The 72,089-nt window shown below is 38.1% G+C and overlaps 3 protein-coding genes and 2 pseudogenes across 5 annotated transcripts; 2 read left to right on the top strand and 3 right to left on the bottom strand.

Annotated features, from left to right (window-relative positions):
* LOC121972803 overlaps window positions 1–1,685 on the top strand; it is a 1,949-nt pseudogene extending 264 nt beyond the window's left edge.
* A 498-nt stretch (window positions 1,686–2,183) lies between these two features.
* LOC121971298 lies at window positions 2,184–4,784 on the bottom strand (annotated as a pseudogene).
* Window positions 4,785–6,667: 1,883 nt separating this feature from the next.
* Window positions 6,668–10,687, bottom strand: LOC121971297 (protein PHR1-LIKE 2-like). 3 transcript variants are annotated; one of them, XM_042522486.1, is made up of 6 exons: window positions 10,211–10,687; window positions 8,133–8,209; window positions 7,967–8,021; window positions 7,490–7,559; window positions 7,330–7,414; window positions 6,668–7,110 (listed from the first exon to the last, which is right to left on the bottom strand). In XM_042522486.1, the coding sequence occupies exons 1-6, from the start codon at window positions 10,371–10,373 to the stop codon at window positions 6,877–6,879; spliced, it is 684 nt and encodes a 227-aa protein (XP_042378420.1). In that variant the 5' UTR covers window positions 10,374–10,687; the 3' UTR covers window positions 6,668–6,876. The 3 variants fall into 3 exon arrangements, with proteins under 3 accessions (XP_042378420.1, XP_042378421.1, XP_042378422.1); XM_042522487.1 differs by having other exon boundaries at window positions 7,330–7,399; window positions 10,211–10,685; XM_042522488.1 differs by having other exon boundaries at window positions 8,133–8,315; window positions 10,211–10,350.
* A 10,259-nt stretch (window positions 10,688–20,946) lies between these two features.
* Window positions 20,947–32,049, top strand: LOC121971296 (flowering time control protein FPA-like). The gene is made up of 5 exons (XM_042522485.1): window positions 20,947–21,111; window positions 21,333–21,647; window positions 25,561–26,879; window positions 27,293–28,527; window positions 31,662–32,049. The coding sequence occupies exons 1-4, from the start codon at window positions 21,109–21,111 to the stop codon at window positions 28,515–28,517; spliced, it is 2,862 nt and encodes a 953-aa protein (XP_042378419.1). The 5' UTR covers window positions 20,947–21,108; the 3' UTR covers window positions 28,518–28,527; window positions 31,662–32,049.
* A 15,059-nt stretch (window positions 32,050–47,108) lies between these two features.
* LOC121971295 (glucan endo-1,3-beta-glucosidase 6-like) lies at window positions 47,109–50,086 on the bottom strand. Its single transcript, XM_042522484.1, has 2 exons — window positions 49,609–50,086; window positions 47,109–48,335 (listed from the first exon to the last, which is right to left on the bottom strand). Exons 1-2 carry the CDS (start codon window positions 49,953–49,955, stop codon window positions 47,222–47,224), a joined length of 1,461 nt encoding a protein of 486 aa, XP_042378418.1. The 5' UTR covers window positions 49,956–50,086; the 3' UTR covers window positions 47,109–47,221.
* Between the last annotated feature and the right edge of the window lie 22,003 nt (window positions 50,087–72,089).

Genomic DNA, 72,089 nt, shown 5'->3' with positions numbered 1-72,089 from the left:
AGTGTCTTCGCAAGTATGGTTCTGTGAATGTGTGGAGATATTGCACAGACATTTTTGATTACTTGAGGTAATATTGGTCATATTGCTAGTAATCCAGCATAGATCCTAATTGCTCGTGTTACTTTTATCCTTCTTGCAATTTTTCAGTCTGTCAGCGTTGATCGAAAACAAAATATTTAGTGTTCATGGGGGTCTTTCTCCTGCCATAACAACACTAGATCAGGTCAGTTTTCTTGTGTGTTCATGCCTGTCAAGCAACTTTCTTGACTGTCATTAATGATCTTTTACAGATAAGAACAATTGATCGCAAGCAAGAAGTGCCCCATGATGGAGCCATGTGTGATCTGCTATGGTCAGATCCAGAAGATGTCGATGGCTGGGGGCTAAGTCCTAGGGGTGCAGGTTTCTTGTTTGGAGGAAACGTTGTGACATCATTCAACCATGCAAACAACATTGATTATATTTGCCGTGCACATCAACTCGTAATGGAAGGGTACAAATGGATGTTCAATAACCAGATTGTAACAGTCTGGTCTGCTCCAAATTATTGTTACAGGTGCTCTTAAATTGCTCATCGATGCTTAATATTAATTAAGTAGTATTGGTGCAGCTAACTGACAATTTTTTTGTCGAAGCTTCCTAACTTTTTGCACCGAGTTTTATAAAACAACAAACTAGAATTTGGCTTTTTTGCATCTGTTTTTAGTCAATTATGGCTATAAGCAATTTCTTGTTTTCAAACATAATATTACAGTTATTGCTCATTTATCCCCAAACTGGAAACAAGAGGTCATGTAATTACATTCCAATAAAGTCGAACAAATTTTGTTAGTTGTTAAGTCTGCCCACAGATCAAGTTTCAGAGGTCTTGCTTCTCTTGAAAACTTCTCTGAGAAGTCTGAAGGATGTCACTTTAGTTGATTTCTTCCATCCCTATTTGTTTTTCATCTATTCTTGATAGATCTATTATTTTCCGCAGTTTTCCTTGATAGATTTGGAATGATGTTTGCTGTGTTTATGAATCAAAAACTACACCTTACATTAAAAAGTTCCATTTCCAGATGTGGTAATGTGGCTGCTATTCTGGAGCTCGACGAGAATCTGAACAAGCAATTTCGTGTTTTTGAAGCTGCGCCGCATGTTCGTTCCTATAACCTTTTCTTCTCTAAATTTTCCTCTTTATCCCACATAGTGAACTCACTAAGACCTAACCTATTGCAGGAATCTAGAGGAGTTCCTTCAAAGAAACCAGCCCCTGATTATTTTCTCTGAATACCAAAGTAGAAGAAGAAGAGGTGTAATCTTATTTCGCAAGTTCCTCAGGTTTTCTCGCAAATCCTGGTGTCGAGCTCATTCAACTATGTTGCAGTGAATGGAATAGAAATGGAGAGATCGCTATTTAATATTCTAGAGGCGCTCTCATCTCTATATCTGATGGCCATTGTGTGTTGTTTCACATGCCGTGGGGAAGTGAGATGTTGACTCATTACCATCTTCATCACACTTTCTCGAATATTGGATGGAAACTCTTTTTTTTTGTTTTTTTTTTGCCAGCTAGAAAGGTTTTAAAAAATCAATATGAATCAGCTGGTTCGATCGGTTATCATTGGGAAAAATCATGATTCGATAGATCGATTGGTTTGGGTTTGAACTATATCCTTTTTATATGACCTTTTGGTTTTTCATGTGTACTTGTATTCTAGGAGCATTTCTTCTTCCTTGTATTAGTCATTGAGTGAACTTCATAGTTGCTTTTCTCTGTTTGTCTGTGAGTAAGAATGCTTTTGCTTTGTCGTCCATATTGGATCTTCGATGGCTAACACAAGATTTTGTTGATGAAATCTCCCTCGGCATGATGTTGATGTTGGTGACGGCCTTGATTTGCAAGACTTGATCCTCTTTAAGTTTTGATGTTTTTCACTCAAATTGCTGTCGTTTTTTGTTAACGACTAATAGAGTGGATATCCCACAACCTGAGAATTGTATTCATTCTATTTTGTTCACAGGAACAGCTTCGATCAAAACAAGTCCTCTACCATCCCCACTGTTCCGATCGCAAACTCACATATGACTTTGCTCTCCTTCACAAAGCTTGTTTCTTATCTTTTCTTTTGTTCCAACTTAGATCTCTAATGTCATCCAATGAATTCACTATGATCATCCAAATAAAAATAGACTTCATATGATAGAAAAGATGCCGAGCTTTTTCAATGTTCGATAGTTGGGAGATCAAGTCAAATGTGGCAAGCCATACCATATATTCGATTGGCAATCTCATCCATGAGAATTACCTCAAACTAACATAGAACAATTCGTGAGAGTATCATTCACAGCAAACCCCTTCGACGCTTATAATCACTGACTGTCAAAGTCAGCGGATGCCTCCTCCCATCGCTATCGGGAATCTTGTATCCATAAGTGGCTTCGACTTTCTGTTTCCTTGCCAAGAGCCCGATATGCACACCCTGTGGACCTCCAAACTTCTGTAGGGCAGCCAACGAGATTGGCAGATCGAAATCATGAAGGAAGTTAAAGGTTGTTCCTTGGTCTACTGGAGCAACTATCTAAACCAGCTTACCGGCTCCGGCTGCAGCTCTCAGTGCAGCAGCAGTTGCTGCTTCACCTCTCTCCACTTCATTCATTGACGCTGTTACATTTGCACTAACAGAATTGCCATGCTCAGTATTTGCTGTTGATGTACTGTCAATTCCCCCAGGTTTTGCAACATAATAGTTTGTCGATCTTGTCCACCTCCTCGAGAATGGATCGTAGCCAGCTTCACCGACCTTCAAGGAAGTGTTAACTGGTTTCAAAGCCGAGGCGTTCTTAAAATTCTCAGCTCGGTTTCTCTTATTCATCTCTGACAATCGAGCAGCCTTTTCATCAAGCTGCTTTGTACGCTGTGGCATGTCTTCTAACTGTTTTAATCGCGCCCTGATCCTCTCCACCTCTGCTCTATCACGACTGGCTTCAGCAATTTCTCTTTCCTTCATAAGCCGGTCCTTCTCAGCAGCGATATTGACTGGCCGCAAAGAGGCTGACTTCTTCTCCAGCAACATCTGTTTTACAGTAGCAGCGGAATACACAAAGTTATTGATCCGCTGGATTTCAGCCTTCTTATCGAGCACCTCCTGACGGGTCGGCATCCGGCCATTCCCCTTCTCCACCTCCCATTTCCACTCGTTGAATTCATCTACCAATGGTGGCGAATCCGAAACCATAGCCATCTGCCATCTAGCAGCCGATGCATCGCTGCCCCATATGCAATTCAACCACTTATATGTTGTATAGTGTTCCAGTTTGTAATGCTTTTCAGGGTCAGTCGCATCAACATTCCGTACTAAGCATAGCTTATACTTGGGCTTCCCGGAGCGAGTCTTCCCGATACCAAGCCGCACAAAGCATCCTGCGATAAGCTCTTCGAAGAAGGGTTCCATGAACCATTTCACAAGCTTTGACCTCCTGATAGTTATTTCTTTAACATCCTCAAACTTTGGCGCATCCAACCTTGAGGGGGATAGATCCTCCAAGTCGTCATCTATCTTCTTATCATCTCCGAACTTATCGTCCTCGCTGTCAATTCTGCCTCCACTCTCGCCTTCATTGCTGTTATCACTGGGAGGACTGGCAGCCATACCAATACTTCTATGCCTGGGAGGAGAAGAATCGCCAAGGCCAAAACCACCGCTGCTTCCCTCCCCGGTCAAGTCCCTTAGTCGACTGCGGTAGCCATCAGGATCTTGTTGTCTCATTCTCTTTGCTCTCAGCTCATTCAAAGCACTCTTTGCGGCTGTCTTATCGTTGCGGGCAGCTGAGCGACCGGGAGGTGGCATTGGAGGAGAGCCCCTCTTTCGGCCCCTCTCCATCTTTGAAGATGAAGCTCTCGCCATCTTTTTCAGTTTGTAATCATCTATTTTAGTACTCCTCTCTGCCAATATCATCTCCCTGTCAAGCTCAGACATCTTCCCGAGTTCTTCTTTGTCTGCATCATCCTTGTAAAGATCACTAACCGATGGAGCACTGTCTGAATCCTCATCACTGTGTCTGCGACTACTGTCATCGTAATCATCATCTCTCCGGCTGCTCCTCCTGTCAGTCTCTGGCGGGTCAAACCTCTTCTTCAGCGGAATCTGTGAGCCTGGCGGTTTCCTTTTTGTATACTTGGGATTGTCTGAATCATCATCCTTGGAGTCACTTCCGTCGGAGTAAGAACTATCTCGCCTCCATCTTGATTGTTTGCGTGAATTGCTGTTCTTCCGGCCAGACCCTGTCCTTCCAGCTGCCTGCAGTAGCAGATTCTCTAGATCGGCCATGGTGACCTATTCCTTCCGAATGATCTGCCAAGAAACAAATCACGAACTTTCTTCAACCAAATAACGGAAAATCCATCACCAGAAAAACAAATTTCCGAAAAATTATAAATCGAATCATTTTACTATCGGAGCCGAGCAAATCTCCCCATTTGAATTTTTCGATATACCAGCAAAATCGAGGGAAAGCACACACACACACACCCAAAAAAAAACAAAGATTTCTTTTTTGCACAAAAACCACATCAGATACGGATCGCCGAAAGAGGTATTCAACCGAAAACATGAGAAAACCAAAGATCGAGGAGGAGAAATCCATGATAAGGGAACCAAACCGATCGCTAGGCACGAAGAGAGGATCCAGTAGCGACCGGAGAAGTCTGTGGCTAGGGTTTCGCTCGACAGGATATCACTTCGTGGCTTTGTTTGGCGGAGGTCGCGATTGGACTGGTCGATCTGGCGGCTTTCGTAGTCATTGTCAGAGCCCATAGGCCGGCAGCCAGGCCCATCAAATATTCCGGAAACAATTTTATTTTACCCCTCGAATGCTACAATATTTTTATTAAACCCTCAAGTTTTTACTTCTTTTAACGCCCCTTTGACAAATTTAAATTTACGGGCCAACCTAAGTCTGCTATGGATAGTTCTGTGCGAGTCATGGGCTCAGATGGGTCAGTCCGTCTGGACCTGTTTAAAATAGTTGATAAAATTTTAATCAAATTCATTTAAATTATTTGATGGGATAGATCAATCCGGTAGATCCAAATGGTTCAATTATAACAAATTTGGCCCAAACAATTTTTAATTTTAGCATTTTGGATTAAAACTATTCTGTTAGTGTTATTTTTATCCAATTGAATCATTTTTATTAATATTTTTGAGTAGTTTTAATCCATGTTAAAATAGTTTAGTTTTAACTAAAATTATTTAGAGTAATTATGAGGATCTTGTAGCACTTTTGAATGTGCTATAATGGTATTTGAATAAGAGTAGTTTGTTGGGGGGCAAAAGGTAAAATCTAAAAAACAAAATAGCTTTGATACTATATTTCAAGCACAGGCACTAGAAGTAAAATAAAAAATAGTTTTGATACTATATTGAAACTGAACCTAAATAGTTTTGATATTATCTTATATGTAGAAGTTAGTATATAACTTATACAAATGTGCAAGCTAGTTGCTAGCTTCTAAGTGTATAAGTTATATGTTATCTTCTATGTGGTTGAGTAATCAAATAATATAAGGATATTTTAGATAGTTCACATATTATATATATATATAATCAAATAATATAAGGATATTTTAGATAGTTCATATATATATATATATATATATATATATATATATAAAAAGTTACATGTTAATTTTTACATGGCTTATTTTTATTTAATTGGAAATATAATGAGTATTATGAAGTTTTCATCAATTGATTTGCTCATTAAAATATTATTTTAATTAGATGATCATTCAGAAAAGTAAAAACTAAAATAATATAAAATCATAATTGTAAAAATTAAAATGTAACTTCTACATATTATAAAAACTAACAACTAACTTATACATAGTGTAGAAGTTACATGTTTACTTCTACAATGTGTAAAAGTTACATGCTAATTTCTATCCGATTGATTGTGATGAAATAATGTTCATTTGAAATATAACGAGTATCTTTCATCGTTTTCCTAGTTGAATGTTATTTTAATCAGATTGTCATTCAGAGAAACAAAATAAAATGATATAAAATCATTTGTGTAGAAACAAGCAATTAGGTTCTACACATTATAGAAGCTAGCAACCAATTTCTATACTTATAGAAGCTACATGCTAACTTCTATATGACCGAGTGCTCAATTGACTTTAATTGAAGTGTCCATCTAAAGTAAATGCAAATGATGGACGCCCTTTTAATTTTCATTCTTTTTTTTTTATAATTCAAGTTCAAGCTCTTCAAATGGACGAATCTTAAAAATGATCAATTTGACCTTACAAAAAATTTTCATTGACTACCCGGATAAATTCAAAAGTACAACTGTCTAGTTACCCAACAGCCAGCGTCCCAAGTTTGTTATCTGAAGAAACATACTTTGCAATACGTCGTAAATAAGCTAAAGGAAGACAACAAAAACATTAATCAATATAATGAGTATTTTATGTGGCAAATATAATGAGTATTTTAGGATCGGCTAAAGGTGGACGACAAAAACATTAATCAATATAATACTTAATAATTTAAGTAATTTTGATATTAATAATCATATAATTTCACTAAAAATTTAACTAAGAATAAAAGTTTTAATCATCAATCGTAAATAGTTGAAATAAACACAAAACACTAACCATTCGCATCCTCAATCAAAATGGCTCAAGAACAAGAACAAACTTCATGTAAACAATTTTGGAGTGTTTTCAATCATCTTACAAAAGGCTAATGCTTCTTTCTCCATTTACAAAGGAAAGAGAGATCTAGTGCAGTGATAGCAGTTTCGATCAGCATGGTTTGTTCTTCACTTCATATGGCTTCCAAGGAAGAAGTGGCCTCCTGCGATGGAACAATACTACTCCGACAATCAGGTAGGCATGTTCATCGAGCTCATGGATAACTGATAGAGAACAGATTGGGTCAAGAGATCGGACGAGGAGGTGCAAATGGTTCTGCCTGGCATGTCTGCAAGTCCATGATGCTCAGTTGAATCGAAACTAGTCAAAGCGACTTGATCTGATGCTATCTCATAAGCCTTTGCAAGTAAGGAATCGATGTACTTATGAAACGCGTCCATTCGGATCTGCATATGCTTCTGAACCTAATCAAAGGACGAAGAAGGGTGTTAGTAAAATCTGCTAAGCAATTTGAGCTTACACAATGTGTACTAGCTGAAAATATTGCACGTAAAAAGATGATATTAAAGTCTCATTAGAGTCGGTAAATAGCTACTAACTCGGTACCTCCACAGAGACAAGATCGAAATACTAAATGTCGAGGTCACACAAAATGGACGGAAACAAAGATGATTACTCGGTACCTCCACTTGTTCAAACAGTCTGCTTTGTACTTCCATTTGTGCTTGTAATGCCTCCTTTACTTCCCGACCTCTGAAAGCAGAAGAACTAACCGTGTCAAAGTTTAACAACCGTGCATCATACTATATGTAGACCTACTAACTTATGCAAAATATGACTTACTCGTTGACATCAGGCATAGGCACTCTTGGGGATAAAGCATTGTTGCTTAGATTCTCCGAATGGAAGGAAGCTGAAACACAAGGTACAAAGAATTGTCGCCACAAGGTACATGAATAACCAGTGATAATGACAGAATAGCAATGAATTAATAACATCAGGAAAAAGTAGTCAAGTGTGATGTTGTTATTACAATTTCCCCATTTTATCATGTACAATATTGGTGTAAACAGCTCCAAAGAGAGTACAAGAATCTCATTTACGAGTTTGGAAGTGTGTTTAGGTAAAACACAGCCAGTTGCATTCGTAGGATATGGAAAGAACTTAAACTTAAAGATCCAAATGATCTAAAATAGCTTGAAACAGTTTCTGAACATAGTGAAGGTTCATTCCTAGCTACAATAAGGTTTTCGTCGAAACCTTTGGAGATTCTGTCATATCTAGAATGAGTTGAGCATAGATACGAGCCAATTGACCTACCGTCTTTTGACTGATCAGTCATCTCTCTGCCTGATTGCTTTCCTAATCTGTATTTCTGGAAACAATAACAGGTAAAAGAAGTATTATAGTGAGAAAATCATGTTAATAGTTTATTCTATCAACAAAGGAAGAATTCATCCGACGATATAATTTAACATGCTGATACCTGGAGATGACTTTTCAGGTGAAACAGCGTAAGTCCTTTAATGCCCATTGTCCGCATGATAGCCTTTGGTGTTGCCTCTGAAATATTCAACATGGTCATCATTTACTCGTTAAAACCAGTGATTTACATCGAATGATATCGTTGTGATGTGGACGCCGAGGTGGACGCCTTTGTTGAACATCGCTATAGTGGGAAGCAAATTAATTACTACCTAATTAGCTATTAGTAAAAAATAAATAATGACATAATTTAACTACTGCTATAGTAGAAAACAAATAATGGCCTAATTAGTTTTTCTATTTTTGATTCCTTGTTTTCCTTTATAGTTGGTCTTTCCTAATCTTGTCATGTTTGACTCCTTATATAAGGAGTGCCATTATTAATAAAGGGAGGAGAAAAAATTCAGCAATTAGGACTCTGTTTAGGACGAGTCTTCTCCCTTGAGTGATTTGGACTCTGTCTAGGACGAGTCTTTTTCCTTCTCCCTTCCCCCCTTACGTGTTGCATGACCAAGTACGGATCTGGATCTCGACCTGTGACTCGATCCTATACTCAGGACCATATCACATTGTTGCTATGATCTTGGTATCATAAATACTCATGGAAATGCCAATCACATAAGCTTAAAAACCATATATAAAGGCTGACTGCATACATTTAGATCTTCAAATCGATACAAGGACACTACTAATAATCCCTTTCGATAAAAAAAAGCATTAAAAGTAAAGAAAGATTGATTGCCATTTGGTGTAAAATAATGACACCATGAAACAGTGTCATTTAAAATACTGAACTGCTCCACTGAAAGAACAGGAGACATAACTACATATAAGAGAAACAACATTGTGGAAACAAGCATATCTGTGTTGAGGCATGGATTCACTAATTTATTAGTCACCAAACCAGACTCGATCATCATTAAATAGTATTATAATATAATCGTAGTCTCACATGACATATTATATCATAGATATTCTGTTCGAGCCATCTGTGTATGTGCACATGTAAAAATATGTATAGGGGTGAAAGATTGTCATTAGGTGTAACATAGTGACACCATGAAACAGTTCTATATTAAAATTACTGAAGGGTTGCCACTGAAAGAACAAGAGACAACTTTATATAAGCGAAACAACATTGTGATTTGTGCGGAAACAAGCATATCTATGTTTTTGAGGCATGGATCCAATAATTTATTAGTCACCAAACCAAAATCAACGTCATTAAGTAGTGCTACAATATGTACTCATAGTCTCACATGGTATTCTGTTCAAGACATTTGTATACATGCATGTGTGTAAATACGTATAGGGGTGAATTCTTAGTTTTGACTTGGTATCAAAGCAACCTACCCCTCCCCTTTTCAATCCACTTAAAGGGAGGCTTCTCCCCATAGATATGCATGTTCGTGTTCCTCTTGGTTGTGTGATTACATATGTACTCAGTCCTATTTAAGGGAAGCAATGTGTTCGACATAATGGTGCAGCCTTCTATTGCACTCCTCTATAGATGAACATGTTCCTGCAGCCGGCTGTCCTTGCAAATGGCCTTTGTTGCACATCGACAAGAATTAGGTGAAGAACTGCATCCTTTTTTCCTTTGAAGAATGAGTTCACCTCAAGAAAAGTCTTGCATCACTTCCATTGCAGCTTTAGCATCAAACACACTACTGCTGCTTAGCAAATGCCTCCGATATCATTTATTAGGGTTGCAGATCATTCTAGTGCTGCTTCAAATTCATAGAATGCCACCTCAAATCACCCTTTGGAGATCCCTCCAATTCTCCAAAGAACCAAAGCACACACTTCACTGAAATCGAAAGTGTAAATGGTGTTCTAACTAGAGAGGATTCAAAGAGATGCGATTCCAGGCAATCAGGAGACACAATGAACTCCCAATAGGATCACAAAGTAAATCTGGAGTCAATCGGCAAGGAAACTCAAATCTGGATGCGTTTTAAAGGGGAAAATCAATCAGAAAACGACCTAGAAAGCAAGCAGTTCACGATTCGGTATTTGTTTGTCATCTATGGAGAAAAGGAGTAGGGAGAGCATCAATGAAGGGCAAAGGATACTTACTTTCAGGTCCCCCAAGATGAGCGACGGCGTCGACGAAGCGATCGTGGAGCTCGGATGTCCATCGGAGGCGCGGCTTGGGCTCCGCCGTCAGCGCCAGGCTCGGGCCCTGCGCCTCCTCCGGCAAAATCGAAGCTTCCGGTCGGCGGATCAACCCCGAAAACATCCTCCTTTCGCGTGGAAAAGCGATCCTCGAAAGGCGAAAGGGCACGGAAGGGAAAGGGCGTAGCTTTTTGTCTCCTAGCTCAAGCCATTGCACTAACAAAGGCACAAAACCAAGATTTGTCGCCTCCTTAGTCCTTAATCATGCCATTACCGAAACAAAGCTTCCTTTCCTCGATATCTTCATCGTTTTTTCACCGATTTGAAGTCTGCGTCGGAGATGTGTGATCAAAGACGAAAGCTGCGAGGCGAACAAGGATAAGAAAGGAATGAACAGTATGGAAATCGCCATGAGAGCAGCAACCATTGAATTGACAAGTCAATGATATTAATGGAGATATTAAAACAAAGAGAGTTGAAATGGTACATACACTGATGATAAAAATGGATAAACTCATAGTTATATGTGTATTTACATAATTGCTTGTGGATATTTAATTAAGTAGCTTATATCTACTTTATCTTCGATTTTTTTTTTCATTATTGTTCTTTATTTTATTATCTTTTATCATTATGGATTCTGACTACCGCTCAGAAAAATATCTCTTGTTTTTTAACTCCGTTATTTAAAATTTTTTTACTTTCCATTTAATTACAATTTTCAAGATATCTAAATTGATATTAGCTCTTCGAATACTATGTCACTTGATATATTAATATCTCTTCTATTTAATACACCTATTCATTTTAATATTAACATTAATTATTTATAACCTCTATTATCCATCTATATTTTTTATATCTAAAATTTTTGTTTTTATTTTTAAATTTTTTATATAAAATCCGTTCAAAGAATTGAACACTATTAATATATAAATGTTATAACACTTATACACATTAATTTATAATATCATTTAGATGTTATAACATTCCTATAGTAACACTAATGTAGATGCTTTTAAAATGTGACCTGGATATCTTAGAAAATGTTTGAAAAGCAGAGGTTGATGAGAGTGATAAAAGGAAAAGAGTAGATAGTTGAATTCACCCTTTGATAATTATCAAATTATAATGCGCCTTTTGATCAATTCTTAAATTTGTTTATGTCTGGGGATGTTAAAAATGAATTCGATCTGACGACCTGACCCGAGTCGATCGGAAAAAAATCAAACTCGGGTTGGAGGTTTTTGGATTTAGGTCAGGTTCGGATGGGGTTTGGGTTGAAGGATTTTCGGGATAGAAATTTTTGGATCAGGTTTAGGTTGATCAGATTGACTCAAATTTAGATTTTAGTAATTTTTTAGGATTAAATTAAATTTTATTTTAAAAATTAAGATATGTGTATATATGTCAATATGAATGTTAGTATGATAATAATAAATTATTGAGATAAAAGTGTAGAATTATAGAGAAAATAGTAAAAAAAATTATTTTTAATCAAGTTATTCGAATCGAATTTGGATTTGTTGGATTTGAGTTTGATTTTAAGGATTTTAGATTGTATTTAGATTCAAATTAAGATTTTTATAAAAAAAATTCAGCTTAATCTGAATATGATCCGATTTATTTGAATTGATACCTCTGCTTACGCCCTCTGGACAATTGTCAAAAAAATATTATATAGGTATCAAAAATAATTTTTCTTAAGTTGGTCAAATTTAATTAAAATCTTTATTAATTTGATAACAATGATTTTAAAATTGTTATAGTTAGCTATGTTAAATGATTTTAAAACAAGTAAAACAGTTATAATTTAGAGTAAGAATAGAGTCTGGATGAAGTATTTGCTAGCGCTTTTTAATTTATTTATTTTTTGATCGATAAAAAAATTCCAGGGGATCATATGGACCTTTTTCAAAATTAATTAATTTAAAAAGTTAAATATTTGAATTTTAATAATAATAATAATAAATATTTTTTTAATTTTTTAATAAAAATATCATCTTTGGTTTTATGAAAATGGTGCTAAAGTGTGCCTATCCCACGGGTGTAGCTAACGAAATCAATTCTTGTTGTTTAAAGGCCCTGGAGCGTAACTATAAATCATATTTTAATTTTATCTTTCAAGTACTGTTTCTTAAAAAAAAAATTACATTATTCATCATAAAATATATACATCTTTAAAAAATAGATGTAACTCATTAAAGTATTTTTATGATGCACTTTTAAAAATAAAACTATCAATAATATCATATTCAATATTTTCTCAAATATTTTTTTCAATGTATAAAATTGTTAATCCATTTAATTTATCTTAAATTATTGTGATCCATAAATAAAATTTTATATTGATATTAAAGTATTATTGTACATTGACGGATTTACAAAAAAAAAAAAATATATATCATATTCTCTAAAAATAAAAATTATAGACACCGTGTTCTCTAACAAAGTATTTATCTATATTTTTTATTCATAAGGACACTATATATATATATATACAAAAGATGAGATACATAAATGTTTTCCTATATGAAGATCAAACTCCATTGCTTCATGAGATAATCAAACTATGTCTATAAACGAAAAGAAAATATAAGAGGAGAAAAATTCAGGATGCTCCTATTGAAACTAAAATTGAGTCATCTCATCCCTTATAGACTTAATATTTTAAAGTTCATTTGACAATAAACAATCTAACAAAATGATAGCAGATGCAACCGTATTTGTCTCAAGAAAGAATAAATTGAACAATCTTTACTCTTGAGATTTGCAACATACCTGATCATGCTTGTGATAAGCATCCTAATAAATATAAATTCACGGGCAACCAGACTTTAACAGTTTAATAAATAATAATATGTAACACTAAGGCTACGTTTCAGGATGGGTAATCAATATAATTTTGAAAATTATGTTACAATATTAATTATTTTATTTGATACCGTTTTAAAATAGTAATGTAATATAACTAGGAGTACAAAAAAAAATAATAATAATAATAATAAAATTTTATAATCTGGATTACAAGTCTAATAACATGTAATCCAATTATACTCCAAGCTAAACGTTTAATAAAAATTTAGATGTCAAATATACCTCTAGTCCATTTCTTACACCAATTGGTCGTCGACGTCGCCACCACTATTGGCCACCACCGTCGGTCGCTGGTCACCACTGGTCGTCGGTCATCATCGACAATTGCCCATCGTCGGCTGTTGGCGGCCACCGTCACCACCAGCAGGCCGACGCCACCGCCGGCCGGTTGACGTCACCATCGGTCGGTCGACGCAGGTCGTCGTGGCCGGCTGGTCGACGTCAGCCGCCGTCGAGCTCCGATGGCCGCCATCGGGCTCCGACTGCCGCCGCCTCGGAGCACAGGTCGTCACCTCCGAGCATAGGCCGCCGCCTCCGAGCATAGGTCACTGCCTTCGAGCGCAAGCCGCCGCCTTCGAGCGCAGGCCGCTGCCTTCGGGCGCCAACAACCGTCGATCGTCGATCACCATTGCCGGTTTTCGCTAATCGTCGACTAGTACTATTGGCCGCCGACAGGGGTTGCAAGATATTTTTGTCATTTTATAATAATATGAAATATATTCTTTATAAAACATAATATATATCAAACAAAAGAATATACTTACCCTGGTAATAAAAATTATATGCATAATATAAATTTTTTTTACCTAATGTAATATTAATTATATTACATTACAAATTTTAAAATATTATTATATTTCTCTTAACCAAACTCAGCTTTCATGTGATATTAATAGAGCCATTGATAAATTTCATGATAAAAAATATGAATAAATGTGACAAAAACAAAATATGATAAATAAGAAAATGAAAAGGATGAGCGTTTACCAGCATGGGAGTTTCATCACGGTGAGGAAAGGCAAAGTGGAAAAAATCAATAAGGGAAACAATTGATCTACAAGTTTTATTTCAAAGGAAAAACTTATCGATCAAAATTCAACTATCCTTTAAAAGTTTTCTATTTGAAATTTATGTTTACCGGCAATGGAGTTTCGTCACGGTGAGGGAGGGAGGCATGGGGAAATGAAAACCATAGCTTTGTCGCAGACCACATGGCAAGTGGGGAGGCTCGGGGGAGGGTGCGACGAGGGTCGACGTCGCATCGTCACAGGGAGCTTCATTGCAAGGAGTTTATGTTGAAATCAATAGGGAGAGAAAAGAAATAATATAAAACTTTTTTGATGATCTTATTATTAAAGTCAATAGACTTATTTATACAAATTGACCAAAATAATAATGGAAAGATTAAATAAGGCATACAATCATAATAATTATAAACATAGTAATATAATAGACTTGGAAATATGTTTTTCCCTATTTGATTCATGTCGATCTTTATCGTGTGCTAAATATAATAAATCCTAATTGATTGAAATCAATTAGAGTTTATTTTCATTATTGTCATTACACCCGACAAACTCAACAGGAGTGTCTGAACGTTGAGTTTGAGTGCTAACTTGGTGAAACGTTGTCTAGATAATGATTTAATAATTATATCAGCAATTTAATCTTCCGTAGAGATATAAGAAACCGAAAGTTGTCGAGTCGCCACACGCTCGCAAACAAAATGAAATCAATCTCTACATGCTTGGTATGAGCATGAAAAACAGGATTTGCCGCAAGATAAGTTGCTCCAATATTATCACACCATATTTTAGGCATAGCAGTTGGGAAAAAGTGTAATTCTGAAAGAAGAGATTGTAGCCAAATAATTTCTGATGTTGCGTTAGCGATAACTTTATATTCAGCTTCAGTACTCGAGCGAGAGACTGTAGGTTGCTACTTTGAAAGTCAGGAAACAAGTTTTCGTCCAAGAAATATAGCATATCCACTAGTAAAACATCTATCTTCTGGAGATCCATCCAAATCTGCATCACTATAGGCAATCAACTCTCGTGAAGACTGACGATATAAAAGAAGACCATGTAGAATAGTGCCTTTGAGATGCCGAAAAATTCTCTTAACACATTCCCAATGATATTCAATAGGAGCATGCATAAATTGGCAGACACGATTCACAGCGAAAGCAATATCAGGTCATGTAATTGTGACATATTGTAGAGCACCAACAATACTACGGTTGATCTGGGGCCAGACATCAAAGAGGAGGATGAAGGTGCAGTGAAACGATCCTCAATGATTGGTGTGGAGATAGGACATACACCATCCATTTTAGCTCGTTGTAGGAGCCCAATAATGTATTTGCTCTGAGAGATAAGACATCTCTTAGAATGTGAGAGAAACTCTATGCCAAGGAAAAAACGAGCATTACCAAGATCCCGAATAGGAAACTCTTGACGGAGAAGATGTAGTAAAGTAGTAATGTCATTTTGATCACTACCAATTATTAATATATCATCCACATAAATCAGAACAAATATTAAAAATTCCTCATTACATTTGTAGAATAGGAAAGAGTCTATTTTTGAGCCAAAAAATCCCTGAGTATGAAGCTAGGTAGATAGACGATGAAACCATGCACGAGGTGCTTGTCGAAGACCATATATAGACTTCTGAAGTTGGCACACATGTGTTGAAAATTGCGGGTGGATGAATCCAGGAGGTTGTTCCATATAAACAATTTCTTCAAGGTGTCCATGAAGGAAAACATTGGAAACATCTAATTGGCGTATTGGCCAATTGGAGCTTACAACTATAAATAGTAATAATCTGATAGTTGTAATTTTGACGACTATACTAAAAGTATCATTAAAGTCAATACATGGCTGTTGATTAAAGCCTTTAGTAACAAGGCGAGCTTTGTAACGTTCAATAGAACCATCTGCATGATATTTAATTCGGTAAACCCATTTAAAGCTCACAATATTTATAGATGGGGTACGAGGGACTAAGCTCCAGGTTGCATTACGAAGAAGAGCATCAAATTCTATAGCCATCACAGCACATCAATTTGGATATTTGACTGTTTGTGTAAAACTAGAAGGTTCAACAAAATTTGAAGAAACAATAAGAGCATGTAGAAGAGGATAACGAGTGGAAACAGGTTGACATCATGGATAAATATCGCTTAGAGGAAGCATTCGCCGAGAAATATCATCATCAGAGCTACTCGGAGATGAGTGGTCAGACAGATGAGAATCAGAACTAGAGAGTGGATCACCACTAGCCACCGAGTCTATAGGAACTTGTGGAGATGGAGCAGGACCCAATATACCATCCTCCCTTGTACTTTCAATTTATCCTAATGAATCAATATGTGGGGCTTTTAGTATATTGCTTGGTGAAATTAGATAGTTGTCTTGATTATTTGAAGGAGAATCTGAGGTAGCAACAACAAACGAAAATAGAGATTCATCAAAACTAACATGTCGAGAAATATATATCCGATCGGTCGAAATATGGAGGCAACGGTACCCGTGATGCAAATTACTATAACTAAGGAAAACACATTGTAAAGAGCGAGGGTTTAACTTGTGCTTAGAGTAAGGTCGTAGCCAAGGATAACATGCGCAACCAAAGATACGAAAGAAGGAGTAATCTGGAAGACAATTATAAAGTCTTTCCAAGAGACACTTATTTTTAAGTAGTAGAGTGGGTAAACGATTAATAAGGTAGACTGCGGTTTGGACGACATCATCCCAAAATTTAAGTGGAACCGAGACATAATTAAGAAGAGATAAGGCAATTTCAACCACATGATGATGTTTTTTCTCGGTGTATCCGTTTTGTTTAGGAGTGTGGGGACAAGAGACTCGATGGATAATGTCAGAGAAAGTAAGATGACGATGAAGCGCTTGATACTCTCCACCCCAATTAGAATGAAGGGAGAGGATTTTACGATCAAAATAATGCTCAACTTATTTTTGAAAGCGACAAAAAATATCAAAGAGATCAGACTTTCTTTTCATAGGAAAAATCCAAGTAAACTTGCTGAAATTAATTATCAATAAAAATAACATAATAAAGAAAATCTTGATTAGATAGAATAGGAGCATGACCCCACACATCAGAGTGAATAATTTCTAAAGGAAAACTAGATGTGCGAAAAGAAGACACAAAAGGTAATTTATGAGATTTTGCTTTCATGGAAGCTTCGCATAAATGAGAAGAGAAAACTAAAGAAATTGGTAAACCATACTGGTTAATGATATTCTGAACAACACATAGAGACGAATGACCAAGACGTGCATGCCAAGAGAATTTATCAGTGCATTCTCCAACAAATGCATTAGTATAAGTGGGTTGAAGATGATAAAGACCGTCTTTAATATTTCCTCGAAGTAGAATATTTCCTGTTGTGGGATCCTTCACAAGACAATGTTGAGGAGGAATTTCAAAACACATTATTATCAAGAGCAAACTGACGGACGGAAAGCAAATTTTTAGTAATAGAAGGAACATGAAGAGTGTTGCGCATGCGAAAAGTACGATCACATGATTAAAAAGATATATTTCCAATGTGAGTAATTTGTAAACCTGAGTCATTACCTATTTGCACTATGTCGTGTCCATCATAAGGCAAAGTTTGTGTGAGAATATTATATTCCGATGTAACATGATGAGTTGCTCCAGAATCCGGATGTCATCCTGGGTTCTCAAGAGACGATCAAACTATATTAGGAGAGATAGAATATGAGAATGCTCCAGTATGAGATGACTTGTTTGCAGAATGCCAAGAAGGTGGTGGTCGATTTGAAGATGCATGCTCTTCTTGTGAAATAGTTGTTTGTCCCAATGCTGCAGGACCATCAACAAAATTTGAGTAAAATCTTTTAGGACATTGAATACCAATATGTCCAACTCTGAGACAAATTTGACATCTTCTCCGACTATAAGACCAATCAAATCTTCTAGAGAAATGAATACTATTATAACCAACGATGTGACAAATTTGATATCGATCTAACATTTGCTTTTGGCCACCTTGATGATGTTGAGTATTAGACATCGAAAATAAATAATTCGTCACTTGATAGTAATAAATCTTGCTGGAAGAATTTTCGACGGCTGGAAATAATATTTGGCACTAGAACCTTGCTGTTCAACGGAAGTGACAAATCAGAAGCTTGGTGGATGGTGACAGCCACTTGTTGTGGGTGGCAGAGTAACTTTTCAATGACGATAAGAAAGCAGAGGATTTTCTGCGTTGACTTAGGCAGCTATCGATGGTGAATAAAAGCACTTGTTACGATGGAGAAGAACAATAATAAAGAATAACGCTAAAAGAAAATGCAAAGAAAAAAAATAAGACTCTAAAAAAAGACATTTTTTTCCTTTTCACTGCTTTTACTTTTTTTTCTCTCTGTTTTTTTTTTTTGCTTTTTTTCCCTCTGTTTTTTTTGCTTTTTTCTTCTCTGTGTTTTTTTTTTCCTCTCTATTTTTTTGCTTTTTTTTTCTCGCTGTTTTTTTTTTGCTTTTTTTTTCTGCACGTTTTTTTTCCTTCTTTTTTTCTGCTTTTGTTTTTTTGCTGACAGAAACGGAAGAGAAAAAAAAACAGACAAGGAGGAAAAAAATACAGAGAAAAATAAAACGAATAAATAATAATTTTACCTCGCTACGATTAATATTATCGAAGTTGCTACTATTGATAAAAAAGAATTGTTGATGAAAGAAGAAGAAAAGTTGTTATTGCCAAAGTTGCCGCACTGTAGACAATGATATCAAACTTCGATGTTGAAATTCTATAGCTGCTGTAACAAAAATTTGGAAGAGAAAATTAAGAGGAAGAGAAGATGACTCTGATATTATGTTGAAATCAATAGGGAGAGGAAAGAAATAATATAAAGTTTTTTTTATGATCTAAAGCTAATATGTTTATTTATATAAATTATCCAAAATAATAATAGAAATATTAAATAAGAGATACAATAATAATAATTATAAATATAGTAATATGGAAATATGATTTTCCCTATTTGATTCATGTCGATCTTGATTGTGTGCCAAATATAATAAATCCCAATTGATTGAAATAAATTAGAGTTTATTTCCATTATTATCATTAGTTTCGTCGTGCCGAGGGCTGGCAAGGAGAGAGAGGGGTAGAGGGATCGTCTTGTTGAGGGAGGATGCCTCAGAGAGGGCTCGTCGAGTCATCACGGTGAGGGAGGGATGGTGCGGTGAGGGAGGGCTTCGGCCAGGAGAATCACGAGGGTGAGAGAGCCAGAGAGGGTTAGGGCTTTGACGAGGATAATCACGAATGATGGGATGAGAAAAAGTTGATTTTAGAATATATATATATTGATTCGGTAATGATATGGAGTTCCACCAAAGGTGGGTCAATGTAGGGAAGACCGACTGACGTGGAAGATAAAGGTAAGTGGGATATCCTAGTCTACCGAGTTGACCATGAAATGCTGAATGGACCAATTACGATCGAACAGGACGGTTACGACCGAGCGGATGGTGATAGCTACGTGGATAAGTATGCCAAGCTCTGCCCCTGGTCGGGTAAAATGACCCTCCGATAACGAAGAGAAATAAGCAGTAGCTGGTCTCGTTGGCCGGGCTTTGCGTATGATCTGAGCGGGATAACTACAGACAGTCAGGAAGTAAGGAGAATGACAAGTCGACATGTCTTGAGGACACCACCTAGCGAATGCAGCCCAACCGAGCGAATCTTGATTGGTTGGTTGTGCATGACCCCACCAAGTATCTTGTCATATCCTTTTGGAAGTTTGTCTCGCTGATAGCAGGGCATGTCTAGCAGGCATTTGTATATTAGAAGCTTCAAAGCTATCACATCAGATGATTACATGACTGCTTAAGGTATGGTGTAAAGGATACTTTTTGACCTGTCTTTTTCTAGGACACCTAGGAAGATATGCCTATGCCTTGAAAAGCATGCATGAGCACCTAATTGACACTATAAAAGGGGTTTTTTTAGCTATAGGGAAAGATACATATAACTTCGTCTTCTACATCTACTTGATACAGTTCCCATTTCTTGAGATCACGGATATTAACTTGAGCATCGGAGGGTCAACATCGGGAATTCTTTTCTAATTCGACATTGATATTTATTTTCTTATAGAATTACGTGAAATCTTCACCGCCGCATCAACTGCATAGTTACATCCTAACTTATCATCTTACCTCGTCTCGAATAAGATCATATATATATATATATATATATATATATATATATATATATATATATATATATATATATATATATATATATATATATATATATATATATATATATATATATATATATATATATATATATTTTTTGAGCCCTGACTAGAAGTCCTCATAATTTTAATCCAGAGCCGGCTCTAATAACTGAGTTGATACTCAGACAGAATTTGCCATTAAAGAAAGTATGATTCAATCTTGACGGGGAAAAAACTGCTTCGGGTCCTTCCTAGGAGATTGCTCAACTAAAATTGAAATTGCCCTGGGCCGTTAAAATGGCGAGTTTATTTTTTACCACCGGATAATGAAGTGCGCATTAAAATATGAGTCCTATAGTAGCGGCCGAGCCATTCCAACCCAGCTCAAACTGCAGAGCAGAACGGCTAGGCCGACTCGAGTCGTGTTGGGCCGGCCCGGATCTATGGATGGGCGTCCAGGTACGTTTTACACAGCTAATTAGATATATGATAGCCAATTTTATAGACGGTCGAGATGCATCCCATCACCCTTCTCTTATTTCTTTTCCTCTATATAAAGGCATTTTAAAAAAGAAATATCGTGCCGTGTTCGCTGCCAAAATACCAAATCCCCCTCTATGCCTTCGGTTCTTCGATCTCCGCTCAAAGCGACGGCGACAATCTAAGTCTGGATCTTCTCCTCTTACCTCGCTGCTTCTTCCACAGCTTCAATCTTCGATCGCCTCCGCCTAAACCCTAACGCAAATGGTTAGTTTTCGATCTGTCGATGCGAGTACTTGTTTCCATCGGGTCTTCGCAGCTTTTCCTCCTTCCGTTAGGGTAGATTAGCTTCGTTTCAACTATCAAACTCCGTTTGATGCTTAGAGTTGTAATTTTAGCTTCGATTCCAGCCCATTTCGTTTTTATGCTGTTGGATTTTTTTTAAACAGTTGTGTATTCTGATTGCTTTCGCTTGTTTTCCATTTTAGACGGGAAGAGGTGGACGGGACAGGACAAACAGTGACCGCATGCCCAGGCTTGAGGAGAAGGGGCGGCGAAGTGGGTGGGACGTCGCTCCTCCTTCGAGGCACCTGTGGGTTGGAAACTTGAGCCGTCGTGTCTCCCAGAATAACCTATACGAGCATTTCCTGAGGTTTGGGGACATTGACAACATAGCTTACACTCCTGGCCGAAGCTATGCATTTGTAAACTATAAGAAAGAGGACGACGCGACCATAGCATTCAAAGGTCTCCAGGGTTGCATTGTGGCTGGGAATCCTCTTAGGATCGAGTTTGCAAAGGAGGTTAGTGATGAAATTCCCAGTCATCAGCTGCTTATGCACACCTTTTATCTCGTAGGATTTAAACAAAGAGAAATTTCAACTGATTTGTAAATGATCAAACCATTAAAATCTAACATTAAATATCTAAAAAAAAAAATCAAAAGATGTAATATCAACACATGTCAGCTGCTTTGCATTTTATTCAATATTGTAGATGATTTTAGTACATGAAAACAAAAGGTTCTCTCAACTCTGAATCCTTTCACTCATCTAATCTCAGAATAATGAATGCTTGCTTAACTATTCATCATTCCTTCTAACTTGATAGCCTTTGAATGTCGTGAATTTATTTGAAACTTTTGATCATAGTTTTAATCTTACACGCTTAAAATATTCTTTAAGTAGTGAAGAAGAAAATTGCCTCAATCAAGAAGTGGTAAAGGTCAAATGATGAAAAAAGATACAGTCATAGCTGAGAAAGGGGGAAACAAGATAATGCAAAAACACAAGAAAAATTGATCTTCATTATTAACCAAGCCAGTTCTCTTTTTCACTGTTATTTATTCTTAAATTCCAGATTTTGCATTGGGATCTCCAAACTTGAACTACTTATAGTCCTAAACTTGTTGATTCACTTTTTTGTCATAGCATATAAAATTTTCTATTATAGAATGAATGGCTGTGACAAATATCAGCTCAATCTGAAGGAATGCACAAAGCTTTACAAAATTATTATATGCAACTAGAACTTAATCCCTATGGTCGAAGTTATATATACTCTATCACACAGGACTTATATACACAAGTAATAAAGAGCATACAAGGGCTTTGGAATATTGTTTTTGGGCATTGGAATGAAACCCATTTCTTATCACAATGTTTTAACAATATGATCATGATTTTTCATTACGTGCAACAAACTCTGCAGTAAAAAAGTGTTTATTAAGTGCTTAAACCATTAACTAGGGAAGATAGGAAGTTGGAATGATAAAAGAAATTGAGGGAAGACAAAGAATGGGAGGTAAGAAATTGATAAACATAATTTACATAGGAAGAGAGAGAGAGCCTCCTCCCCCTCCTTTTTCTCTCATTCCTTGTGCTTCCAAGGTTGCCACCCTTCCACCATTGCTGACCTGGACGGCTCCGTCTTCCATGGTCTTGATGCAACCCTCGATAGCCTCACACCAGCTGCTCACTTCAGAGTTGGTGTTCCAGCGGAGCTGTTCCTCTGATGCTCCACAAGAGCAGGGAGCAATGTCAACTGGTTCTACTGCTGGCCTGCTACCGTTGCTTCTTGTCTTTCCGCCTCTGCTCCATGCTCCAGTGGTGCAACAAACTACTTTTCTGCAGAGGCACTGCAGGCAGTCACCTATGACTGAGGTCAGCAGGACAAGGTCGGTGGGTGAAGGCAACACAGAAGGCGTGAAACGATCTCATGGAAGAGATTGGATGTCGGTGTAGGCGTTCCTTGGGCAGCAGTGCGTGGATCACATTGATGATTTGGTGGAGTGACCAACCCGAGATTGGTCTAAACAAATCTTTCTTGAAATATTCAAATAACAAAATTTAAAACCGTAACAATGAAAATATCAGAAAAAATCCTAGCTACGTCTGCTATACTTTTCATTAAGTTAACAACACACAATATCTTCTTATTCTATGCTGTCAACCATTACGTCTAAAAAGTAAAAAAACAAAGGGGTATTCAAGTTGTAATCCCTATCCACTATCAAATATATTTAATAATGAGTAACCATGCTTTTTTTCCTCTTATAATTTGATCTCTTAAGGGCATAAATTTGTTAATACCAAAAAATGGTTAGTTGATGGGTTTCTGTCTAAGATATTTTTGCATTTCCATTTTTAGTGCATCTCTGTAAATGGTAAAGAATGCCCACTTCCATAAGAAATGCTAATATTTAGATTAGTAGCAAATGCTCTACTTCCTAAGGCATTGAAATAGGTCCATTGTTTTCTTATGCTTTACCAATAAGATGGTCTCAGACCCTTCGTTCATATTTGATCACAAAAGCAGGCTGAACAAAAGAACCTTCCAGTTTCTGTGTGCTGTAAGGATCAACCCCGTCATAGATTATGCCCAATAATTGGCAAAAAAAATGTTGAATCCCAAGTTAATAGTTGTTTGACTCATCTAATCCTATAAGCCTATTTTATTAACAAAACTTTTCATGTGAGACTAAACTAGAATGTCACAACCCCAAATGAAAGAACTGGTCCATTAGCTTTGTTAGGTCCAACAATTTGTCAAACTGCCTAATTTCAAGTTGAAAATAATTTCATTCATTCATCCAATCCTAGCAGTCCTTTAACTAACCCACAACTTTTGTGGGCTACACGAGATTTTCATGATCTCTCCCAATTAAGCCTTGCATTTTTGTCAATAACCAAAATTATAGCCAATGTTGCCTCTTCCATTGCACAAACTGCTTTTCTCAAATACTTTGCCAAGGTTTGCTCTGATACAAATTGTAATTCATTCATTTAAATTTTTTGTCATATCAAATTACAAAAGTGTGACATACATTCCCTACTAGCCATCTGGATTCACACAAGAGAAAAACAAGTAATAGCTAGCAGGTTTATCTTGTTTTACTTGATTTTGGATGGTAAAAGTTTGATACAGGTTATAGAAAGCTCATTACAGATGATACAAAGTCTGATACATGTTACACAATTATCATCATACAGCGTGCATGACATATATACATGATAGGAACTGATCAGAATTGTGAGTAAAAAAATATTTTGATGAGAGACTACACATATAACTCTATGTTATTGAGTTAGAGAATAGATGATTTATTGATACATGATTTAGCATCTTTCCAACTGCGACCTAAACCAATACTGTATTTGAGATTTGAAGCCATGCTTTTAATTATCATATTAACTTGTTAGGTCCAACAATTTATCTAAAATACTAAAGTTAATGATGGCTCACTCATCTAACACTATAAACTCCATTTATTAGCCCATAAGTTGATGTGCGACTAAACTAGGGTGACACAAATAGTATATCTTTGTTTGCAAAGTACCACACTTTCCTTTATCTGCAAGGTATGCTCTCATGGCTAGTTGAAATACCATCTGGTAGCTTATCCATGTCCTAGAGCAGAAAACATAATAGCTGCAATTGTTGCTGATGCATGAGCAAGGAAACAGCACGAGCATAACCCACCAAAGTATCCATCTTAAGCAAGTAGCTTGCTAATTTTCAAAAATTTAATGCGACCAACATGTGGTCCATGACTGTTCCCTTTGTGTAGCTCCTTGATACAGTAAATCATCAAGGATGTACCTTTATTATTTGGCATGCTTCAAATGTCAAATTCAAACTATCATTGCAGTTAATATCTTTTGCACAAAGATTAAGGTAAGATATAAGGTATTAGTAGTTGAGTACTGCTATTTTGTATTGTAAGTTTTATTAACAAAGTATGTAATTTTCTACAACCTTGCATTTGTTTGTTTATGATACAATTTGGTGGATGCTCATATATGGCTTCCCAGGAACACCAGTTTCAATTTATAACAAGCTCTTCTTTCATGCTTTTCCCCCTTTTTGAGGAAGGGAAAGGCCAATGGCCTACCCACATATTCTAGAACATATACGGAGGCAAGCACCCCATTCCATTTGTGAGGGTGCTATTCCTACCGAAAACAACATATATTCATGAAATTTATTTAAGCTTACTTGGCCGAATTTCAATAGCTGCTTTTATTGTAGTTCTTCTTCAGAGAATAATTAATTAATTTTTCCTTTATTTTCATACATTTGAGCATTATCTTTAAACTAATTACTGTGTCTCAATATAGCACTCATGATAAAGAAAGACTTCAGTGCCGTGCTAGTTTAGGCAGTGCATAACAAGTATCTCTCTCGTATTTATTTATTTAGAATGTTGAATCACAGGACAGAGGTTCTGTTTCATCACTGGATGATGAATACTCACTGCGTAAAGATGCGAGGTATTCTGTTGACCAGCGAGAATCACTGCTTAGAAGAGATTCTAGAGCTCATAGCCCAAGTCCTGAAAAAACATATGAAAAGAACAAAAGAGATGATAGCACAGAACCTAGTGCTGTGTTATGGATAGGATTTCCAGTATTTCTCAATGTTGAAGAAAATGATTTAAGGAGAGCTTTTTCACCTTTTGGTGAAATTATCAGTATCTCTACATTTCGTGGTCGTAGTTATGCGTTTGTACGATACCGAAGTATAGTCGCAGCTTGCAGGGCTAAAGAAGCTCTTCACGGAAAATTATTCAACAATCCACGTGTGCATATATGCTTTGCTAAAAGTGACTCAACCGACTCAGAGAGGAACCTTAGCAATGCTCCTTTAAGTCAGCGTCTTAAATCTAATTCACTATCTGGGCTGAGTAGTGTTGAACCTTCTAAACGGAGTAGAGATTATGACAGTCATATTGGAGATTTTCTTACTTCTCCTCGAGATGCAAAGTTTTTGCGAGCTAATGATACAAAGTTCATCGGTTTAGGGAAAAATCTTATACGACCTGATGCAGTTCCAGGATCCAATTTAGGTAGCAACAATGAACGCATATGGTTTCACGACTTTAGTTCAGAAAGAAAGATGCCAGGAGAACTTTGTGGTCACTACAGAAGAAGTCCTACAGCAGAGAGAGCTGGATGGTGGCGTGATGCTTCTTTTGAGCCACGACAGAGAAGTCCACTTCCAGATGATTCTTTGGGTATGGAGGATGGTTCTTTTCGATCAGCTAAGAAGGCAAAAGTAGACTTGTTTTCTGACGGAGAACTTCCAGAATATCCATATTCTTTTCAATCAAATAAGAAGGAAAAGGTGCATCCATTTTCTGACAGAGAACTTCCAGAATATCCATTCTCTGACCTAGATCAAAGAAAACATGATTTTGGACGGACAAAATTCTTGCCCAGTTTGCCTTACGATAGTGCCTTGAATAAAGATTATGAGTCGGTTCCTTTTGATCATAACTATTTGGCTCCTCAAAGTTTGAAGAACATGAATGGTCCTTTTGCAGATAGGGATGACTCACGCAGTCTATTTGATCACTTAAACACAGGTCCTGGTGCCTTTCCTTTCGATAGTGCCAATTTGCAAAAACCAATTCCTGAGCATCATCAGCCCCCACGGATATTGGACTGGAAGTGGGAGGGTACAATCTCAAAGGGAGGTACTCCAGTTTGTCGTGTGCGTTGCTTTCCGGTGGGAAAGGTCCTAGATTTTATATTGTAAGTTCCATAACATTATACTTTATTCTTCTTTGGTTTTGCATCTTAAAAACTGCCTTAACGTTATACTTTATTCTTCTTTGGAACTTAGCCAATTTTACATTTAAAAACTGAATACGATGATTTATACACGAAATGGCAGTAGCTATTTTATTCTTAGTGTTGTTAGAAACATTTCCATTTTTTATTACTTTGCTCATTTTTTTCATCTTTTCTCAACTTTTGATTGCTCTACATACTTCGCTTATTTATTCTACTGCTAATTCTTTCTTTTGCACCTACCATTTATGCCCTTGGTTTACTTCATAGAAATAGAGGCTTACTTTTTTTTTTTTTTGGTATACTTTGTTGAAAGGGCATATCCAAGTTAGTTCTTTTTAACCGTGCACATTAACACTTATACCTCACTACAGGCCGGAGTTCTTAAACTGCACAGCTAGAACAAGCTTGGATATGCTCGCAAACCATTATTACCAGGCCACCAGTTCCTGGGTGGTGTTTTTTGTTCCTGAAACTGACGCAGATATTGCTTTTTATAATGAATTCATGCATTATCTGGGAGAGAAGCAGCGTGCAGCTGTTGCTAAGCTTGAAGAGAAGGTTACCTTATTCCTAGTGCCACCATCAGAATTCTCTCAACAAGTTCTAAAAGTACCCGGGAAGGTGAGCATTTCTGGTGTCATTTTGAAGTTTCAGCACAATTTCAGTTCCCTCCAACCTCTGGAAGTCACAGAAGCAAAACAGCTACCCTTTGCAAATCGTAGATCCCCTGATTTAAGGACTTTCTCTAAGAGTCAGAACTATTCCAATCCATCAATGGCACCTCTACCTCCCCCACTTCCTTATTCTCCACCACAGAAACTGAGTGACCATCTTCCTTACTCAGGATCTATTCAACCAATGGAAAAACTACCTAACTATCATGAGGCTAGCAGACATGATCGATGGTGGTCTCTAAATCCTGCAACATCACCAAACCGTTCTAGTCAACTGCATAATCCAAGTTCTGATGGTGGGAGTTTCACTGCAAGTGCCGCGTTACATATAGCTAGGAGTGCTACAGCAGACCCACATCTGGGAAACAATAAGATTTCACAAGGATCTCCTTCAAGCAATTATGCACCTGAAACTTCCTCTGTTCCATTGCACAATAGCAAGTTCCCAACACAAGTGGGAACAAAATTGCAAGTTTCCTCAAATGTGCCTCTTCCCTTAGAGCCGCAGCAACTCACAGAGCTTGCTGCCTTACTGGGACAGTACAAACAGTTAGGTCAGGTACCATCCATATCGACAGATGGTCAGAACAAACTGACAAAGTTGTTGCAAATTGACAATTCGCATTCCATCACTCCAGTGATGCATTCCCAGGCTTCAGATCCACATTCTCTGAACTCTGTGACACCCATGTATTCGGCTTTCCCTTCTAGTTCTTTAGGTGCCCAAGTCAACCAGGTGCCGCAGAACCATCAGCCACAATCTAATGTTTCTTCAGTGCAAACTGTGACAAACTCTGGCCACCAAAACGAACAAGAAGAAACAGAAGCAGATCCCCAGAAGCGTCTGCAGGCAACTCTGCAGCTGGCAGCAGCACTCCTTCAACAGATCCAGCAACAATCAAAATCTACCGATCAACCATAGATTGGATGAGGTACACACTTACCGCATCTTCATACTCGTAACACTTCAATGAATATACTTCAATGAATATATAGCTTGCCATATCTAGGGTAGAAACTTAGTCTAATTAACATACAATAACCTTAGAGAACCTGGTATAACAATTGAACATGTGTTGATGCATTTAACTCTCAAAAGGGCGAGAATCTTCAGTTGGAATTTGAATCATGTTAAAGCAAAAGAGAACGATATGCTGTGTTAGCTCAGATGTAGCTTTAATTTTTTTGATTATGCATTAATTGCATACATGAATTTCTTTTCCAAATATATTGTTCTATTAGGGTGCATCAGGGTTATGAGTTTGGAACAAAAAATAATGAAGGAAAAACTATATTGGATTTTGTGATGGCATATGACATTATATTAACTAATATGTTTTTTAAGAAAAGAAAAGAACACTTGGTCATATTCAAAAATGAAAATAATAAATCATAAATTAACTTTTTTATGGTTAGGCAGAATGATAGAAAAATTTATAAAATTACAAGTTATCCCTAAAGAAAATTTAACTACTCAACATAAGTTAGGGATCGATTCCTATTCAGTACTTCCATACCTCCAACTAATTTTTCATTTTACTATTTAAAACTTGCTTTACTTGTGAAGTTTGAATTCTATGATAAAAAATTTATATTTTTATACTCGTTTAATCCACTGAAATTACATAAGTTAAGTTGATAATCTAACTTTCATTAAAAGATGATGAAAATACTTGTTCCTCTTTGATTTTCTCATCGTTTACTAGTACTTTATTGTGTTCATCTTTAATATCTCTTATTTAGATAAGATTTATTGTCTTGCTCTCTCTAACTTTAGCTATTTTGTAAATATATTTTCCTCTTTTTTTAATCCAATTTTCGATATAAGTATTCAAAAGTTTCATTTTTAACTTCATTCACTACTTTCTTAGTCTCTTTTTTAGATATTATATAGTTTTTAAAATTTTCCTTATTCTTACAAATATATAATTTTTTATAGGTTAGTTATCTTTTTTCACTTTCTCTCGGGCTTTCTCATTCCTCCACCAATATTTTTTATTTAGTAGTGCACGCTTCTTTGATTCACCTAGTATACTTTTGGCTATTATTTTAAACTTTGATATTATCTTATCTCATGTCGTATTCTAGTTGTCGTATATTTCTCCTTATATTTGTGCTTCTATCCTCTCCTTAAATATACTTTACTTCCAATTCTTTTTCTACCAATTAATTTTAGGAGTCATGTATATTTTTTTTCTAATTTTTTTAGTTGGCACTAGGTATCTAGCTTACTCCGACTAATCCTAGGGATGATCGGTCCAACCCTACAAAAAATTTTCACGGGCTAAAGTAAATCGGGAAGTACTCGCAGTGGGCGGCCAATCAACCTAGTGTTTTTAAATCAATCACGCATTAAGGGAAATTTAACTTGATATTAAAAACTAAATAAATATCTGCTTAGTGGAGGGTAAGTACTCTAGTTCTTTTATATAAGAATAAAGGAGACGTACAAAATTATACAAACTATAGGAGCATTAAATTAATTTGTTATACGACTCATACTATGAAACTTTGGAAAAAAGTAATAATTGTCGTAAATCAATTTGGATTTATGCTTGGAAAGTCGACAATAGATGTTATATATTTTATTAGGTAACTGATTGAAAAAAGTATAGGGAACAGAAACAAGACCTACACATGGTATTCGTTGATTTCGAAAAAGATTATGATAGTCTTGAGGAAAATTATATGGAGAATTCTAGAAAAAGAGGTATTAGCATAGCATCTATTGAACTAATTAAGGATTTGTATAAAGATGTAATGACAGAAGCATTTTCCATAAACATAGAGTTTCATAACGATCCACTCTAAGTCTTTATCTTTTTACATTAATCATGAATGAATTCACTAGACACATCCAAGATACAATACCACAGTGTATGTTATTTGTAGATGATATTATTTTGGTAGATGAGACACGTGAAGGAATAAATACTAAACTTGAATCTTGGCGAGAAATGTTAGAAGTGAAGCGTTTTAGGTTTAGTATTGCAAAGACAGAATATATGAAATTTAAGTTTAGTAATATTAGACGTAATGGGACAATTATTACGATAGGAGATGCTGAGTTGTCTGTAACTGAGAGTTTTAAATATTTATGATCATTTTTACAAAAGGATAGAGAGATTGAGAAAAATGTATTACATAGAATATAGGCCGGATAGTTGAAAAATGAAGTAGAGCATCAAATGTTCTCTATGATCGTAAAATACCTCTAAGATTCGAAAGGAAATTTTTACAAAACGATGATTAGACCAGCTATGTTATATGAAAATGAATGTTGAGCTACTATGACTTAAGCATAAGAATAGAAAATAGGAGTTGCAAAGATGAGGATGTTAAGGTGGATGTATATAAGGATGAGCATGATAAGAAATGAAAATACTAGAGAGAAAGTTGGGATTGTACCTATTGAGGGAAATTTGGGGACACATTTAAAAACGTTTAAAATGATATGGATATGTACTACCAAAAATGTTTCAGTTAGCTCAAACAAGTAAAAAGAAGACTAAAAAAAATTCGATTAGTAATAATAAAATAAAATAAAATTTATTTAAATAGAAATGACGATATAGTAGGGGATAGACTTCAATACGTAGAAAGATCCATATATTCGATCTCATATAGCGAGATAAGATTTGGTTGTTATTATTGTATATATCTATTAAAACTTTCTATCTTCTTCCTATCGCTCCTTAATGACGGTTATTGTTCATATTCGAAGTAGAAAATTTTTATCATCACTAAAAATGTGTAGGGAAGAATGCTTGTCATTAGAATTGATGGCTTACAAGTCTAAGGAAGAAGATAGCATAGTCTTCCAAACCAAGAGGATGAAGTTAGGCTCATTCTAAAGCAGCAGCCTGTATGCTTCCGTGGTTAGCCACCGTATCTAACCGAATAAAAATACTTTCTTCCTGGACTTACTATTCATAAACACTAATACTTATCAATAATCTATTTGATTATGGATTTGTATGGTTGATGAACATCTCCTTTCATGAACTTCTATATTTCAGTTGTTCTGAGCAAAAATTACTATGAATCTTGTTGCTCATTTGACCAGATTAAAGCATACTGATATGTTCAAGAGTCCAGAGGCCTCAGGACTTCTGTCATCCAATGCTGTTCTCGAAGCCATGGGGGGGCATACAAGTTTGTTCATGCTATTTACCATCCTTGACGTTGGATCGTGTTTATGCAACTAATGATAAGGTAATGTATGAAGCACAATCTCTTTTTTAATCGTAAAGCTAGTCCTTATTTTGATTTTTTGAAAAAAAAAAATATTTATGATTCCTTATTACTTTTGATGATCATCAACTATCTTACTCACAAATCAAAATTTATTTTCAAAAATAAAAAAAAACTCTTCTTTGAAGTCATGCCTTTGAACCAACAATTTTCTTTTAGGAAATTTCATTTTTTTAATCTTTCATTAAAAATAACTTTTTCCATTATACGAACATTTCTCTTATATTGTTTTTCTTTTTACCAAGCTTCCCTCCCTATGATTTTCTCTACGATTATTCAAGATTTTCATATTCTCTTTAACATTTTTTTAAATGCAACGTGATGGGAAATCATTTTGCAGCATAATTTTAATGTAAAATCAAATATAAAATTTTACTTTTCAAAAATGTAAAATAAAAATTATTGAATATTTTAACTAGAGTAATCCTTAAAAAAAAATGATTGGGTAAATATGATTAAATAATTATAATAATAATATTATTAAATCAGCATTTGGAAGTGATTTGCTTAACGAAAATCAATAATACAAAATTGTGTCCAAGTTGTCTATGAAGATAACTTCACCGTTGTAGGGCCTCGTCAGCCTTCTTCAATTAGCTGCCCATGACCTTGTTGTATGCAACTTTCCTATAGTGTTTTGCTTCAGGGTTATGAAGTACTGGATGTGTGCTAAGTTGTCATTCAAATATTTACAAGGGTTTTTTTTTTCAAATGGGATGTGTAATTATGGAATATTGGGCTTTTGGGAAAAAATTTTTAGGACCGAATCAATCGGCAAGGTTCAATATTACTTGATTTAATATTTTTTTCTTACTTTATTTGAACATTGAGAAAAAAGAAATATAATTAAAAAACAGTAAATTTGGAATAGAAAGTTTGTTATTTCATGGAGTCTATTGTTTTAAAAAAAACATGTTTTAATTTAAAATGGTAGAAAATTAAAAGACGTCTACCAATCAAAAAGTATACTATTAAAAATTATCAAAAACAATACTACATCTATGATTTAACATTTAAATTTTTTTAATAATAAATAAAATGACTTTCTTATATTTACAGTATAATTTATTCATATTCAAAAGTCAATTTTTATTTTTTTTATATCACCTTGTAATAACTTTAATTAAAATTATATCATCAGCAATTTAACTAAAACTATTTCTAGCCAAAAGTATATCCTTTTGGAGAAACTTTAACTACTCTAGTGTGGAGTATAAAAGAATAATTTTGTAGGACATTGACGGTTCTGAATCGGTAATAATGAGTATTTTTAAAATTTGATTGGTGGTTGATGATAAATTTATATAGATAGATTAGTTTTAAAAAAAATAATAAAATAAAAGGGTAATTTGAGGATTACAAATTATAAGCAGGTGTTATTTTAATAAAATTTTAAAAAATATCATTTTCACCGTATGAATAATTAAGGAAGTCGTTTTAATTTTCTGCCATTTAAAATTGCCAAAATTACTACAGAATTGTAAAACTCCTGCAACGTGACTCCCCTAACAATAATATACCTTCTACGTCCTTCTTCTGTGATAAATTAACTGTCTTAATAATTACAAGGGTGCTTTAATAAAGAGTAGTGTCTTGTTATTAAATATCAGAAAAATCTTTGAATTCATTTTTTGTTTTCATAATTCAGACGCCTAAAACTTTATCCTAATTTGTCAATCAAATAATTTCAAAATATAATTAATACACGTTCAGAAGCCGGCTTCTTTACCACTGCACATTGGAGAAACGTTAGTCTCTTGGGAGACGTTTAGTTTAGAAGAATAAGAGTGAAGAATGAGAATAGTAATTATTGATTATCATTATTAATATTTAGATTATATAAATAGAAATATAAATAAGGAAATGAATTTGTATAATTGGGTAATGACTTATTCCTATATCTCTTTCAATGAGTCATTACTTTATTTTCAATAATTAAATATTCCCTTATTTCAAAAATACTCTTGACTTAAAATTAAAATTCCCTCCTTAATATGAAATATCAAAATATATTTATTTAATTTTTCTTTCATATCACTTTCTCTCTCTTTATTGTCTCTTATCATATTTGCTCGCTTCTTATTTTATCACACACTTTCTCTCTCCTTTCATCATATTTTTCTCTCACAACTAATTTTTTTCTCTTATTTTTCTTTAAAGGTAAAAATAAAAATTTTGATTTATTCCGATAGAAAATATTCAACTAAGATTGCTTTTAAGAGTGATATCCGTGCTCATACCCATTCCTATTTCACAATACTATGATTCTTATTCCGATTCATATTCCTAAAAAAGAATAGAAAGAATCAAACGCCCCCTTAATTCACTTTTTATCCCATTCTTTCCATCCAACAAATCCTAAGATGATGGGTCGGACTTCATAGAAATTTTCTATCAACCCCTAAAGGTAAATCCCAGAAGTGCAACATCAAATTGTCGGCAACCAACCTTTGTGATCTTCACTGTCCCTATAATCAGTGGCAGGTAAGGGGGCATGGGGGTGTGCAGAAGCACCCCTTGCTCCCGGAGCAAGGAAGCTTAGAGATCATGTCTTTCGTAGAGATATTAAGGGAGATGACCCATGACCGTCCATCACATGCGATGCCAAGCCAAGAGGAGTGGTTGGCCTTGGAGCCCCATGCCTCGAGCAACCTAGCAACAAGGCAAACCTCTCCACCCCGCGAAGACTCGTCTGCTTACTGCCTCGGTCTGCGAAATAGGAGATCGCTACCAAGAGGAGGAACAAGATACACGTGTTGCAGTGTGGGATCTTCGACGGCTCATCTGTTTTTCCCTCTGTGATAAGAGATAGAGAGAGAGAGAAGGATATCAAGGTCTCTTACAACCCTAACCCTAATCTTCACATGGAAGGAGGAGAGGGCGGAGGAGGACAAGGGTAGGAAATAATAATATTGTACACATTTGAGGGTTTTCTTTTAAAAGCGCAGAAAAGCACAGGAAGAAGGTCGTGAAATGTAGAAGAGTGTCATTTTCCCTTTTAACCCCCTAAACTATTTACCCTGCAATTTTAATCCAATAGGAAGGCAAAAAAAACACTTATTCGACTATCGTGGAAACTTTTTAAGAATACATAGGGCCCACTGAGCACTCCTTTGCAGATGATAAAATTTTTCGTTGGGATGGTTGGATTGTTACTTGAGGAGGAGCGCGGAGATCACCCTTGAGAGAGTTCATGGGGCCCGGAGAACTGCACGGTTCATGGGTATCTTTTTGTGAGGCGCTTTGCAGTACACACAAAATTGTTATGTTGGGGTCGATTAATTGAAGAATGCACATTGTCAATTCTTGCTGTGTTATATAACTAATATGAAAGAGTAAAAAAAATTATTACCTCCATTAACTAACTAAACTAACTCTGGAAGGATGTTTTTAAATTGTATTGTTGCTTCAATATAGTTTGCTATCGTTTTATTTGATAGTCAACGTAATTCTTACGATCTACATTGCTTCTCTTGCCATCTACACCTTTTTTCAGGTTGGTATCATGGGGCGGAGGCAAGGGGCATGGAGGTGTGTTGAAACACCCACTTGCTCTTGGAAATTCTACTAGTATACCTTCCTTACTCTTTATTCACACCCCCTACTGACTGTCTCAGTTCTAGGCTTCTAAGGGGCGAGGAGGAATATAAGCTTGAGCAGCGGAGCAAACTACAAAGTCACAGAGAAGCAGAAGAAGATGTCTCTTCTATTTTTTTGAGCATCTCCTTAATTTTTTTTTGAATCCGCCATTGCCTATAAGATCGTCTGATCCTGTCCGGAAGCTAAGATAGATGGAACTGCCGGTGATGTGGCTGGGATGTTGATCAAGTCACCAAAATCGAGAGGGAGAAGAGGGTGATGAACTATCTTCAATGTTGACTAAGTCGCTAGACCCCCGAAAAAGAGAAGGACTGAAGGTGTCTAAAAGTCTTCAGTTAATGGTACCCCGCAAGGTTGTTAGAAAATAGACCAGGAGATATCCGAGTCTGGATCTCCGACGCTCAAGTTAGCATTTGGTAATAGAAAATAAACAGTACTGTAATGAAGAACAAAAAAATTGAATGTAAAGCATATGAGGCCCGCAAGAGTGAACCAGAAGTGGCACAGAGCCGGAGGCGATGGCACGAAGCCGGAGGTGATGACATGGAGTCGGAGGATGGCACAGAGCCAGAGGACAACGAGGAACCGGGGAAACTGAGTATACAGATGAGTAGATGAGAGGGTAGGAATGTTGATGACGGAAGGACTTTGAGCTGGAAATAAGGAGGAGGCGGGTGAGTTGTTCCCGTTGCCGAAAGATCCTGTGGACTTCGAGCGAAGGAGGGGTTAGAACGGAGACCGGGCTGCCCCAGTAGTCCACTCCTCTCTCAAGTCGGTTTCCAATGATGGCAAGAATAAAGAAGATAATGAAGATAAGTGTGTGTAGTAAGGAGTTTCCTCCCTCCCTCGCCCCTCCCTTTTGGGTTGCGGGGGTAAAACTCTTTTATAGGAGGGTCATGTCAAGACAAAAGATGTCAGAGGGTTATGATACCTTTGTTTAGGTATAGAGGATCATGTCTAGACAAAGATATCACAAGTCATGTTATCCCTGTTTAGGTATCAATAGATGAGACAAAAGGGATGATGGGGCCAGTGGCCTGCTCTGCTATACTCTACTAGGCAGACTGGTGGATCAACTCAGCCAGGAAGTTTGGTTGGCTCGACTCGGCCAAGAACACTAGTGGGTCGGTTGCTCTGCTTTGCTAAGAAGACTGGATAACTTGACCTGGCTTGGAAGACTGGAGGGGCAGATGCTCTTCTCTGTCGAGAAGACTGGCTGGCTCGACTTATCCTGAAAGACTGATGGGTCAGATGTTCTGCTCTGCTAGGAAGACTAGCTGGCTGGGCCCATCCTGGAAGACTGGCGGGTCGGATGCTCTGCTCTGCTAGGAAGACTAGCTAGCTCAACGCAGCAAGAAATATTGGCTGGTCGGATGCTCTATTCTATCAGGAAGACTGGCTGTCTCGATGCGACAAGGAACACTAGCGGGTTGGATGCTCTGCTTGTTGGGATATACCCGATGTGGGTGCATGCTAGAACACATTTCATAAACATGCACAGCAGAAAATAAAACAATAATAATTCCTAATATTACATCACACACACCATACGTATACAAGAATACAACATGCCAAACATGATCGTATAATTAAAATTTTACAGAAAGTAAATTTACGCTAGATATATCTTACAGATGACCTATAACGAGAAGGGCATCAATCATAGTGATGTTGTCAAACCTCACCTCTATTCGTATCCATGCCGAGTTCCTCAAGACAACTCCTTGAGTATAAGCCTCTCATTCGGAAATTACTAGCCATAAGCGAAGAAGAGGGATCAAGAGGAAGAAGAAGAGGAGCACACAAGGGAGAGTTTTTCTCCCTTGTGGTGGTCACAGTAACAAGGAGAAGGATTTCTCCTTGTTGTGGGTGGAGGCAAAGAGAGGGGAGAGGGAGAGGAGGATTGAGTTTTCAAAAATCTAATCAACCAAATAATAAAACTTGTATCTAATTCTCTCCTAATTATATCTATATATAATCCTCTTTAATGAGTTGTATTAGAAAACTCAAATCCAACCCATTATCCCTTAATCAAAATTTAGCACATTAACCCCTTGGTTTGGTTTACAACTAAATCAAGTTGGTTCATGACTAATTCATGATTAAACCAAATATGTTTCAACTCTACCATAAGAGATGTAGGCCATCCGCGCTTCTGTTATGACAAATATTTTCATATTTGTCTTATGTATGATCCATTGAAATATTTATCTCTTGATCTAAGAATTCTATTCTTTAATTTATTTTATGTCTTTCAGAGACTTATTAGTGCGTGTGACCCAATAGGTTTATCCCAACTATAGATAGGAGTTGAATGATTTAATTTACTAAAGTTTTAATTAAAATACTAAAGTTAAAAAAATGGTCTTCTTCCTCCCAATCCCCCGCTCCACAGACAGTCGCCCGCTGATCGTCTTCTGTCGACCGGTGCCCGTCGATCGCTGCCCACCACTCGTTGCCGCCATCTGATGATCTGCTATTGCCATCCGGTGATGTGCTACCACCATCTAGCGATCTGCTGCCACCTTCGATGACTCCTGCTATTGCCCGCCAACCGCCGCTGGTTGACTCCCACTCATAGCCTGTCACCCACCGCTCACTGCTTGCCGCTCGCTGCCGCCATTCGGCAATCTGCTACCATCTTCGGCGATGCTTGCTACCACCAGCCACCCCTCGCCTATTGTCACCGCCTGCTACCACCTCCGCGCTTGGGTTTGATGTCTTCGAGGATAATTTTGGAAAAAAAATTTTGCTTAACCTCCGGAATTGAGAAAAGCCAAGGCAACTCGAGGTACTCTGATTTCAGGTTTGATGCCCTAATTGATGACGTTTGTTGATGTTTCAGAATCGAGAATAACTTTGAAATCGAGAAAACTCGAATCAAATACGATTATCATGGATAGACAAATAACCAAGGTTATCCGTGATAATCCTAAACCAAACATGCCCTAAACATATAAGGTTAGGCGCGGAAACCATGCACTTATTAATCTTAGATTAACTATTGGCTGTTACAAAATTGTTGCTGAAAAGAAGAAATATAAGAGTTTGTTCTACATGACTACATCATGTGCAAATCTATAATCTATTTAATTTACGGTAATTTATCAAAAGGCGTACCCAGTTGTTTGAATTTACCAAAAAGCGTACTATACTTTGGTAATTACCAAAAGCATACTAATTTATTTGATTTTCCCATTCTACTCCTCTTGCCAATTAGGATTGTAAATGAATCAAACATTCGTGAACAAGTTTGGTATTCGGCTTGGTAAGAGCTTGCTTATATTTGTTCAATATACACAAGATTAATTAAACAAATAAGTTTGAACAACTCGTTTAACTAAACAAACAAGCTTGAACACATATGTGTTCAGCTCGTTAACGTTCATGAACAATGTTTGTGAACAACGTTCGTGAACAATGTTCATGAATCACATTCATTAATAAAACTCTTTATAATATGCTTAATAAATAATAAAATAAAATAAACAAATAAGTTTAAATTATCAAGCTCAATAACCAATCAAACAACTAAAAGTTTCAAATAATCAAATAAGCTTGAATTGAGAGCTCGATAACATCTAAACGAACCAAGCTCAAGCCAAGCTCGAATTGAGAGTCTGATAACATCTAAACGAACCAAGCTCAAGCCAAGCTTCAAACAAGCTCAAACTCATAAAAAATAAACCAAGCCAAGCTTGAACAATCATTTCAAAAGCTTGGTTCATTTTAAGCTCGGCTCAGCTCGGTTACCTTATCAAACAAGCTTGAACACTCCAAAGTTCGACTTGGCTCGGCTCGTTAACAGCCCTATTGCCAACTGCATGCAACCTCAATCTCTCTCTCTCTCTCCTTCTCTCTCCACTCATGGAAAGCTAATCTCTCTCTCACCTATCAATTTATTTGACTCAAATTTATTTTTTTCAAAACACCTCCACCTGGAAAGACCAAAAATAATAATAAATAGCATATTTGAACTTCTTATTGTTGGATGATCGGTGGCCGACTTGAAGGGGGGTTGGATAGGTGGCACCCCCTAATACTCGCTTCCTACACTTGTTAGGTTGCGCAGTGGAATACAAACAAAACAAATAAGCTAAAGACTAAAACTAAGAAAGGAAATGTAAACCGCTAACACGTTCGTTTAACGTGGTTCAGAGATTAGGACTCCTACTCCACGGCTGCCCGTAAGGTGAACGATCTCTATCCATAGTGGATTAGCCCCCGGCAAACTCTGACTATCTCAAGTCGCTCATTGTGGGTGGAGAAACCTCACCACAACACCAACCAAAACTCTTGAAACTAGTAGACTACTAATTAGGATTTACCACAACTAATTTCGTCAACTATAACCAAGCTCCCAAGCTTTGGTTATATAGGTTGCGGGTTGAAAACCCCGTCTACCAGTCGACTGCTCTCCGTGGAAATTCAATCGTTACATCTCAACGACTCGATATCAGTCGACTGCTAAAACTAGCAGTCGACTGCTCCACACTGGTTGAGCGAACAGAAGCATTCTGTTCGCTCCCAGTCGACTGGTGAAATTAGCAGTCGACTGGTACCTAAGTACAATCTCTCAGCACTCGAACTCTCACCCTTACGACTCATTTGACGCTTCCTTCGCAGCCTCGACCTCTTGCCTTCAAGCCTACTTCCTTTGGCTCTCGTTCCTCGGATGCATTCAAGCCCGCGACTTATCCCCCATGTCATCCTTCGCGTATGCCTCGAAGTTGCTTCCCTTGGCCCTTGTCCTTGTTGCCTTGTCCACAGTCCCTCGGATGCTCCATCCTTCACCGGACTTGAAGCCGTTAACCTGAGTCACATGTGTATCCTACAAACCTGCACACTCACATACACATATCAAATACAAGGGTGAACCTAACTTAAACTCTTTGCCAAAACACCAAAATGCATGGTCGCACGAACCATTGGGATTACTCCAATAATATCCCCCTTTTTTATGTTTGGCAATACGTTTAAGTTAGGGAAAACATAATAGCAAAAATAGTATGCTAAAATAATGGATTTACAATGCTAAGGCTACACACTTAGACTTACACCGCTGAAATAAGACAATGCAACATGCATTGGAACCTATCCTAAGGCTCCCCCTACACCTACGCTCCCCATTGAGCTAGGAATTTTCCACAGGGCTATTTAAGAACCTATCGCAAGGCTCCCCCTACACCTAATCTCCCCAATGAGCTAGGAATTTTCCACAGGGCTATTTAAGAGTCTATCACAAGGCTTCCCCTACGCAAAGACACTAAGGTTTTCCCAACTAAACCTTACTTCTCCCCCTTTGCCTAATATCCAAAAAGTTCTCCAATAATATCTCAATTGTCGAAAACTTGTCTTCCAAATTGACCCTAAACTCATGTATTCATCCCCCCGTGGATCTCATACACCTAAATGAGCTAACCTGATCAAAAACCAATGCTGAAAATAGTTTCAAACTGGTATCAGTCGAATGCCCCAGTCGACTGCCCTTATCGAAACAATACACAGAACCATTCTGTGTTCAATTTTCATTGTTACAAGTCGACTGACACACTGTTTCATCCCTTTTCAACATTCTGAACCTAATTTCAGAAATGCATAGAAAATTCCACAGACATCCAAAAATCCTCAAATTTTGTGGAGAGGTCTATTTTACCCATGTCTACTTGGAAAAAATACATTACAAAATGTACCTATTACCAATCCCAAGATTGACACAAAACCCAAAACTAGTTAAATGCTTCAATTGAACCTTGACCTAAAGTCCTAGTTTTGACTTCCTCTTGATATATTTGCCCATACTAACCCACAATGCATCCTTAGCATTGGTTTATATGACATCTATACATCCAAAATTAATTATCATGCACTATGACCCCAATGCCATATTTCTAAGCATGAAATACAACTCATAAGTGTCAATTCCCTATGTTGAGACTCAAATCCGTCTCCAAATCATTTGGTACATTCCATGACCCAATCTAGACTCTCAAGTAGAATCCACTTGAGATCCATTTGCCATGAGTCCCAACTTGACTCTTAGAGCTCCCCCTAGAGCTCTTAGCCTTAGCCACCTCCCTAGGTGACTCATCTACAATAGCTAGACCACATCGGTGCACCTCCGGTGACACTTGGCCTACAAACCTAACTTTCTTAACCTTGGACACCTTGTCCTTGGTTACCTTCTCCTTATCTTTAAATGACTTTCCCTTGCCATTTATTGGCTTCTCCTTGCTATAGTCATATGCAACCATAGCATAGGACTTTCCCTTAACATTGGAGACACTAGATCGGTATCACAAACCCAATCTATCATTATTGGATTTTTGACTACCCAACATCATACCTAAACCCTTAGATCCAACATTGAATCTTTCTAGGATTTTCTCCAGATGATCAAGCTTTACCTTCAAAGCTTGATTTTCCCTTTCTAGGTTTCTAAACCTAGAATCAACATGTCCACTATGGACATTCCTAGACCTACCCTTTCTAGGCATGTGTCTCCTCTTCTTAGGATTAATGTCTTGGATTTCCTTAGGTCTACCATTTCTAGAGTTATCATGAATGGATACCTTAGGGTTTTGATCTACATTAACCCTACTTCTATCATGATACCTAAATCTAAAATTTTTCATTGCTATATAATGATAATCATTATTTTTCCTAGCATGCATGGAGGAATTTAAATTTGACTTCAAATTTAAACTAGGGTTTATCTTACCCTTTACCTTTGGAGCTCCCCCTTGACATGAGTCTCCATTATTCCTCCACTTCCTCTCCTCCTTTTTCAAATGCGCCAACTTCTTGATCTCTTTCTTCTTTGGGCATTTGGTGTGGTAATGACCCCGCTTACCACACGTGAAGCACACTATGTGCTTCTTCTCCTTCTTCTTCCTACAACTCAAATTAGATTCAATGTGAATTGAATTGAGTTTAGGAGATACCTCTTTTTTACCCAATGGATATCTACTCTTGTAGTGTCCTTTTTCATTGCACCCGAAGCATACTATGTGATCTTTTGACTTTGCTTCGGTGGAGGTGCTCACTAGGTTGACTTCTTCCAAGATTTCTTCTTCTTCTTCACTTATCTTGGATTCTTCTTCAACCTTTGAGGATGTAGATGATGCCTCATCTTCCTCATCCACACTTGTGGATGACCTTTCTTCATCCTTTTTCTCCTCGAAAGTTGAGCACTCATCACCTTCTGGTTGCTCCTCCTCTACTTGAGCTTTTTCATCTGTTTCTTCGAATTTTTCTTCTTCTTGTGTAGGCATAAGTTCTTTACCTAGAACTTTCTTTACTTTGCTCCATAAATCATGGGCATTCTTGTATTCACCTACATCACTTAACACGTTAGAAGGTAAAATTTCTACCAAAATTGATATTACCTTATCGTTTGCCTTTGACCGTGTGGTTTGCTTTTCCGTCCAATGTCGTGATCGACTCTGATACCACTTGTAGGGTGATCGATAGCCGGCTTGAAGGGGTTGGATGGGCGGCACCCCCAAATACTCGCTTCCTACACTTGTTAGCTTGCACAGCGGAATACAAACAAAACAAACAAGCTAAAGACTAAAACTAAGAAAGGAAATACAAATCGCTAACACATTCGTTTAATGTGGTTCGGAGATTAGGGCTCCTACTCCACGGCTGTTCGTAAGGTGGGCGATCCCTATCCGTCGGTGGATTAGCCCCCGGCAAACTCTGACTATCTCAAGTCGCTCCTTGTGGGTGGAGAAACCTTACCACAACACCAACCAAGACTCTTGAGACTAGTAGACTACTAATTAGGGTTTACCACCACTAATTTCGTCAACTATAACCAAGCTCCCAATCTTTAGTTATATAGGTCACGGGTTGAAAACCCCGTCTACCAGTCGACTGCTAAAACCATCAGTCGACTGCCCTCTATGGAAATTCGACTGTTACATGTCAACGGCTCCATACCAATCGACTGCTAAAACTAGCAGTCGACTATTCCACATTGATTGAGCGAACAGAAGCATTCTGTTCGCTCCCAGTCGACTACCCCAGTCGATTGCACCAGTCGACTGGTGAAACTAGCAGTCGACTAGTACCCGAATACAATCTCTCAGCACTCGGACCCTCACCCTACGACTCATTTGACGCCTCCTTCGTAGCCTCGATCTCTTGCCTTCAAGCTTACTTCATTTGGCGCTCGTCCCTCGGATGCATTCAAGCCTGCGGCTCGCTCTCAATGTCATCCTTCGCGTATGCCTCGAAGTCGCTTCCCTCGGCCCTTGTCCTTGCTACCTTGTCCACAGTCACTTGGATGCTCCATCCTTCACCGGACCCGAAGCCGTCAACTTGAGTCACATGTGTATCCTGCAGACCTACACACTCACATACACATATCAAATATAAGGGTGAACCTAACTTAAACTCTTTGTCAAAACACCAAAACACATGATCGCACAGACCATTGGGATTGCTCCAACACTTACCACCTCAGAAATTCACAGGACCTGAAATAGTGCAATCAAAGCTCTCTAGGTTAATCAGTAGGTTTCAGTCAAAATCCACTGATTGACTTAGAGAGCTCCGATTGCACCATTTCAAGTCCTATGGACTTTTGAGGTTGCAAAGAGTTCATAGATATTATCTATTGTTTATTTTGATTTCTCCGGGTGTATTAAAATATTATTAAAAGAATCGACTGATATCTCATATACATTGGGTCTGATATGAAATCTCACCTCTAGAGAATCTGAAATAAATAATGGAGGGCACATTTGGACTTCTTGCAACCTCAGGAATCTACAGGATCTGAAATTGATGCAATCAGACCTCTTTAGGTCGATTAAAAGATTTCGACCGAAATCAGTTGAACTCCCACATTGGGCCTGATATGAACTAGGCTTGATATGAGTTTATATCAGGCCCAATGTGGGCCTGATATGAACTCATATCATACCCAACGTGGGATTTCGGCCAATTTCGATCGAAATCCATTAATCGACCTAGAGAGCTCCGATTGCACTCATTTCAGGTTCTATAGATTTCTGAGGTTGAAAGGAGTCCAAATATGTCCTCCATTATTTATTTCAGATTCTTTGGAGGTGGGATTTTATATCAATCCTAACGTATGTAAGTTATCAGCCGATTCTTTCAAAAACATTTTAATACATTTGGAGAAGTCGAAATAAACAATAGATAGTATATTTGAATCCTTGCAACCTCAGAAATTTACAGGACTTGAAATGGGTACAATCCAAGCTCTCTAGGTCAATCAATGGATTTTGATCGAAACTCATTGATTGACCTAAAAAGCTACGATTGCACTCATTTCATGTCCTGTGAATTTCTGAGGTGGTAAGGAGTTCAAATATGCTATCAATTATTATTTTTAGTTTTCTTTGGTGGAGGTATTTTGAAAAAATAAATTTGAGTCGAATAAATCGATAGGTGAGAAAGAGATTAGTTTTCCACGAGTGGAAAGAGGAGTAGAGAGAGAGATTAAGGTTGTATGCAGTTGATAGGAGGGGAAGAATGGGAAAATTCAAATAAATTAGTATGCCTTTTGATAATTACCAAAGTATAGTATGCTTTTTGATAAATTCAAAAAACTAGGTGCGCCTTTTGGTAAATTATCATAATTTTCATTGTACAGGATGCACGGTTGTAACATCAATAGCAGTGTCATAGATTTATGGTGTGTTGGTGTCGTGAGTTGTTGGCGACATCCTGAGGCCACATTGACGACAGTCGGCAGCGTCAATCACGATGATGATAGAGTTGTGAGGCCATGATGGTGAATACATGGTGCTAAGATGGCGTGGAGCGTAGTTGGTATGGGGCCACGACGATAGTGACATTGCAAGGCCACAACGACATAAGGCTACAACAGTGACAACGATGCGAACCTATAGTGATAGCGGCAGCTACGCCACCCTCGAATAGTTACGATTGAGGTCCTATATAAGACGCTCGAGCACGGCCTCACGTCGTGCTAGTAGACTGACTATATCTATCTCACGACTGACAACATGCTCTCTAGCACAAGTGTTAGCGGTCGTGCTTTATCCTAAATTTTCAACATCTACGAATTAGATATCATTATCGATAAATTAACTTAACAATTTCAAAAATAATGAAAAAAAAATCGATGAAATAGTTAAAGAAGAGATGGCAACATGCTCACACAAAGTGAAACTCGGACCTCTTCTACAATGGACTGGGTCGACTTAGGATTAGCCCAATGCACTTCTAATTCCTGGATCCGTCCCTAAGTCTGAAGGCTAGATACAAGGCAAGGAAAGACCAAGAATGTCAAGGACTGAATTCTTAGGAAAAAGTGGAAATCCGAGCAAATCTCAAGATCAAATGCAAGGATAGATGAAAACCAGAGACGAGGAAGCTCCAGGCACAAAAGTTCAGGGAATAGGAGGTTCATTTGATATAAGATAATTGGGAAACGAGGATAGAGAAGCTTAGGCGAACTTAAGTCATTAGAATGGCTGAAATTAGAATTGCTAAAATAGATGTATCAATTGATTGGTACATCAAAGATTTGAAGGGAGTTATGTACTTGAGAGTTTAGAGATTAAAAAATTCTCGTAGTAGACTTCCCCAATCAATTGGTGTGATATAGCAATTGATTGTTGAGCCAAAACATTAAATCCTAAACTCCAATTTCGGGTTTTGCAACACCAATTGATTGGCACAATCAATTGGGTTAAACCCAGAATTCAGAGTTAGCAATTATTGTATCAATTGATTGGTAAGATTGGCTAATGGATTGAAAACCAATTCCGAGCAAATAGAAATTGCTCGAATCAATTAGTTTGATTAATTGTGTCATTGCCAATCGATTGGCGGAGTATGCCGAGGGAACAGAAGTTTATCAAATTGATTAGCGCTATCAATTAAAATTTAAAACAAGAGAAATCTCAGTTGCAGCTCTAGAGTTAATGACCGTTTAATGGATAGTCAATGGTTAGTAATCGATTAAGGGGTTATGTCAATTGACTTGTGCCAGCAAAATGTACAGAAACGGTCTGATTCTAAGCTTGTTTAAAAGGGGGGTTTTCCACGAGCAAGTTGTTGTTCCATTGTGATATTTTTGTTCAACATCAACCAGAAGCCTTCATCGTCAGCATCTTCAAACAACCAAAAGACCTTTATTTCCTCTCTTTTTTGTTTCATCTTAATTTGGTGAAAGATGCAAATTCCCTGTAATACTGCAGTAAGAGGTTTCTCCACCTCTTATTTTGGTCAGAGAAGAAAAAAATTATTAGTGGTGATAGATCACTAGTAGTAGATTTTGGATTAGTTACTTACGAGGCATCAAATTTCCGCTGTACAAATTCATTCAACAAAATGATCTCGTAAGTCCTAACACATTATGCCTTAACTGCATGGAAAGTAAATGAAGACCCTCTAAATTATAGAAAATTGCATCTCACGGTGGTAAAAAGCGATTCGCTTGCCCCCAACACCTTCACTAATTGTCTCTAGGTCAACACGGAAAAGATAAATCACGAATAACTATTAATCTTGATCAGTTGAATAGTGCATGGGAGAGGACAGCTATCCGACTATTAGCCGAGATTTAACCTCAGACCTCATGATGACAACATCACCATGCGCTACCCAATTGTCCATCCTAAGGGGACGAAAATTGCGTCTCAAAGTAAAGTTTGCGATTGTAATGCATCATCCATCAAATTCCAAGTGACAGAGCTACATGAATTCTCAAAATCCTGTATCAGTATAATTATGTTCGATAACCATCTAAAAGAACCTTCAAGTCTACAGGGAATTCATAACTCTAAGATAGATGACTACCCAAAATGCCATGATCCACAAGGCACAACAGACTCCACATCCAACACAGGAGCAGCTACTGTCACTAATACCGACAAGAAACCGACATTCGCTAATCGATGGATCGAGAAATGTAATCATCCCGAGGCCATCAAAGTTGCAGCTCCTTGAGTCCTGCTTCTGCAGCTGATAGTAGCTGTTGAAGGCATACGAAATGTTCCCCTTGTCACCGATCGCGTTGCAGGATCCTCCATAGTAGAGGGTCGTGCAATCAGCAACGCTGCACGCAAGCTTCATGTGGTTTGTGACAGCGGTTGGATCCTGCATCGGATTGATAACACACCACCTTGATGGAAGGTATGGAACATTTTTAGCATTCTTCAACAGGGCATTGCCTGACCCGAGGTTCAAGTTGTACTTAGCCTGGCCATCGAAGGAGTAAATCCCCCAGTGGCGTTCGAAGTTCCCAGGCAATGTGCTCTTTTGCTCTTCATCAAGAAGACTGAAGATGTATACATCGACTGGAGGAATTCCCGGCCTTAAAGGCGTTCCTTTGCCGCTCAAAACATGATTGATTAGGCCTTGGTTGAAAGTCCATGCAGCAGTTATATTTGCATATGATGCTCCTTCTGTCGGCCAACCCACCTCGCCAATGGCTATAGGCATTTGCCCATAACCAATTTTGTTGAGAGCAGCAACTAAGGTATCGTAATTGCCATCGAACGCGTTGTAGTAAACGTTTTGTCCATCGACCACAGGATGAGAAGAACCCTCAAAAAAAGCATAATCTTGTGGGAAATCTGCACTTTGGTATAGACTTAGAAACGGATAAATGTTGACAACAAAGGGGGAGCCATTCGAGTTAAGAAATGAGACGAGTTGAGTCATTATCTGCGTCAGTTCAGGCCGAAACATTCCTTCAGAAGGAACAGATGCTGATTGATAAGCATCAGCGTTGCAAGGGATGACTACTTTTGTATAACCTGCAAGATTTACTCTCGCTAATGATTGCTGAATGTTGAGCATTGCTGGTAGTACGAGTGATTGATATTGGCCTTGATAGCTTGAGAGGAAAGGCTCATTTCCAACCGCAACATATCTGAAAAAGAACCTATTTCATTCGATAATCATGCAATAACGGTAGCTTACAATTGTAAATAAGGCATAGTCTCGACAAAAAGTTTAGAATCAATGTAGTAATATTCAGAACATAACAATGACGATGTAGTTCGAGTTTGAAAAGTGTCTTGAGAAACAAATGGGTCCGTAATCGAGAGATAATATATTAAATAGCAACTTAAGGCAACAAAATCTTACAAATAATATGATCATAATTGTGTTATCTTCATACACTTCAATTCAGCAACAGTGTTCCAAGTTAGTCGAATCCATTACTCATCTTCTCCTTGTTGCTATATACTTGTTACTAATAGTCACTCGTCGAATCCTTCACTCGCCTTCTCCTTGTTGCTATAACCGTGTTACTAATATTCACTCGTCTAATCCTTCCCTTGCCTTCTCCTTGTTGCTATATACTTGTCACTATAATCCTCATGTGGATACTTAGTTCCTATTTATTTTATGTTTTCATAGACCAAATGAAAGGAAAAAATTTATAAGACAATGGTACGGCTTGTCATACTTTAATAGAGCAAAATGTCAAGTCATTAGGAAGCAACACCTACAAAAGTTACTAGATTAACTAGGATAATTAGGATAAACACATTGATGACGAACACAAGGCACATTCATTACACCATAGGCCCAAAAAATAGCATATATTTAAAACAAAATAATCATAGAAATTTAGTTAACAAACCCTATGATTGATGTAGTAAATCCTATCCCCTCCGGTGACAGACGGGAAGCACTGACCTATATCAGCTAATCAATCAATGTGGCTCCATAAGGATACACAAGAGTTGCAATCATTCCTCAGTTCGGAGACAAGGAAGCACTTGAAAAAAGGTTTCCTATTGAAATCTAAATGGTTACAAGGCAATCTAAATGAACTCTTGGAACTCAAAACTCTTTCTCCAATGACCTACTGAAATCATGTGACTATGTGAGTTAACACCTAAAGTGAGTAATGTGATCTTCAAAATCATTGTTGAAATGTTTCTATCTGCCTCTAAATTCTAGAATGGAATTAAGTTTCTCATGATCTTCAAGAGCCCTTTGCTTCTTCCTTCTTCATGTTTTGAAGAACAGAAGAAAAAACAGCAATTGGTGGTCATGCAAAGATCTGTCAAAGGGAGAATGATATGTTTTTGTTTGTAGCATCTGAAACCCTAAATTGCCATGATAAACTTCGCAGAAAAGCTTAAAGATCTAAATAGACACTACAACTGAAGGCATTGCTCGAGTGGTACCTGATGTCGGCGCCGCCTTTGCCCATGTACCTGGTCACATTCTGACTCACCCACAGATCGGAAGCAGTGGCTGAAGACGCTAAGACGCCCAGTAACTCGTTCGGAATCCCCACCATAACCTCGATGCCGCTCCCTCTCAGCGCCCGGAGGACATCAGGATCCGCGCCGAACAGCTTCACTTTCCCGATCTTGTTCGCCTTCAGGAGATCCACTACTACTGGCGGTGGAAGCCGGTGGGAGGACACCGTCCCCCAGTTGACGCCGATGGCGGAATCCACCAAAAGGAGCCATCGCTGAAGGAGAAATCCCCAACAAAACAGGATCTTCGCCGAACGGAGAGAAGCCATTTCCGCGAAAGCTTCGATCTTTAGTGAGATTCAAGGGTTGGATCCGGCATTGGGGCGGATTTGAGGCGAGATGGGGCGCTCCTGTCTGTCGCTGCTGGTGAACTCTTCCAGAGAGTAGTAAGTAGAACGAAGCCAAAGAACTGATGCAACAGCAGTCCATCCTATTCTGACTTGTAAAAGCAAACTTACAATTCCACTCCTTTGCTCACAAGCTTTCGATCAGGAGGAACACGGAAGATGAATCATGAGTTTAACGGTGTTTAATTGAATTTGACGAAGAAACTCATAGGTTGCTTTGTAGTAGATCATAATTAAATTCTTGGAAAGAAGAAAGTAACTTTTTATTTATACCGAAACTTTTTTTTAATATGTTTATTCAAATTTAAGCCATGGAGACGGAAAAGATGCTTTGAAATTGGATTAGAGATTTAATTAATTAATATTTTTAAACTGATTGGTTGGATTAAGAATTTTCGTGTGATAAATGAACGTCAGATATGCTGTGCCGACACAAATAAATAAATAATTTAATATATATATTTTTTTCAAATTAATTATGTATTTACTATATACACTGATATTTTTTATGTCACTTTTATAATATTTTATATATTATTTTTTAAATAACTAAGTATATTATTTGTTTAATTTATTTTTATTTATTTTTTAAAATAAAAATCGTACATAGTAAAAGATGATTATATTTGACTCATGTGTTTTGTCACCCTCCGTTTCTAAATTATATGAAGAAAAATATATTATAAATCATCTTATAGCCTAATATTAAATTGACTAAGAGATGAGTGATTTTTTCTAGAACATGTATCATAAATTAATTCTTTATCTATACTAATGAAGTCTGGCATCTTTAACCCATTTATTGATTTTTTTTTTCAAATTAATTATGTATTTACTATATACATTGATAAATTTTATGTTACTTTTATCATATTTATATATTATTTTTTAAAATAACTAAGTATGTTATTTGTTTAATCTATAAAAGATGATTATGCTCAATCTGGTGCTACTCAAAGTCTATATAATTTTATAATTGACTGTTAAGTTAATTAAAGGATGTGAGAAATTTTTTTTATGAGATTATTCATTTATTCTTGGCCTCGTTATAGGAAGTTTATCCCCTTAACCAATTTATTATTTTTTTTAAATTAATTTTGTATTTACCATATACACTGATATTTTTTTATGTTACTTTAATAATATTTTATATATTATTTTTTAAATAACTAAGTATGTTATTTGTTTAATCTATTTTTATTTATTTGTTTAGAAATAAAAATCTTTGGTAGCAAAAATCATAATGCAACCCACTAACCCGTAGCTAACATTAAGGAAAAGACGATTAATCTATTTGTTTAATCTTTTGTAGCAAAAACCATATGATAAAAGGTGATTTACTTATCTTAATGCCCTCGTTAATCCATCCCTAGGTTAATACGGATGAGGTAAATCATAGGTGGCTACTAGTTATTAGTACAAGTGACAAGGTATGAGGGAAGATATACTCGGACATACCTAGTTTCAACCCTAAAACCTCAACCATGTGGCAAAAGTTTTGACCCCAACACTGAGGGTTATATTAGGGTTATATTGTTGCCGAGAGATCCCGACAGTTAGAGTGTGCTTGAGGTATAAAGCTAGAGCAGCAGGAATACGAAGGGTAGACGATAATGTAGAGGGTATGTGTTCAAGTATAAAAGAAGGAACTCTTTGCATTTACCTTCTTTGGAGTTCATATAACTATCAGAAAAGCATCTTCACATCAGTGCCGATGAGGGGACTAGATCCGACAATCATTAGCTACCTCTCCATCTGCTAAACACCACATGCTTGAAGGAGAGCATCTAGGAGACCAGATCTGACAACCCCTTAATCGCCTCTCCATTCATCTTGTGCCACATGTTTTTAAAATATTCGCTGTCATTGTTTGTACCTTCTAAGGAAATCATCCTCATTAATGAGGGGTTAGTGTGGATCAATCCGAGGATAGATGAGAAGATGACGCTAATGGGGAGTGACCTTGAGGATAGATGATGTTTGGTGATGAGACCGGGAGATGGGTGATGTTGGGATCTGAGACTAAGACTAAGATCCGAGTGATGTCAAAATCTAGGGCCAAGATAGAATGAGGCTGAGACAAGATGTTGAGATCTAGGGCCGAGACAGTGTTAGGGTCGATTTGTAGCTAGAGGGGGGAGGGATGAATAGCTCATCGCGCTTCCGTTGCTTGCTTTGATGATGTTGTTGCAGCGAAAAACACTCAAGCAGTGCTTACAATGCTAACACAAGGGATTTACTTGGTATCCACCTCAAGAAGAGGTGACTAATCCAAGGATCCAGTCCTCACTCATTCATCCACTATAAAAACACTCCTTCTCGGTAACTACCAAAGGCGAAGAAGCCTTGTACAACCTCATAATACAACAAGAAGAAAAGAATAAGCAAATACAAAGAATCTCTTACAAGATTTACATAAATGAAACCCTAGCTAGCTTCTTCTTCTTGTATGGAACACCTCTTGATCTTGGAAATGCGAGCAACACTTTGCTCCAAGACACCTTCAAGAACTGGCATAAACCTCTGAAGATGATCACAAGGAGTGGAGTGGAAGAACTGCCTAATCGCTGTGAGGAAGAAGGCTTTTGTGTGCTTCCTTCGCAACGGTCATATCCCAATCGATTGACTAATCAATTGGTGAGGCTTGAATCGATCGGTTGATCGATTCAGAGCGCCTTTGTGCTCTTTCGAAAGAGCATGAATCGATTGCCCGATTGATTCAGCATTCCTCGCGTCGCGTCGTGCGTGATTTCCAGCCCGTAATCGATCGCCCGATCGATTGGCAGTGCCCAATTGATTGGCTGATCCATTGGGTAGCATTCTGTTCTCGTGATTTTACTTCCCAATCGATCAATCGATCGATTGGGCCAACCTTCAATTGTAGCCTACCTTCAATCGATCAGTTGATCGGTTCAATCAATCGGTTGATTGATTGACCTTCCTTTGACTTGCTTAACTCAAGTCCAAGATTCCCAAACCTAGCATCCGGTCAATCGTGACTTGTTGGGACTTCTTCATGCCTAGCATCTGGTCAACCTTAACCTACTGTGACTTCTTCACTAAGTGTCCGGTCAATCCTTTGACCCACTTGGACTTTTCTCCTATTGCCAAGTGTCCGGTCAACCTTGACCCACTTGAACTTACCGTCTTGTGCCAAGTGTTTGGTCCTCCATGACCCACTTGGACTTCCTTCTACTAGATGTCCGGTCACCATTAAACCATCTGGATTTCCTTGTGCCAAGTATTTAGTCACTCCTTTGACATATTTAGACTTCCCAACACCAGGTGTCCGGTCAACCTTGACCCACCTGGATTTCCACGTGTCTGGCTTCACTCGCTAGGACTTTCCATCTGCCTAGCTTCACTCACTAGGACTTTTCATCTGCATGGCTTCACTCACCAGGACTTTCACTTATCTTCACTCACTAGGATTTTCTCACTGCCCGGCTTCACTCACCGGAACTTTCACCTGCCTAGCTTCACTCACTAGGTCTTTCACTTGGCTTCACTCACTAGGATTTTCCAACTGCCTAGCTTTACTCACTAGGTCTTTCACTTGACTTCACTCACTAGGATTTCCACTTGTATAACCTCCAGTTAGGACTTTCTCAGTCAAGTATTTGGTCAACTTTGACCTACTTGACTCTTCTTTACATCGAACTAGTCAAAGTTTGACCAGAGGGGAATTACACCAACAATCTTCCCAAACGGGCGATTGCACCTGCAATCTCCATATATTGTCAAACATCGAAACCCAAACATTAAGACTCAACTTAAGCCAACTCAAACTTAGTCAACCTGGTCAACCTTGACCTAGGAGATATTGCACCAATAATCTCCCCCTTTTTGATGTTTGACAATAACTTTAAGTTAGGCTAATCTCATAGCCTCAATTTCTTCTTCATGCCAAATCATGAATGAGGGTTTCCTTTATTCTCTCCTTTTCCTAGAGGGCAAACTCCCTCTTTAGGTAATGAAGTCTAACTTAAATCCTACATTCCCCCCATTTGGCACACACAAAAACTTTCCCCCTAAAGAGTTATTCATACGTTGTTCACAACCTCACATGTTGTTCACAACACTACACTGAAGGTCTCATACCCTTCATTGTGTCCAATGCTCAACCTTGAGTATTAACTACTTCACAATGCTCATCCTAGAGCATTCACAACTCAACAATGAAGATATCCACTCTCCATTATTTTTCAATGTTCAACCGTGAGCATTTACGCTAATGAAGGTTAACCCCCTTCCATGGTATTTGAAAAATTAATTTCATGTCCTTAAAGAGTAACTCCCCCTAAAGGCATACTCCAAACTTCTAACATTGCACCAACAATGACTTGGAATCCCTAATGCTTTAGGAAACCCAAAACCTGAAGTTTTGAGGTTTACATGTCAACATTTGAATGCAAACCTCAACCTAAATTTCAACCTTGTGTTCCTTAATCATTTCTCCTTGTTTTCATCATGAAAACTATCATCAAATGTATATAAATATATTCCAAGGGGTTATGAATGGTTAAAGAGACCAAAAATGGCTTAAAGTGCTGAAATCATACCTTCCCGGTCAAAATCAACCTTTTTAATCGATTGGGTTGGGATTCAATCAATTGCCACTTGTTCAATCGATCCACTAATCGATTCCGCGAGCTTCTGTTCGTGGAAAATGCTCTAAATCAATCCACTAATCGATCCAGGCATGAATGAATAGATCAGCTAATTGATTCAGTGAGCTTCTGCTCACGGGAAACATACCCCAATCGATCGGCTAATCGATTGGGGCCCTCCAATCGATCGGATGATCGATTGGGGCCCTCCAATCGATCGACTGATCGATTGGGACTCTGATTTCCTGAAATTCAATTTTAGTGAAATTCAGAAATATCCTAAAAATTCTACAAAATTTTAAAAATCATGAAAACTCTTATAGACATTATTCAGGGTATATACTATCACGGGAAAATAGTTTTCTAAGAAAATATATCTTATTTTTATAGATTGACATAAACTTGACAACGCTTGAAAATTTCAATATTTTCTTCTAGTTTGTATCTAACTTTTCAATGATGATTACTATCAAAATATAGCCTTCACCGAGATTTTTCAAAGTATATTTAAAATAATTTTCAAAATCAATTTTCAACCATGTTCTTTAGGCTCAATATACATGACTTGTACATTAGCTTTCCCAATGATTAGAGTACACATACTATGTCTTTTACTCAAATCAAAACTCAAATAGATGCACTAAACCAACATCTTGAGTCTTGTTCATCACCCTAACATCTCACTTATATCTAATACGTACTAAACCATATACAAGTCAACTTATAGTCTTTGTGAGATATATATTTTAGTTTTATCCTAAACTAGGGATCATGCATATCTATCTAAGCATTCTAATTCATGTACATCCACCTAAGATGTCACTTGTTAGTAAATGTCATTGTTCTTAATTACAAAGAAATTAAAGCAATGTATGATGAGCTATGACATACATCAAAAAGGAATTTTCAAAAGAAAACATACTATAGCTACATGATGTATGTATGACATGACATGACATTGTTGTTTCTTTTTCATAATAAGCATGAATGCAAAATATGATGTCATGGCATATGATGGGCAAACAATAATGGCAATTAACATAAATAAAATATACCTAGATAATCTATCTAAATATCTTAAACCCTTAGCTAAACTAAAATTGATCCTAGATTACCCTCATTTTCTCAAGAAAATACCAAAATCCAACTTGACATTTCTTTTGCTCTTTTCTACTTGTGCCAATTAAAGTTAAGTCCACTTCCTCAAAGTTTGGCACATTTTACTCTTCCAAAGAGTAATCAATTTATCCTTTTCATTTTCAAAGGTTAACAAAAACCTTAAAAATGTCTCTAAATGTCAACTTTATCAAGATTGGGTTAACCACCCTACCCATTTAGAGTTGACACTCTATAAATCCATTTAGGGTGTAGAGAATATGCTCATCGGAACTCAAAGCCTATTGGTGCTCCTTGGATGCTCTAGGTACTCACTAGGGATAACTTCCCTAGTTACCTTCCTAATTACCTTTCTAGGCTTCTTAGGAGCCTTGGTTATTTCTTCTAGGTCAACTCTAGGGATTGCTTCCCTTATGACCTTTTTGGTCACTTTCTTTGACTTCTTAGAAGTCTTAATCACGTTGGTCTTGGCAAAAATACTTCTAGGGATAGCTTCCCTTATATCTTTGACTTGACCGCTAGAACTAGGATTGGTTCCATAACTATATAGAACCCTATAATAAGAAGGGACATCCTTCTTGGCTTTGGGTTTGTATCTCAAATCTCTATGACCATAGATAACTCTTGTTTATCTAAACCTAGGTTGTGCTTATTTTGACCCTTAAGAATATTTTTTATTTTCTTTAGGGTCTTTTCTAATTTATCAAGCCTTGACCTTAAGCCTTGATTTTCTAACCTTAAATCCTTAGATTTTGATTTTCCTTGATTCCTATGAGCATTTCTATTTTTAGGCCTATATCTAAAATCCTTAAGGTTATTGCCTAATTTGTTATCTATTTTTCTAGACTTAGATTGAGCGGTTTTAGTATGATAAGTTACATAATTTTCCCTAATTCTATTATGCTTCCTATTTTCATGATAAATAGCATTAAAATGATATAAACTATTTCTAGCATGCTTTTTATCATTAGTTAAGGGAATAGGCTCAATAAATGATACCTTGGGTTTGCTCTTGAGAGCTCCCCCTTGACTTGAACTTCCTCCTCTGACTTTGACCAGTTTCTTCTCCTTAGGACACTAACTCCGGTAATGTTTTCTTTGATTGCACAAGAAGTACACTATGTGCACTTTGCTCTTCTTTGTCACGGGGACAATTTCCTTGGGCTTCTCTTTACTCTTAGGTGCAACTTGGCCCTTCTTCTTAGACAATTTAGAACACTTACTCTTGTAGTGTCCTTTTTCTCTACACTCAAAGCATATAATATGATCTTTATTATTTAAATTTGAAATTGTTATACCTTTCCTTGTAGGGGTGGCACATGATCCTCCATTTGATTTTTCTTGACTTGCGGAGGTGGCACAATCTTCTTCTTCATTTGACTCGGAGGTAGAAGCGTCTTCTTTCTCCGGTGTCAATGAATGATGCTCCCCCTGAGTCCTAGAGGTGGAGGCCTCTTCATCTTCATCCTTTGGCCCATTGAACAAAGATTATGCTCCCTCTTTGCCCTTTTCATTGTACTCCGTTAAGGATGAAGCTTCTTAGACTTCTTCTTCGAAAGTTGAGCAACTCTCAACTTCAGAGTCCTCTTCCTTTTGGTCATGATCCAATGAGTTGCCCTCTTTAAATTTCTCTTGGTTTGGTGCAGTGAAGGGGGGCTCATGATTTTTAGCCAATTTGCTCCATAGCTCCTTGGCATCCTTAAATTCTCCCACTTGCTCCAAGACATTGCTCGGCAATAGATTGGCCAATAGCTTGGTCACTTTATCATTGACCTCACATCTTTGGATTTGCTCTCGGCTCTATTTGCTTTTTATAAGAATTTTGCCTTTTAAATCTCTTGGAGCTTCAAAGCCTTCTATTAGAGCAAATCATTGCTCTATCTCCATCATGAAGAAATTTTTTATTCTTGATTTCCAAGAATCGAAGCTTGTCATTATGAATGGTGGAGGCACCCTTGTGTGGTATCCAAGTCCATCTTGGAATTCCATTTGAAGTTGAGCCTTTGATGAAGTCTTTAACTTTGTTGAACTTGCTTCAACTTCTTCTCCCTCTAGCTTGTTGCCCTTTCTGGTGATGATTCTGGTGAAGAGCAACCTGGCTCTGATACTACTTGTTAAGGTCGATTTGTAGCTAGAGGGGATGAATAGTGTTGGAGAAATCCCAATGGTCCATGCGACCATGTGTTTTGGTGTTTGGGCAAAGGGTTTAAGTTAGGTTCACCCTTGTTATTTGATATGTGTACTTGAGTTGTGCAGGACTGCAGGATACACATGTGGCTCAGGTTGACAGCATCGGGTCCAGTGAAGAATGGAGCATCCGAGGGACCGTGGACAAGGCAACAAGGACAAGGGCCGAGGGAAGCGACTTCGAGGCATACACGAAGAATGACATTGGGGACGAGCCACGGGCTTGAATGCATCCGAGAAACGAGAGCCAAAAGAAATAGGCTTGAAGGCAAGAGGTCAAGGCTGCAAAGAAGCGTCAAGTGAGTCATAAGGGTGAGGGTACGAATGCACGAGAGATTGTACTGAGAGTAAAATCCTAGTTTTAGGGTTTTACTGTAGCGTTACTATAGCAGTGTTGTAGCAGTACTATAGCGCTACTGTAGCAGTCGACTGCATGTTTTAGCAATTGACTGGTGTAGTCGACTGGGTACGAACAAAATGGTTCTGTTTGTTTGGTCAGTGTGGATCAGTCGACTGCATGTTTTGGCAGTCGACTGAACCAGTCGACTGCAAGTTTTAGCAATCAACTGGTATCGAGACGTTGGGATGTAACGGTCGAATTTCCACAGAGGACAGTCGACTGCATGTTTTAGCAGTCGACTGGTAGGCGGGGTTTTCAACCCGTGGCCTATATAACCAAAGCTTGGGAGCTTGGTTACAGTTGACGAAATTAGTGGTGGTAAACCCTAATTAGTAGTCTACTTGTTCTCAAGTATTTGTGAGTGTTGTGGTGAAGTTTCTCCACCCACAAGGAGCTACTTGAGATAGCCGGAGTTTGCCGGGGGCTAATCCACCGATGGATCGTGATCGTCCACCTCAAGGACACGCCGTGAAGTAGGAGCTCTAATCTCCGAACCACATTAAACGAACGTGTTAGCAGTTTACATTTCCTTTCTTAGTTTTAGCCTTTAGCTTGTTTGTTTTATTTGTATTTCGCTGCGCAAGCTAACATCATAGGAGAAGCGATCGATTTGGGGGCACCGTCTATCCAACCCCCTTCAAGCCGGCCACCAATCCCTTACAAGTGGTATCAGAGCGAGGCCGCTCTCTGTCGGACTACCCGCCGAGGAAGCAAAGATGACCGACTTGATAGAACCGCTAAAGTTTGAAGGCGGAGGCTTATGGGACTTCACATATTGGATGATGAAGATGGAGGTCTTCTTCAACACGGATTGAGACATCATGATGGTGGTCCAAGAGCCATTCGAAGTTCCGAAGGACAAGAAGGGAAAGAGACTCCGACCGCGTCATTGGATGGAGGAGCAAACCTCACGGTCAAAGGCAAATTCAAAGGTAATATCGATTTTAATTGATATTTTACCTAATGACATGATGAGTCGTGTAGGTGAATATGAGAACATCCACGATTTGTGGAGCAAGATAAAGAAGGTTCCATGGGAAGAACCTTTGTCTACACAAGAGGAGGAAAAATTCGAAGAAACGGATGAAGAAGCTCAAGTAGAGAAGGATCAATCAGATGTGGAGACCAATTTAACATTAAAAGAAGAAGAGGAAGTGAATTTGGTCACATTTGAGGAAAAGGATGAAGAAAGGTCATCCACAAGTGTGGATGAGGAAGAAATAGCATCTACATCCTCAAAGGTTGAAGAAGAATCCAAGACAAGTGAAGAAGAAATCTTGGAAGAAGTCAACCTAGTGAGCACCTCCACCAAAGCAAAGTCAAAAGATCACATTGTGTGCTTCGGATGCAATGAAAGGAGACACTACAAAAGTAGATGTCCAATGGGTAAGAAGGTAACTCCTAAACCCACTCAAATTATTTTAGATACTAATTTGGGTTGTAGGAATGATGGTGTCAAGAAGAAGAAGGAGAAGAAGCACATTAGATGCTTCACTTGTGGTGAAATAGGGCACTACCACACCAAATGCCCAAGGAAGAGAGAGCTCAAAAAGTTGGGGCATTTAAGGATATGAGAAAAGAAGTGGAGGAGTGGAGGCTCATGTCAAGGGGGAGCTTCAAAGGTAAAGGGTAAGATAAACCCTAATTTAAATTTGAAGTCAAATTTAAATTCCTCCATGCATGCTAGAAATAATTCTTATTATTTACCCATGCAAAATTTTTATTTCAAATATCATGATAGGAATAGGGAAATTGTAGATCATAACCCTAAGGTGTCTATTCATGATAAATCTAGAAATGGTAGAGCTAAGGAAACCCAAGACATTAATCCCAAGAAGGGGAGACACATGCCTAGAAAGGGTAGGTCTAGGAATGTCCATGTTGGACATGTTGATTCTAGGGTTAGGAACCTAGAAAGGGAAAATCAAGCTTTGAAGGCAAAGCTTGATAAGTTGGAGAAAACCCTAGAAAGATTCAATGTTGGATCTAAGGGTTTAGGTATGGTGTTGGGTAGCCAAAGACCCAACAATGATAGATCGGGTTTGGGATACCGATCTAGTGTCTCCAAGGCTAAGGGAAAGCCTTATGCTAGGGTTGCATATGACTATAGTAAGGAGAAGCCAATAAATGGTAAGGGAAAGCCATTTAAAGGTAAGGAGAAACTAACCAAGGACAAGGTGTCCAAGGTTAAAAAGGTTAGATTTGTAGGCCAAGTGTCACCGGAGGTGCACCGATGTGGCCTAGCCATTGTGGATGAGTCGCCTAGGGAGGTGACTAAGGTTAAGATCTCTAGGGGGAGCTCAAAGAGTCAATTTGGGACCCATGGCCAATGGATCTCAAGGGGGTTTTACTTGGGAGTCTAGACAAGCCATGGAATGTTCCAAGTGGTTTGGAGACGGACTTGAGTCTCAGATCTAGGGTTTTGGCACAATTGGTTTATATTTCATGCAAGAAATATGACAATTGAAGTCATATAGCATGAAAATTGGTTTTGGATGTATAGATGTCATATAAACCAATGTCAGGGATGCATTGTGGGTTAGTACGGGCAAATACATCAAGAGGAAGTCAAAACTAGGACTTTAGGTCAAGGTTTAATTGAACTTTTTAGCTAGTTTTGTATTTTATGTCAATCTTGGGATTTGTGATAAATATATTTTTTATATATGTTTCCCAAGTAGACATTGATATAATAGATCTCTCCACAAAATTTGAGAATTTTTGGAGGTCTGTAAAATTTCTGGCGCATTTCTGAAGTTGGCCAGAAAAGGTTGATTTTTTCATGAATAGTGTACCAGTCGACTGGTACAGTTACCAGTCGACTGGTAACAATGTTTTTGAGCACAGAATGTCTCTGTAAGCTCATTTTCATGATGGCAGATGACTGGTACTTCTTTCAGTCGACTGATATCAGTTTGAAAGTGTTTTCAGCACTGGATTTTGACCGGGTCAGCTCATATAGATGTATGGGATCCATGGGGGATAAATACATGAGTTTTGGATCAATTGGATGATAAGTTTTTAACAATTGGGATATTGTTCGAAAGCTTTTTGGATGTTAGGCAAAGGGAAAGAAGTAAGGTTTAGTTGGGAAAACCTTAGTACCTTTACGTAGGGGGAGCCTTGAGATAGGTTCTTAAAAATCCCTATGGGAAAATTTCTAGCTCAATGGGGAGCATAGGTGTAGGGGGAGCTTTGGGATAGGTTCCAATGCATGATGCATTGTTTCGGTGTTGTAAGTCCAAGTGTGTAGCCTTGACATCGTAAGTCCATTCGGCTTTGTAAGTCCAAGTGTGTAGCCTTGGTATCGTAAGTTCATTCGACGTTGTAAGTCCAAGTGTGTAGCCTTGGCATTGTAAGTTCATTCGGCGGTTTAAGTCCAAGTGTGTAGCCTTGGCATCGTAAGTCCATTGTTTTTAGCATGTTTATTTGCTATTTATTTTTCCTAACTTAAACGTATTGCCAAACATCAAAAAGGGAGAGATTGTTGGAGCAATCCCAATGGTCCGTGCGACCATGTGTTTTGGTGTTTGGGCAAAGGGTTTAAGTTAGGTTCACCCTTGTTATTTGATATGTGTACTTGAGTTGTGCAGGACTGCAGGATACACATGTGACTCAGGTTGATGGCATTGGGTCCAGTGAAGGATGGAGCATCCTAGGGACCGTGGACAAGGCAGCAAGGACAAGGACCGAGGGAAGCGACTTCGAGGCATACACGAAGGATGGCATTGGGGACTAGCCGCGGGCTTGAATGCATCCGAGGAATGAGAGCCAAAGGAAGTAGGCTTGAAGGCAAGAGGTCAAGGCTGTAAAGAAGCATCAAGTGAGTCATAAGGGTGAGGATACGAGTGCACGAGAGATTGTACTCGGAGTAAAATCCTAGTTTTAGGGTTTTACTGTAGCGTTACTGTAGTAGTACTGTAGCGCTACTATAGCAGTCGACTGCATGTTTTAGCAGTCGACTGGTGTAGTCGACCGCGATGTCGACTGGGTACGAACAAAATGATTCTGTTCATTCGGTCAGTGTGGATCAGTCGACTGTATGTTTTGGCAGTCAACTGCACCAGTCGACTGCAAGTTTTAGTAGTTTATTGGTATCGAGCCGTTGGGATGTAACGGTCGAATTTCCACAGAGGGCAATCGACTGCATATTTTAGCAGTCGACTGGTAGGCGGGATTTTCAACCCGTGGCCTATATAACCAAAGCTTGGGAGCTTGGTTACAGTTGATGAAATTAGTGGTGATAAACCCTAATTAGTAGTCTACTTGTTCTCAAGTGTTTGCGAGTGTTGTGGTGAGGTTTCTCCACCCACAATGAGCTACTTAAGATAGCCGAAGTTTGTCGGGGAATAATCCACCGATGGATCGAGATCGTCCATCTCAAGGACACGCCGTGGAGTAGGAGTTCTAATCTCCGAACCACGTTAAACGAACATGTTAGCAGTTTGCATTTCCTTTCTTAGTTTTAGTCTTTGGCTTGTTTGTTTTATTTGTATTTCGCTGCGCAAGCTAACATCATACGAGAAGCGATCGATTTGGGGGCGCCGTCTATCCAACCCCCCTTCAAGCTGGCCACCGATCCCTTACAAATAGTTCATCGTGCTTTGATTGTTTGCTTTGATAATGTTGTTGTAGCGGAAAACACTCAAGCAACGTTCACAATGCTAACACAAGGAATTTACTTGGTATTTATCTCAAGAAGAGGTGACTAATCCAAGGATCCAGCCCTCACTTACTCATTCACTATAAAAACACTCATTCTTAGTAACTACCGAAGGCGGAGAAGCCTTGTACAACCTCTCAATACAACAAGAAGAAAAGAAAAAGTGAATATAAAGAATCTCTTATAAGATTTACATAAATGAAACCCTAGCTAGCTTCTTCTGCTTATGTGGAACACCTCTTGATCTTGGAAGTGCAGCAACACTTTGCTCCAAGACACCTTCAAGAATTGACGTAAACCTATGAAAGATGATCGCAAGGAGTGGAGTGGAAGAACTGCCGAATTGCTACAAGGAAGAAGGCTTTTGTGCGCTTCCTTCGCAACAGTCATATCCCAATCGATTGGAGAGGTTTGAATCGATCGGCTGATCGATTCAGAGCGCCTCTATGCTCTCCAGAAAAAGCATGAATCTATCGCCTGATTGATTCAACGTTCCTTGCGTCACATCGCCTGCAATTCCAACCCCCAATAGATCGCCCGATTGATTGGGTAGCATTCTGTGCTTGCAATTTTGCTTCCCAATCGATCGATTGATCGATTGGGCCAGCCTTCAATCGCAACCCACCTTCAATCGATCGGCTAATCGATTGACCTTCCTTTGACTTGCTTAACTCAAGTCCAAGGTTCCCAAACCCAACATTCGGTCAACCGTGACTTGTTGGGACTTCTTCATGCCTAGCATTCGGTCAACATACTTGACCTGCTAGGACTTCTTAACCAAGTGTCTGGTCAATCCTTTGACCCACTTGGATTTTTCTCCTCGTGCCAAGTGTCCGGTCAACCTTGACCCACTTGGACTTACCGTCTCATGCCAAGTGTCCGATCCTCCATGACCCACTTGGACTTCCTTCCACCAGATGTCCGGTCATCCTTGACCCATCTGGATTTCCTTATGCTAAGTATCCGGTTATTCCTTTGACATACTTGGACTTCTCAACACTAGGTGTCCTGTCAACCTTGACCCACCTGGATTTCCATATGTCTGGCTTCACTCGCTAGGACTTTTCATCTGCCTAGCTTCACTCATTAGGACTTTTCATCTGTCTGGCTTCACTCACCAGGATTTTCACCTATCTTCACTCACTAGGATTTTTCCACTACTCGACTTCACTCACCGGGACTTTCACCTACCTAGCTTCACTCACTAAGTCTTTCACTTGGCTTCATTCATCAGGATTTTCCAACTGCCTAGTTTCACTTACTAGGTCTTTCACCTGGCTTCACTCACCAGGATTTCCACTTGCCTAACCTCCAGTTAGGACTTTCCTGATCAAGTATCCGGTCAACTTTAATCTACTTGACTCTTCTTTACATTGAACTGGTCAAACCTTAACCAGAGGAGAATTACATCAATAATCTCCCCAAACGGGTGATTACACTTGCAATCTCTATATATTGTCAAACATCGAAATTCAAACATCAAGACTCCAGCTTGAGCTAACTCAAACTTAGTTAACCTGGTCAACCTTGACCTAGGAGATATTGCACCAACAGACAAGATGAGGCTGAGACAAAATAAGGCCAAGATATGGGACCAAGACAGGATGAGGCTGAGACAAGATGCCAAGAGTTGGGCTCAAGACAGGATGAAGCTGAGAGGATATGGGGCAGAGACAGGATGAGGCCAAGACAAGATGCCATAATAGGGGCCGAGACAGGAGGAGGCTGTGACATGATGCCAAGATCTGAGGTTGAGATGGGCAAATCCTATTCCTTGGGATGAATGTGTTAATTCAAGTTCGAACAAACCTGAATCTCATCTGGGCTAAGTCCAAGTTCCTTTGGTTCACATTTGACTTGCCTTGACTTTGACTTACAACTCAGCATGACTTTTGACTAAATATGTTGTGGGATTCTGCCATATCACAAGCCTCATTTTTAAGTCTAGTCGAAGGAGGCATAGTCCAACTAATTGGATTGTGCTAAGTTGTTATTTGCCTACCGAGCTTACCTTTCCAGAATGTTGAGCAGAGGTGGTGACTAGTGCAAGGACTCGATGATGAGGTTGTTGTACGCCAATCTATGTGAGTCTGATATGAGGATAATAAAATGGAGTCTATGTTGGGTGACTTTATATATAAATGAAGTCGGCGACTAAAGCCGAGACAAGATGTCGGGATTTAAGACTAAGACTGAGTCGTGGAGGATATCGGCAGCTGAGGTCGAGACAAGATACTTAGATCTAAGATTGAGACTTAGTCATGAAGGATGTCAGCACCTGAGACCGAGATAAGATGTTGGGATCCAAGACTGAGATTGAGTCATGGAGGATGTCAGTAGTTGAGGCCAAGGCGAGATATGTGATTTGAAACTAAGACTAAGTTATGAAGGATTTCAACAGTTGAGCCTGAAACATGATACTGGGATCCGAGACTAAAATTGAATTATGGAGGATGTCGTCAGTTGAAGATGAGACATGATGCTGGGATCTGAGACTGAGAATTGAATCATAGAGGACATCAACAGTTGATGTCGAGACCTGATATGGGATCTGAGATTGAGATTGAGATTTACCTTATGAAGGATGTCAGCAACTAAGACTGAAATAGGATACTGGGATTCAAGACTGAGATTAAGCCATGGAGGATGTTGATAGCTGAAGCTGAGATAAGATTCTGGGATCTGAGACAGACAAGGAGGATGGAAGGATGTCGACAACTGAGAGGAGGATGTTGGCAGCTAAGGCTGAAACAAGATACTGGGATCCGAGACTGAAATTGAGTCATGCCAACAGCTCAGGCTGAGATAGGATTTTGGGATCTGAGACTGAGACTAAGTCAAGGAGGATGTCAGCAGCTGAGGCCGAAACATGATCCTGGGATCTGAGACTGAGATTTAATCATGAAGGATGTCGGCAGCTGAGGCCGAGACAAGATGCTAGGATCTAAGACTAAGATTTGTCTCATGGTGAACTCTATTTGTGGGAATGAGTACCTCTGAGTCTACCAGAATCTTGAGCTATTAGCAAGTGGAGCTAAGAGGGCTATAAGTGTCTGAATTTGTCAAAATACTGAGTCATTAAAGAGTGAGGTTAAGAGGGTTATGAGTCTCTATTGCTAGCATGATATTGGATTTTCTTAGCCTGTTGTAAAGTGAAGCCATTGACAAGTAGGGCCAAGAGGACATGCAGAGTGTCAGTCACTTGCATGATGCTAGGTTTCTTGGCTCGTCGTAAGATGGAGCCATTAGCAAGTGGGGCCAAGAGGGTGGGCGAAGCCTTAGTCGCTAGCACGATGTTAGGTTTTCTTGGTTTGTCGTAAGGCGGAGCCTTTGGCAAGTGGGACCAAGAGGGTAGGCAGAATCTCAGTAACTAGCGCAATTCTAGATTTTCCTAGCCTATCATAAGGCAGAGCCATTGGTGAGTCTGGCCAAGAGGGCACACAAAGTCTCAGTCGCTAGCGTGATGTTAGGTTTTCCTGGCTTGTCGTAAGACGCAACCGTTGGCGAGTCGGGCCAAGAGGGCAAACAGAGTCTCTAGTGCAATGCTAGGTTTTCCTGGTATGTCATAAGGCAGTGATTGATGAGTGGAACTAAGAGAGCAGGTAGAGTCTCAGTCGCTAGTGTGATGCTAGGTTTTCCTAGCCTGTCGTAAGGCGAAGCCGTTAGCATTGGGCTAAGAGGGCTATGAGTGTTTGGCATGCCGTAAGGCTGTTATTTGTGTGACAGTCTTTGTTAGAGATGGAGAGAATTTATTGTATTGAAAATAACAAAATTTTAATTTCAGACATATCTGTCAGGATGACCTAACTAATAATCTTAGGCTGCAAAGCAGAGAAGGATGGACTGCTTGGAATGACTTAGTTGCCTTGAAGACTAAGTTGCCTTGCGCTGCCGAGATGCCTAGGCCGAGGTGTCTTGGCTGAGTTGCTGAGATCGAGATGTCATGGACAAATTGTCGGTCCGAGATGAAATGGACAAGTTGCTGAGTTGGCGAGATCGAGGCATTTTCGTTGAATTGCCGAGGCTGAGATGTCATCTCCAAGTTGCTGAGGTTGAGATGTCACGAACAAGTTATCGAGGTCGAGATGTCTTGGTTAGAAGTTATCGAGATCGAGATCTCATGGTCATTGCTTTGCCGTAGTTTCTCTCTGGTAGAGTCACGATTGTCAGTAGTTTTTCTAGTGTTAACCATTGCAGCATCTTGGCTCAAAGTTCCCATGGATGACGCAAATTTGTTCTGGCCAAATAACGTGGATGGTAAAGCCACTTGTCAACGAACAATATGATGTGTGTGCTTTCTAAAGGTCATTGGTGAAAAGGATAAGGTCCTGAATAGATTGGCGCCATGGAGACTCCGACAGGTCACTTCGACGTTCAAGTTAGAGTTTGCTTGAGGTATAAAACTAGAGTAGCAGGAAGAAGAAGGGTAGATGATATTGTAGAGGGTGTGTGTTCATGTTGAAAAGGCGGAGCCCTTTGCATTTATCGTATCTGGAGTTTATATAGCCGTCAGAAAAGCTTCTCTACGTCAGTGTCAATGAAGGAACTAGATCCAATAGTCATTAACTATCTCTCCATCTGCTATGCACCACGTGCTTGAAGGAGAGGATCTACGAGATCAGATCCGATAACCCTTTAATCATCTCTTTAGTCATATTGTGTCACATGTTCTGGAATATTCACGGTCATTGTCCGTACTTTCTGGGACAATTAACCTCATTAATGAGAGGTTAGTGTGGATTCGATTCAAGAATGGATGAGGAGATGACGTCAATGGGGAGTGACCTTGAGGATAGATGAAGTTGGCAACTGACGTTGGGACATCGATGATGCTGTGATTTGAAAATGAGGTTGAGGCCTGAGTGATACTGAGATTTACAGCCGAGATAGAATATCGATATTTGGGGCTGAGACTGTATGTCTCACTCATCTTGACTTCTTTTGACCACAAGCTGTAGGATTCCGCCACATCAACTACTATTCTAATGTTTGGTCTGGAATAAACAACTTAGCTTGAGTTTCAGGTTATCATAATTCGTTGAAGATGTGTTTTATCTCTTTATTATAGTTGATAAAATGTAACTGCTCACTTTTTTTTTTGGTTCCTATTTTGTATTTTGCTTTAGACCAACATATTTAGTTTTTCCATGCACCAATCACCCTGATTATCTCTTCCACAGCTTCCTCAAAGTTGGCAATCTCATTTACTTCTCAATAATAATCATTATTTATTGAAATTTAAGCAAGGAGTAGGGAGACTATATTGCATTAGAATTTCTGCATGCATCATCAATCACTCTTCATCCTTTATTCAAAAGAAAGATCAATGCTTGCATTACAAGAGTAATAAATAGTTGGATATGTATTCATCTTTCATTGGTTGAATTTGCATGGGTTCCTTTTTCTTTAGCAAGAGCAAGAAGGATTGACAATGGAGCTTGAGCAAAACAAATGCTAACATGCATCTTGATCAAGTGGCAGTGTGCTTCCCCTGCCGGTTTCCACTATATATGTCTCTAAATACACTCCTAAAAACCTCCGAAAGGACCTTATCAAGAACTTGTTTAATCCAATATATTATATGCATTATCTTGCATGGGAACTTAGCCACTTGCTAAATAATACTTAAAATTCAAGTCTTCCAACGTGCGTTTGGATCCTTCCTCTTTCTCTCTGCGCATTCCCATCTTCTAAGAACTTGTATTCCTAAAATCTCCATCAAAAACTTGTTTAGTATAATTTATTGTATACATTTTCTTGCCATGGGACCTTAGCCACTTGCATGATGAGTAAGCAAGCTGGAGATGAATACACTTGATAGCAAATGCTCAAGACTTTAATTGATCCTGGTAAAATAGAACTTCCAATCTTTCTTCCTATCGTAAGAAGGTAAAACATATCAATTAAAACATCTATATTCCCTTCATTCAACTCTCTATGATAGTACATCATTATCATTGTACCATGCTATTAAATCAATTAGAATTACCTTAGATTGTATCAGAGAGAGGTCTGTTGTCAAGAAAAGAGAATTGAAACATTAGGATCATTTAGATCATCCATCCTTATGGAGAAATGGAAGGAAAGATAGAAAGCATGGAAGGAGATGGGGAAAACTGTGAGCTAATACATAAATATTACAGGTATGTATTAGTAAAATACTATTTTCATGAGCTTAAATATTTTGGATTAGTAGTTAAGCCTAACAAAATTGTTAACAGGTCCATTCTATTTTTTGGTTGAATTGCATCCTAATTGCATGCAAGAGTTGATCAATTAATCTAGTTTTAAGTCTTTTCAGTATTTCTAACTGCTTTTTAATTTTGTATCAGTTGGAGTTGGTGTTAAACACATTAATTTGCACTTCTATTGACTACAGAAATCCTATAGCTTTGGTTAGATATTGGATTAGAGGATTCATTGAGCAAAGGATTGAATTAATGTAAAACTTATTCGTAGTCACTTTCGTTTATAGTGCTCTTCGTTAAAGGCATTTATGTGCCGTCTCTTTTCGTATAGCAGGTGAGTTACTTTGTAGGCACATCCGTGTTTTATTGAAGAACTGATGAGTCTGAAAAATGGTAAATCTAAACACCTTTCAGACAGCAGCATGAAGGGGGGCACATCTAGATTTTATGTTCTAGATACAAAAAAAGAAACGTCAGCCTTGCAATACTGGTAATTAGAATCAAAATCATAGTTAAATTTTATGTCAAAATCTATAGAGATTTAACTCTCTTTTTTAGTAAGATAAGTTTGGTTAGTAGAATCTGAAGGCTCAGGCATTCAGGTGAGATTTGAGAGTGATTAAAATTAAGGACAATGCCTTTTTTTTTTTTTGTTGGGCATGAAAATATAAAGTGAGATGAAGATTGTGTGTGATATTTCATTCTTGGAATACTTTAAAAAATATTCACAAGAAGATGAGTCTTTATTAATACTTATTAGAGATGGGCGCTTATAACCCAAAATTGATAATTTTTTCTTAATTTAATTTTTTGACTCAACAGTTGCTCAGTTTAGATTTATTTTATAAATTAGGTAAAATTATTAGTTCTAATTTTATTTGGTTAGTCTTTACAAATTACTGAAATTTAACTGAACTATTAAAGTTTCTGTGATATGTACATATATTTGCATGTGTATAGAATTAGTGTGGCAATTAGTGCGAATTCTTATTCTTATTTCTCATTGTTCTATATAATTCACATATTACAATAAAATTTAACCTATGGCTGTAAATTTTGCTCGGAACTAAATTTTTGTTTAGCCTATGATGAAGTTATATTTTAGTTTTGATGAACTAAATTATAGTGATTCTGTCATCAATTTACAGCTTGGTTCAATTTTGATTTTAGGATTTTAAACTTAAAATGCCCAATAATGTCCGATAACAGTATGTCAAGGGCCAAGTTACATTGCCAAAGGGGCCATTGAAGACCAATTAGAAACGAAGTACGTCCATCTGGGGGCCGATGACAGTCCGGGCCATTTATATAGTTAAATCGCCAAGTACGACTTATTCAAGGCTTAGTAACGGCCCACTAGAGTGCCACTTGAGAGCCTAACAAAAAGTACAACATTGTAACTCGCCCGTCTAATCTAAACAAAAAAGCCGAAGTCACGGGACGTTGCTGGTCCAGAAGAAAGCACAGAGTCGTCCCACTACCGCACCAATTTTATTATTATTTTTTTTAAACAGTCGTAACAGAGAGTATAATTAAGGCTCAATAGCAAGCAGGGCAACATGTATGGGGGATTTTCTTGTCCGTAAATTACGGATCAAAAAATAATTTTTTTTTAGACCTTTATTTTGGAAGGATCTTACTTATTTAAAAATGGAGTCTATCCAAATCAAAAATTCTCATACAATCGATCATTCCTTAATCCACAATTTACGGATCAGAGGATCCTTATTACCATGGGGGGTGGATCCTCTGGTCCATAAATTACGGATCAGAGGATAATTCACTTTTTTAGACCCTTAATTTGGATGAACTCCACTTTTTAAAAGTAAAATCTATCCAAATCAAGAATCCTCATACAATAAATCATTCCCTGATCCATAATTTGTGGATCAGATGATCCTTACTATCATAGGAGGACGAATACTCTGACCGTAAATTGCGGACCAGAGGATGTTCCATTTTTTTAGACCCTTGATTTGGATGGACTCCACTTATTTAAAAGTGGAGTCTATCCAAATCAAGAGTCCTACGGATCATCTCCTGATCCACAATTTGCGGATCAGAGGATTCTTACAGCCATATGAGTACGGATCCTCTGGTCTGTAAATTGCAGACCAGAAGATGATCCACTTTTTTAGACCCTTGATTTGGATGGACCCCACTTATTTAAAAGTGGAGTCCATCCAAATCAAGAATCCTCATACAATGGGTCATACCCTGATCCACAATTTACGGATCAGAGGATCCTTACTATCATAGAAGGACGGATCCTCTGGTCCGTAAATTACGGACCAGAGGATAATCTATTTTTTTTAGACCCTTGATTTGGATGGACACCACTTATTTAAAAATGGAGTCCATTCGAATCAAGAATCCTCATACAATGGATCATCCCCTGATCCACAATTTGCGGATCAGAAGATTCTTACTGCCATAGGAGGACGGATCCTCTGGTCCGTAAATTGCGGACCAGAGGATGATCTATTTTTTTTAGACCCTTGATTTGGATGGACCCCACTTATTTAAAAGTGGAGTCCATCCAAATCAAGAATCCTCATACAATGGGTCATCCCCTGATCCACAATTTACGGATCAGAGGATTCTTACTGCCATAGAAGCACGGATCCTCTGGTCCGTAAATTACGGACTAGAGGATGATCCACTTTTTTAGACCCTTGATTTGTATAGACCCCACTTATTTAAAAGTAAAGTCTATCCAAATCAAGAATCCTCATACAATGGATCATCCCCTGATCCATAATTTGCAGATTAGAGGATACTTATTGTCATATGAGGGCGGATCCTCTGGTCCGTAAATTGCGGACCAGAGGATGATCCACTTTTTAAGACCCTTAATTTGAATGGATCCCACTTATTTAAAATTGGAGTCTA

Source organism: Zingiber officinale, chromosome 4A, assembly GCF_018446385.1.
Source record: "Zingiber officinale cultivar Zhangliang chromosome 4A, Zo_v1.1, whole genome shotgun sequence".
In the NCBI taxonomy this organism is placed as follows: domain Eukaryota; kingdom Viridiplantae; phylum Streptophyta; class Magnoliopsida; order Zingiberales; family Zingiberaceae; genus Zingiber; species Zingiber officinale.
This window is presented reverse-complemented; position numbering and strand designations above follow the sequence as displayed.

What these genes read in the sequence shown, in the direction of transcription:
- LOC121971296 (XM_042522485.1), top strand. An exon ending in GGATCGAGTTTGCAAAGGAG is followed by an intron (nt 21,648 to 25,560) that starts GTTAGTGATGAA and finishes GTTGAATCACAG; the next exon opens with GACAGAGGTTCTGTTTCATC. An exon ending in AAGGTCCTAGATTTTATATT is followed by an intron (nt 26,880 to 27,292) that starts GTAAGTTCCATA and finishes ACCTCACTACAG; the next exon opens with GCCGGAGTTCTTAAACTGCA.
- LOC121971297 (XM_042522486.1), bottom strand. Translation starts at nt 10,373, where the DNA reads ATGTTTTCGGGGTTGATCCGCCGACCGGAAGCTTCGATTTTGCCGGAG. An exon ending in ACCTGAAAAGTCATCTCCAG is followed by an intron (nt 8,022 to 8,132) that starts GTATCAGCATGT and finishes TATTGTTTCCAG; the next exon opens with AAATACAGATTAGGAAAGCA. An exon ending in CCTATGCCTGATGTCAACGA is followed by an intron (nt 7,415 to 7,489) that starts GTAAGTCATATT and finishes TGACACGGTTAG; the next exon opens with TTCTTCTGCTTTCAGAGGTC.
- LOC121971295 (XM_042522484.1), bottom strand. Translation starts at nt 49,955, where the DNA reads ATGGCTTCTCTCCGTTCGGCGAAGATCCTGTTTTGTTGGGGATTTCTC. An exon ending in AAAGGCGGCGCCGACATCAG is followed by an intron (nt 48,336 to 49,608) that starts GTACCACTCGAG and finishes GTTCTTTTTCAG; the next exon opens with ATATGTTGCGGTTGGAAATG.